Here is a 70,825-nt window from a genome sequence, read left to right on the forward strand (position 1 = left end):
CAAAGTTGTATTCATATGGGTAGTAGTGTATCAGTAGTGTGTGAGAGATGGCTACAAGAAGTATTCATTCTTTATGAAGTCTGGGGAGTCACAAGAGACAAAAGATCAATTCATACGTTCTGTGTACACGTGGGTCCGTGTGTGGATCCTATGTGAGCGTCATGGAGATTTGTTTCAGTTTTGTTCCACATTCCGGTCCAGTTGGTGGAGAATGCATCTGGTTTGCCAAGAAGAGGAAGAAGATAACAAAGTGGTTCACCACATTTATAGAATTTTGTCTTTAAAAGAATACAAAGACAGCCAAAAGGCGTTGAACTCCAAGCAAACAGCGGTACGGTGCATTACAGCTACTCACTGGAATGGAGTGTGGATCGGGACATGGACACGCGTGGAACGTCGGACCGACGCGGACCCTGAGCTCTACTATGAATGGAGTCGCGTGCACGTCCACGCAACTAAGTCGGCAGCTGTCATTGGAATGTAGAAAGTAAGTCAAAACAATAGAGAGACCTGTCTCCAAAAACACAGGTTCTCACATTTCCCATCACGCAACGAGATAGCATCTTTCGATATTATGATGTCATCATCCGGGTTATGTCTTCAACTTTGGAAAGCTCCGTCCAGAGCCGCAAAAAAAACATCCCACAACTGTTTTCCCTGACGTAGTAGTATTCATTGGGGTGATGATGTTGATCATGTGTGAAATGGTTGGAGTGCCCCTTTAATAATATGACATAAATTCAGCTGAGCTTCCATATTGAATACTCTGCTGTTCTTCTACATTCTTTAAGCGCAGTGTTTTTGTTTTTACTCTTCTTTCATTCTCCCTTTCCTCGAAGCTGCACGCCCTCCATGCATTCACGAGATGAACACAAGAAGACAAACCGAGCCCGAGACTCTCATATGTTTGGTCCAAATGCAAAGCCCTGCTTTTCTATCTTCCCCCGGTCTTCCCAATTCCCCACACTTTCCTCCGACATTCTCTGTCTCTCCCACTCAGGACGGATGGAGGAAAGCGAAGGAAAGAGGAGGAGGCAGAAGATGGAAAGGGAGGGGGTGGATGTGTTGTTCAGTTCTGCTGAATGCGCTCACATGTATGAAAGAAGAAGCATTTATTTTAGGACTCTCGCGTGGGTGTACACAGATTTGAAACACACACACACACACACACACATACACACTGGAAGTGAGAGCTCACAAGCCCAGAGATAGGCCTGACCTACCTTTATATCAATCATGTTTTGAGAGCTGCTGGAAGGATGCTTTTCCACAAAGCCGAATCCTCCAAATGCACTCTACACATTACCCGACATAGACACACACACACACACACACACACACACACACACAAACACAGAAGGGAAATCAGGGCAAAACAAGAAAAGAAATAGGTGAAACACGAGAGACGGGAGGAAGAGAGGGAAAACTTAAAAGCGGGTGGTTCACCTCTCAGCGACACATCACACAATGAGCGTCCAGGCTGTTGTGTCATATTGTGTCAGCATTGCCACAACGTTATTATCAGCGTAGAAACTGTTGTCATGGTAATAAGGTCACTGGCACGCTCATATGTCAAAAGGGATTTATACTGGGCTGACACCATTTCCAGTGCTGCATGTGCCAGGCGTGTGTGTGTGTGTGTGTGTGTGTGTGTGTGTGTGTGTGTGTGTGTGTGTGTGTGTGTGTGTGTGTGTGTACAGTACGTTAGACAAAGACAGACTGGAAGGCTGAGTCGAGTCATTTCTTCGTTGGTGAGTAACAGCAAGTCTGAAATTCCACATTTATGACAAAGTATGCTTTATTTCCTGAAAATGTAGCCCTATTTCAAAATCAGGTCTTATGTAACACTCCATAAAAAAAACAGGGACATTTTCACGTTGCTTTACTACATCAGGGGGGGGGAATCAAGACCAATGTCTTCTCTCTACCACAGTATTTACATTGTAAACCTTCAGTCGGGAAATCCCCACAGGGATTCCCCCTCTCTGACCATAACTCACTGACAGAAGCAGTGGGCTGAAAGTGAAAGTAAAATGTTGTGAACCTGCTTTGGCAGGGTGATCCATGGGTCTAAGTGAGTCAACAGTAGTATTTGAGTTGTGAATGGAAAGTCCCAAACACTCTGAATCTGTTTATTGGACTTTTTACTAAAATTTCTCTCTCAGTCCCAGAAACATTAGGACAATAAACCACCGTAGCTGAAACATCAAGCTGCGTCTTTGTCGCTCAAGACAGCATGCTAATGTGACCTACTTAGCTGACATTTAACAAGACTGGTGTACTACAACACTCCACCTCCCCGTTTCCTTGCACCGTCGTTGTTTGGCCCCTAACTCTGACCCCCTTTGACCCCAGGCCATTCGGGCTCAAAAGCTAAAGTCATGATTATATTTGTTGTTGTTATTTAGTTTGTCCAGCGTGGACATCTGTCAGCTCAAACGCTCAGCCATATGCTACCTATTGTTCCTCCACGAGGTCTGGGAATTGGTGCTTATATACGATTGAGCGAGCACTTGAGAGTTATTGACCGCAGCTAGGCCGGCTTTGATTAAAATTGCTGATTATAATCCAGCGCAGGGACTCGAGGCTTTTCCCTAAAAAAGAATTGACTTAATCACCCAAACATAAAATTCCTTGTTTGTTTGACATCGTCCAAAAATAAGCATTCATTAACCTTCGGCACACTCTGTGGTCAGCTCCGTTTCTGCTGATTTAATACCCATAATCCTTTGTCTCTTCTGCCTCTCTATCGCTCTTTCCTTCACTGTCTTTACCCAGCCAGTGCTACCTTGTGATGCTCATCCATAGGGTGATGAAGCGCAGAACAATGGTGCCTTTGGGAGACAGAGCTCACACACAGGCCAACATCCAGGAATGCATGGCTTCATTGAAGGAAAGAGAGCGAGGGGGGGTTTGGGATCATACACAAGTTAAAAGAAGTAGGTGACATGAAAAAGAATTACGACCGCCACGGGATAAACGCCACGGGGCAGGTAACAGTGACCCGGTGGAAGAAGTCGGCGCTCTGTGTGATGAGCCCCGGGCTCCAACCATATACCATCAAAGGGGGGCATAGAAGACCGGGTCAAAGGGCAGCGACAACTCGGACGATTCCTTGAGGCTGAGCGGTTTAACGTGGTGTGACAAGGTCACAGGAAGCAAAAAGAAAAAGTTAAAGGGCATGATTGGCTCAATTAGTGATCTCTATATAATCCTTTTCCTGCCGAGAAATCTGACATCTGCTCTTTCAAGCTTTAATGGAGTTAATGTTGAGGCTTTAGTTTAGCATTAACGATGAACATTCATCTGACCCTTTTTTGCGGAATACCATTAGTCCTTTATTTAAGCCTGGACCCTCAATTATAAATCATTCTTTGTTGTTTCAGAGTCCTGTTATGGAGACTAAATGGTCTGTTTCATGTTGCTGGGTGTTTATGAATATGACACCATGCTTTCAGTTTCCCCACCTTCTCATTTCCCCGTGACACTTCTCTGCCTGATTGGAAAGCACCTTGCTCACACCGGCACACCCCGAGTCAGTAAAACATAGTCATGAGAGAGTTAGGTGACTTCCTCGGAGGAAGGCTAAATGCTTTTGATTGTTTAACTGTTTAACAGCGGGCCACTTAAAAAGGATTCATGCAATGACCTTTATAAAAAAATATCATACTCATCCTTGATTCCTTCTTTCAGTTCTCTTAATGTTCTTTTCTTTTTCATAAAGTGCTGCAGAGATGACGTTTTCTTTGCTTATTTATGATACAAATGTTATGATTTTTTGAAGCGTCAATGCAATCGCAAGAAATAAAAGGCAAACATTAGGCGTCACCACCACCGAGCTTTTTCTACAAAAGCTTTTCCTCCTAATGTGACATAAATCTACAAGTTGGAAAGTTTGGGTTTGAATAGTTTGCAAGAGCACATTTTTAAAAACACATAAAGGCTCCAAAATTTACAAGAAGGGTATTTACTGACATATTTTATGTCGTAGAACAAAGTGTTAAAATCTCTTTAGCTTGTGTTAACCACAGACCTTATTCTTTAGGCATCTAACCAAAAAAACAATTCAACCCTGACTAACCCGAACCTTTTCGATCGCTTAGTCGTTTCATCCAACTCCAATATGATGGATAATTAAGTCAGCGTGTATTTAGGCCAGACTTTATGAAAGTTACAAAGGCGTTTAGACTTTAGACCTTAAGTTTGAATGGTGCAACCCAATTTAGTAAATCACTAAACTAGCTGGTGGTTAGAACTCAAAGAACCATTTGTACATCACTTACTTACCGTGTGTTCCATTTCATTCTTGAAGAAAAGCGTTTCTCTCGCATGCCTCTACGGTGGACGGAGAAACAAAATGGAGAATCAAAAATCTGAGAAAAGTCTTGATGAATTGAAGTAAATGGTGGCCAGTTTTAAAAAACCACAAAACTTTATCAAAACATCTATTAACATACTGTCACACAAATCGTGGGGTATAATCTAAGTCTTCTTTATGCATCTTTGGCAAATTCTTGCTATTTAAAATACATCAAACTCATCAGAAGGTAGTGGCAGAAGTGTTTAAAATAGCAACATTTTTCTAAAAACGACTAAATAAACAACTTGTATCATATACTGCAGGAGTTGTGAGAGTGTGATATAGTTTCGCTGTTGTTAAACACGCCCTCAATTTACTTAAATTCATCAAGATTTACTCCGTTTTGTCCATTTCTGGATTCTCCGTTCATTATGGAGGCATGCGAGAAAAACTAAGTTTCTTTAGGCATCCTCCCTGGTTTGGCAACATTTTTTATCTACATCTTGCCCACCTTCTCCAAATCCCAGAACCTCTTATATCACACCTGATGCTATCACTCAGCCATCAGCACGTCACTTTGTTTCCAGTCACGTCCAAACAATGACTGCGTCCACACCTCTTCTTTCTCCCCCACCGTCCCTTTCTTTACATCTAAGGTCTATCATACAGATTAGAACCCCCCCCCACACACACACACACCCTCTCTGCATTCCAAACCCTTGGCCCATCTATATGAACTCTGTCACAGCTGATGCCCTCCTTGCTTTGTACGCCTGTGTTCGGGTGCATAATGTGTGTCTATGTGTGAAGGATTGCTTCTCTGTGCCTTTCTCCCCCTGACGCTCGCTGGTCCCTCGACAATGCTTCCCTTATATGCACATAGCACACAGACGCACATGTGCAAACGCACACACACACACACACACACACACACACACACACACAGACACGCACACAGACACGCATTACACGGAGCAAAGTGTCAAGTGTGGCGATGAGGAGACGATGAGCCTGAGCCTCGTCACTGCCCTCAGCACAGCCGTCATTACCATCACACAGGAACCGGGTTTTACATGGAAAGAGAAGAAAGGAGCACTTGATGTTGGTTCCATCTGCAAAAGTTAACCATGATGGCGTCGTCGTCTCCCCACCCCCCCTCTCCCAAGGCTGAGTTACCTCAAGCAGGCTGAAGAAGCCCATTCACAGGAGAAGATGGCTTGAGGAGACGGGACCGGCCTGCGTGCCAGGCATTCCACAGCAGCACACAGTGGACACATTATTATGACATTTACAAGGCCAAGCTAGATGGATGCAGCGTGATACATGTGTGTGTGTGTGTGTGTGTGTGTGTGTGTGTGTGTGTGTTTGTGTGTGTGTGTAAGAAAATGTTGTCCACTCAGTGTGATGAAGCGAGCGCCTCTTCGAAGGAAAGTCGAAGAGGCTCGATTGATGTTTTATCGCACTCGGATGCAAACACAAATCCAGTCCTGCAAACAGAGTAATAAAACCACTTACGACTCCCCACAATAATCCTCTTTACATTAGTGATGTGCTGCTACTTATTTAAATTACCAGACTTTTGTGAGTAATACAAGAGTAATCTTACACTCTCCATGTATGCACACCTTTAAGACAATTCAAGATTTGTAACCAAGATACGCAAACTAGCCAAAGGTTTAGGCCTACTTTTTATTCGGGCATGTTTTCTTTTTCTTTTGATTATAGGCTCCTTTGTTTCAAATGAGGGATATAAATAAAATGCTAAAGTATGAAATACAATGTTAGACAATAGTGTGCTTTCAGCTTTGTGGCAACACTTTGTTTCACCCTGACAATGCCTCTGTGCAAAAACTAGCGAGGTCCGTAAAGAAATGATTTTCCGAGTTTAGCGTGGAAAGACCACCATCACCACCACCAACACCAGACGACTGGAGGCTGCTCTAGCAGCATATCATATGAATAGTTAGATATTTTGGGAAAGAAGCATAATCGCTCTCTTGTCGAGAGTTAGATGAGAAGATTGATATGAGAGCAGAATCAGTCTTCCCATTTAACTCTCGGTAAGAAGGGAAATAAGCAAAGAAAATGTATAATTCCTTTAATGTCAAAGGGTTTTGAGATGAGATCTTCAACAACCATGGGTGTAGTGTTGAGATGTTCCTATTCTATGTTCATGTGTCTACATATTTGTGACCATTCAATGTCTATACTGGCCAATACTGGCCTATTGACTTCAACTGATTGCTGTTATAATGTTATATTTACAGTACGGTATTTACCACGTTGATAGAATGTTTGCACAGACTGTAAAACACTCCTATAACTGCATTTTATCTTTATGTAATGTGGCCAAGGTTTTTCATTGACTCACATGTGACACTGAGAGCTGGAGGCTTCAGCGTCAAGACGAGCTGCTGACACGCATTCCAACGTTCCAGATCCTCGCGAAATCAATTAGGCTGATTGGTCGCAGCAACGATCATTTGTGACATTGAACACTGAAGTCTTCTCTCACAACTTGAGATTTGCAGCTTTAACAGCCGTTGTGAAGGAATGCGTGTGGGAGAGAACGATCAGGTGGAATGTGCATGATCATCACATTGACATATTTTGCTGCCGGTATGTTGTTGACAAGCGGAAGTGAACAACAAAATCTAGTCATGGAGCCATGAGGAGACGGCGTGACATGCAGTTGGTCGCGACACTGATCCTGTGCTCCACTCCGATCACCATGTCCCCGTGCCCACAACGAGAGCACAACATTGAACAATAGATTAAACTCTTATTCACCATTGTCTGACAAAAGTAGCTCCATTTTACTCTTCAGCTGCCCGTACTGGCACAGACGGATACACGGAGAGAAGAAGGGGAAAGTTGACGCAATGAACTCTGAAGTAACATTTAAAATCCACATTTCCTATCTCCTCCTGCTGAACATTTCATCTGTATATTTTGTCCGAACTCCTGTCCTGTGTCATGTCATCTGTCACATATTTTGCACTTATTTCTGAGAGACGGTGGCCACGATCTCATGACCATCATAACTCACTCATTCCGAATCATTGGCGTGCTAACTGGCCGGCTACAGCTAATGGGAGTTAGTCACATGTTGAGTTGTACGTCTAGGTGTCCTGTTTCTGGATAATTCTTTATATTGGTAGGGCATATATATAATCAACATTTCAACATTTGATATATAAAACGCATTGTGTTTCACAATAGGACCCTGAATCATAAGTATCTGTCAAAAAATGTGCTTCTGGCAGCACCTGTTGTATTAGATTTTACTGAAACTGTGACTAAATGCTGCATCAGAGCGTAATTTAAGATCTGTGGACATCTTAGTGAAACCAAAAGTGAAGCACTCACAAACTTCCCTGGTTGCTTAAGAAATACTCAAAAGTGAAAGCGCAGTGATTACCTCATTCCATGAACTGAGAGGATTCGGGTAAACTAAAACTGAAACCATCAGATGATTACATCCAAAATTATCATTCATATCTTTTTCTAAGTCAACATTTTTTTTAGAAAAGAATAACAGCTTGCTGTTGCTCATGTTCTTAATCCTTAACTATAGTAAAGTGAATATGTTTCGTGTGTGGGACTGTTAGTTGGACAAAGCAAGCAACTTGGCATTTTTCACTTTCTCTCTGACATTTTCGAGACAACATTAACCAATTAATCGAGACAAAAGTCAATTAGTGGGCTTATAAAAAGAACTGTTAGTTGCAGCCCTAATGGAAGCTTCTGCCATTCATTCACAATGTATCAGTCAACCTGGATGCGGTGTAAGTAAACGGCTACAGCGAATAGATAATAGTTATCAGAGTTTCAAAACTCATTCAGTCATTCCTATTAAACTTCTACGAGTCATTGTTTAGACACTAGCACAAACAACAAGCGCAAATGCTGTAATAAATCCATTAATTACTCCTCATTCTTGCCTTATAATCAGATAGATGTCTGATAGATATTCCTCATATTTGACTGAATACTCAAGCAAGAACAGAAGCAAATGAGCACATCAACAGTAACAGGCACACTGATAAAAGGACAGAAAATTATTTCATTTCATAAAAAAACATGTTTTTTTCACTTGTAACCCTATAAAACACTGAATTGAGCTGAACTAAATTAATTGCATTGCTGGGGGTCCTCCTGAGGGGCGGGGACAATTATGGAGTAAAGGGGCTGATTGGTCAGAGCTGGCGAGACGTGCCATCAGACTGGACGCTGATTGGTCAGACCTCAGCAAGGTCCCGCCCATGGGCGGCGCCTCGAACCTGCTGTATGTTGAAGCCTTGCGTTCAACCAGTGTTGAGTTTAGAGGGTCTCTCTCTACCGGGGTGACAAGTCTGACCACAGGAGCAACCGAGAGGAAGTACCTGCCGTTTGAAGAAGAAAAAAACAACCAAAAAAAAACAAAAACAACCAACTCTTTTCATCGTTCCACCGCTGGATACGTAACTCGCCCTGGGGTTTGGATTAACTTAAAAAGAACACTCTTTTTTTAGTTTTTCTTTTTAATTTGCTTTGGAAGACTCACACAACACAATGGGATCCCAGGCATCCAAGGGAGATGTGGCCGCGGAGGCGAGCGCTGCAGCCGCCGACGGTGCAGCTGTCAAAACCAACGGACAGGTAATTACACTCAGTGCGCTTTTTTATTTTTTATCAATGGAAATACATACGAATTGATACAAGTTTGATTTGCTCACACGGAAACGTTAGTTTAACACATTTAGTCGACGCTGAATTGATCAAACTTGAATGTGAGGACATTTTTTTGGGGGCAAGTCAGGTGGGGCTTTTACGCATCGCTGTCTCCTGCAGAGCAACCCAAAAAAACTCCCCCAAAAAAGAAAAAAAAAGAGCCAACTGTTGGGTTGACACGTTGAGATGAAGCACACGTTGAGTTATGTGTTTTTTTTTGTGGTTGAGCTTTAACCCAAAATCCGCACAACGTGTGTGATAGTGCCAGGCTTTAAAGGGGGATGGGGGGGCAGCTCGCGCGCACGTAGGCACTACTCCTCCCTGTTTAAAAGCACGAGCCTGGCTGTCGTCTGGGCAACAATTTTGCTTTCCAAAATGTCATCAGCGATATCTGTTTTATTTTGGCGTAGCTACATGTGATACTATTGGATCATTATGCATGTTAAATATTAGACATTATTTATACTTATCAAGTGATACAAAAATGACTTTATTATTAATTGTATCAATCGAGCAGAATTCGTTTCAGACTGATTATTTGGGTTAATAAAAAAAAACATCGATTGTCGGTGTTTTTTCATCCGTCTATCGATGAGCTCCGGTCTGGTCTTTTGTTGCGCCGACGTCTGTCTGGTACCCTGAGCGGTCTGCGAGGCGCTACCGCCGCCTATCGCCGGATGAGGGTACTGCAAGGCGTCGCCTCTGAGCCAGGCGACACGGTGGTTAATTGATGAGCACGACGCTGCTCTGAGAATACATGAGAAATGTACCTCTAAAATAGCCTCATGCATGTGCACAGAGGTTTTTTTATTACATGTAAACATGATTCTCTGTCTGAGCTTTAGAAACGGATGACTTATTCTGTCAACCTTTTTTTGTCTTCAGGAGAATGGACATGTGAAAACCAATGGGGATGTCTCCACAAAGGCCGATGGGGATGCTGCGGCCACCAACGGCTCGGCCGATGCAGCCAAGGAGCCCGAAGCCGGCGCCGGAGGAGACGCCATCGAGCCGGCGCCCGCTGCGGATGGAGAGGCGGCCAAACCCGAAGGCGAGGCTGCGGCCAAGGAGACCCCCAAGAAGAAGAAGAAGAAGTTCTCCCTGAAGAAGTCCTTCAACTTCAAACTGAATCTGAAGAAGGGCAAGAAGAGCGAGGCCGTCAAGGAGGAAGCGCCTGCTGCCGCCACCGCCACCGCATCCGCCGCCGCCTCCCCCTCTGAGGAGAAACCCGCCGAGAACGGAGCCGCTGCTCCGGCAGAGGAGAAGAAGGAGGAGAAGAAAGAGGAGGTGAAGGAGGAGGCTGCCGCTGCAGCCGAGGCCCCAAAGGCAGAGGAGGCTCCGGCTAAAGAGGAGGCCCCAAAGGAAGAGGCTAAGGAGGCTAAGGAGGCCAAGGAGGCCGTTGCCCCGGCCCCTGAGGCTACAAAACCAACAGAGGAGAGCAGCTCGACCCCGGCTCCCTCTGAAAAGAAAGAGTGATTGTACCTGAAGCTCACAATGAACTGGGTGAACTGTTTTTCAAGAGAGAGAGAGAGAATTTAAGAGCATATATATATATATATATTTATATATATATGTGTATATGTATACATATGTATATGGATATATGTATATGTAAATATATACACATGTATGTGAGAGACTCCTTCGACGTGCCACTTTTCGTCATGATAACAAGACGACAGACTAGATTCACTAGATCACTTCCCTGGTTACTGCTCGACATCCGGACCTGGACTGAGTTTTTAGGCTGTGGGCTGGTCGCTGTGTGGAAAATTGGATTTTAATGGCTAGAGCGCGAGCTAATGACACCATGAAGTATAGATGGATGAAGGATGGATGGAGTCAAAGCATCTTTTCCCTTAAAAAAAATCTGCAAAATCAAGATGCCTCCTCGCTGAAGGAATGAAACTAGAAACTAGGACACCACCACCACCTGAAATGACTGTTGAATAGAGCAAAAAAAATAAATAATAATAATAATAATGAAATCAGAAAATTAAAGAGACTCGCCAACTTTTTACATTCCTATATTTTAACCCAAATTTGAAGTATTTTGTGGTGTATTATAGAGAAGCATCTTAAAGATTCAGAGAAGCTATTACCTGTTTGTTTAAAGAAAAGAAAAAAAAATAGACAACTTTGATTTTTACCTTACTATGAAAAAAAAAGAACACTTAAGCTTGCTATGTTCACTGTCGCGGTTTGATATGAAGCAGAGTTGTTTATCTGTCGTATGTGAGCCTGAATCTGCTTTGTCTCTGTAAATACATTGGATTGATTTCTGTTCTTTATTTTGCTAATGTTGACAGATGTTTCTGGTTTTATTGTAAAGTTGATAATGGTAAATAAATGTTGGTTACCTGCCCGTCTGTGTGTCTTTATGGTTATTTACATCATGCATTACATGTGTTATAAAGTAGTATGAGAGGCCTGCCGCTCATATTAAACAGTGTTATAGAGCTGGACTGTCAACAAACACCCATTGGCAGTATTAGCCTAGTGAGGAATTAAGAGATTTAACATGTTAATTCATGCTTCATTGATTCTGACATCTCACTTTGCTTTGGTGTCTGCATATAAGACAAATGAAAGAATAAAGAAAAAACTAAAACTTAAATCGCAGCAGCTGCACCGTCTCCTCACATATTTCATCCTAGAACCCAATTTAAAGCAGCGTTTAAAAGATGAAACATCACATTCTCTCTTTTACAAACTAAACAATAAAATACAGAATTTCTCAGGTCACCTGTAGCCACAGTGGCTGCTAGTCAGCACATATAGCTTCGCTTTAATACGTCATTTTCACAAGGAACCGTCATTTACCACAAATATTTTAACCCCCAGGTGGTTACAGCACATTACAGTAGGGATAAAAAGGTTTATTAGAGCTATAAACCTGGTGAGACCAAACGTTGACATCCATTACTCTGCCCTATCATGTAAGTATCACTCACTCTGGCCCAGATTGAAACGAACATGTCAAGTCAAGTCCATTTTATTTATGCAGCCCAATATCACAAATCACCTCGAGGGGCTGTTCTATGCATAAAACACCCTGCTGTCCTCAGCGTAACGCAACATAAATCCTCCAACAAAGACAATAACACCACCACTAAAAAATAAAAGCCCATCAGCATCTTAACTGATGTGAGATTAAGCGTCAAATTATTCCATGTTGCGCCCCATTTGGTCATTTAGTGATCCTCTATAAAACAAGAGAACACCCACATTGGTTCGGAGTTAATTGAACACACCATCACTACCATGTTAGCTGCAGTGACCCCCCCCCCCCCCCCCCCGGCCCTCTATTAGTCGTATGGCCCCCGAGATCAGCACCATTACCTCTGCCTCCACCACTCGCTCCTCCTCCTCCTCCCTCACATCTATAATATCCCCTCCATTTGAGGCAGGCGACTGGCCTTCTGAACATGGCTAACTGAGCACAGCCGCCCTGCTCTGGATGGTCTGACCTAGTTCACATGCTGATATGATGAGTTCAGAGCTGAGATCCACATTTGGAACCCGGTCTTCAAACGATTCTGAATTATTTAAACAACGCTGTTGCCTCCACATGGATACAGCCTTCTGCCTCCTGACGCAGCTCAAACAGTAGATTTATTTTATGATAAGTGTCTTCAAAGACCAGGCAAAAATCTTCAACACTTACACCTTAATATTCTAAATACACTGGCAGCAGGTACAGTGAGCTGAACATTACTCATGGTTTAGTCTTTCCAGTTAGTTGATCCTCTATGTTGTTTGAACTGCTTACTATACATGGTGCTCTGTGACTGATCGGCTCAAGGATGCTGCATTTCTCATTCAGCAATGACGGAGTCTGCAGAGATTTGGACGAGACAGTCAAACACACGTGAGCTTACACCGCCGCCTGCTGGCCATTACGAAGCTGATCGCCTATTGTCTGGTTTCCCAATCTGTTCCAGTATTAAGCCTGCATCAATATGTGCATAATCAGTCTCATTGTGCACTGCTTTAGAAACAAAAGGGCAGTAAATGCTTTTAGAAAAACATGCATTTCACAGATTCTTCAAATGATGTATTCAGCTGTGTTTCAAGATGTACAGATATTGGCAAGAACATGCATGTGTGCATGTCCCCGTCTGACACGATTTGCCAAATCCCATGACCTACATTAGATACATCTGCTTGCAAATGCCATTTTATTCTATTTTCGGGTTGTCAGGCCAGGGACAACTGATGAAAATGAACATTTTACTGTTTTTTTCTTCTTCTTGATCCTCTCCTGTCAAATAAACGAATGAAATACAATAAATACGGAAATACGTTGTCAAGAAACATGTGAAACAAAATGTGATATTTTCAGCTTTTAAAGGTCGAGACCTGAATGGCTTCTTGTTGCCTCCTTGTTGCCACAATGGAGGCAATTGGCATCGGATACATGTATACTTAATTCAAGCTAGATCACTAAACCATCAATGAATGGAGAGGAAACCCATCTATACGTACTATATATGACTATATTAACCTATAAGGCTGACATTAAGGGTTATGAGATACATGCTGGCAAGGCAAGCAGTGTTAGTGAGGCCGGCTACTGATTTTAAGTCGCCCAATCAATAATACATTAACTGCAAAATTGGCAAACCAATAAAGTAATGGTGTTTTTGGTGTGACGTGGTGTGGGATGTCAGGATGGACCTGCATGCAAGTTCCACAGCATGTAGAAGTGGGGTTATTTTTAAGGATTTATGTCCTTGAGCACAATTACATGGTGCATGACACTGAACCCCAGGGACTTACGACTTCCCTGCAGAGAGGAACCACACTGAAGGAGCTGCTCAATGTATGTCATCAACTGATAGTCCTAGTTTACTGACAATCAATTGGTAGATATTACAAATTAGCTTGCCCTCTGTGTCACTGTGTTAGGCTCCAGTCTAGACACTGTCTGGTCGGAGAGAACCTCGGCGGGTCCTTTGGTTTGTATCACCGGCGCCTCCCAGCCGGGCGGGTCGAGCATCTGTGATTGGTTGACGGGAGTCTCGTCGCTGTAGTTCCCCGGTGCACGAGACGAGAGGAGAACCGGTGGGCACTTAACAGTGTGGAGTAATTGGGGGGTGTAAAATGGCGCTGTCTCAAGGAACAAAGAAAAAAGTTTGCTATTACTATGACGGTAAATATACAACGTGTGCATCTCAGTTTCTCCAGATTGAAGCGGTAGATGTTGAGGAAATTCAACGTGTATTTTTTTTTTTTTTTAAAGTGTGCAGTACGACCATGCTAGCTAGCTAGCTAGCCGGTGTAGCAAGCTAACGTTAGCTACACCGGCTAGCTAGCTAGCTAGCCTTAGCTTAGCTCGGTGTTCATCTCAGTTTCAAGTTATCCAATAACCAGAACAATGTATTTAATGTCGTTAAAATGCTGTTATTGGATTGTGGTGTGTGGATGTATGCTGGTGTTATTGTTCATTCTGAGAACAGAGGAGCCACACATCTAACGTCGCAAATCTCATCAGTGTTCTCCCAAATTGCTAAGAACTTCCGGTTATCAGTTTCAGTATTTAGAGGAACGTTATGTGTCGTTAAGTTTGAATGCATTTCCCTTTTTTTGCGATGCATTTGCACTCTTAAAGAAAATGCTAACGTTAGACATCGTGTGCACGTTAAGTGAAGAAAGTACCTTAAACGCTTTGTATTAAATGTAATCGAATTTCTTACGTTACTGACTTCTATCTCCTCTGCTGGCAAACATAGTCAAGTAGCATATGAATAATTCAAGCTACAGTCCAATAAATCTATTTCTATATCTCACATTTTAATATCAGGTCAGTGGAAGATTGTCCAAACATGAGGAGAAACCGTGCAATTAAAAACTGCTTGGTGGTCGAACTTTATGCACTGATAAGCTTCATACAGTCTGCAGATTAACGAGGCATGAATGGAGTTGCCTTCACACAGGAGAGCCTAAATGCATTGTAGCAATAGGTTTTCAAGCGGATTTTGTGATGTAAACCTGTCTGGGTGGTTATTTTCTGTTTCAGGGGATGTGGGGAACTACTACTACGGCCAGGGCCATCCCATGAAACCCCACAGGATCCGCATGACGCACAACCTCCTCCTCAACTATGGACTGTACAGGAAAATGGAGATTTACGTGAGTTACGTCACTCCACACAAGTCCCCGACACTCAGATCCGTACATCGTATATTACGTCATAGTCTTTAAAAAGTAAGAGTCACATGGACAGCAGTAGGGGTGATGGTACACATATTCATCATGAACCATTCACTATGTCGCATTTTTCTGTTTGATATGGTCCAGTGGTCTGTTAAGTACAGCCTTGTTAGTAATGCATGTGCACAACATACATTCAAAAGAGTGAGTTTGATCCAGAAATCTTTGGCAGTTATCTGCCTGCTGACTAAGATGTTTTAATTGTTAGTTTCTCACTGTCGTGCAGGTATTTTAAAATCCGACAAACCCGGTGGCTGCTGTTGAATGAACTTTGTTTCTGCCTCCAGAGACCACACAAAGCCAGCGGTGAGGAGATGACAAAATACCACAGTGATGACTACATTAAGTTCCTGAGGTCCATCCGACCCGACAACATGTCTGAGTACAGCAAACAGATGCAGCGATGTGAGTGTCCGCTTTACTCCCAATGGACGCCGAAGTATTCTTACTGTTCACAAATGTTGAATTTTGTTTTGTTTCTTTTTCTCACAGTCAATGTCGGAGAAGACTGTCCGGTGTTCGATGGTCTGTTTGAGTTCTGCCAGCTCTCAACGGGTGGATCTGTCGGTGAGTTATGCCAACCACACGCCCCCCCCCCCGATGCACCAGCCTCCAACGAGTGGGACATTTATGACATGTGCATGGAATAAATTGGAAGTAAAGGCCTTAGATTAAAGCAAGCTAATCATGTGCATGCAGCGCTGTCCAGGTGTGCTCGGAAAATCTATAAAGCACATTTAAAAATGTGAAGATGATAAAGGACATTTGGATCAACACACTGATGTCCATTTAACCCATATTGTATCTTTCCTCTGTTTAACTTTTTACTCAAGCTGGGGCGTTGAAGTTAAACAAGCAGCAGACGGACATCGCCGTCAACTGGGCCGGCGGACTCCACCACGCCAAGAAGTCTGAGGCCTCGGGTTTCTGCTACGTCAACGACATCGTCCTGGCCATCCTCGAGCTGCTGAAGTAAGCTGCTCTCTTCCTTTTTTTAAATAAAAAAAGCGCTAGTTTGCTGTTTTCGTCAATATCTTAAAGTGTCTTTGCGTTTTTAGAGACTAGTGCAGTGCTCGCTCAGAGCGGGCCGATTGCGTCGCTCGTTGACTTCGAGGAGTGAAGTAGAGTTTGGTTGTAGCGTTAGAAAATGTAGCAGCCAATGAGCCACGGACGACATGCTTTACTCAGTCCGCGGAGCTCTGAAGATGTTGTTAACTGGATGCTCTCTCCTCTCTAGGTACCACCAGAGGGTCCTATACATAGACATTGACATCCATCACGGCGACGGGGTGGAGGAGGCCTTCTACACGACAGACCGGGTCATGACTGTCTCTTTCCACAAGTATGGGGAGTACTTCCCCGGCACCGGAGACCTGCGGGTGGGTTTGTTGATTCTAATCCTCCTCCTAAGATCATCTGCGTAACACGTGTGTGTGTGTGTGTGGGGGCTGTAATTCAGTTCTCTCCACTGTGTGCAGGACATCGGAGCTGGAAAGGGCAAGTACTACGCAGTAAACTACCCGCTGAGAGACGGCATCGACGATGAGTCCTATGAAGCCATCTTCAAACCTGTAAGTCAGCTCTTATTTAGGTACTATCGAACCACCACAATCACTCTTTTCTCCACGGCTGTTAATGTGTGTGTGTGTGTGTGTGTGTGTGTGTGTGTGTGTGTGTGTGTGTGTGTGTGTGTTAGATCATGGCTAAAGTCATGGAGATGTACCAGCCGAGTGCTGTTGTCCTCCAGTGTGGAGCGGATTCTCTTTCTGGAGACAGACTGGGCTGCTTCAACCTCACCATCAAAGGTAGAAACACGATGCACTCGCCCTAAACCAACATGTAGAAGTGCTTTCGTGCTGGAGAATGCTAATATGTTGCGTGTTCCTCCAGGCCATGCCAAATGTGTGGAGTACATCAAAAGTTTCAACCTGCCCCTGCTGATGCTGGGCGGCGGCGGCTACACCATCCGCAACGTGGCCCGCTGCTGGACGTACGAGACGGCCGTCGCCCTGGACTGCTCCATCCCCAACGAGCTGCCCTACAACGACTACTTTGAGTACTTCGGGCCCGACTTCAAGCTGCACATCAGCCCGTCCAACATGACCAACCAGAACACCAACGAGTACCTGGAGAAGATCAAGCAGCGTCTGTTTGAAAACCTCCGCATGCTGCCGCACGCCCCCGGCGTCCAGATGCAGGCGATCCCCGAGGACGCCCCCCACCCGGACAGCGGAGACGACGAGGAGGAGGACGGCGACAAACGCGTGTCTAGTAAGAGGCTTCCACAGGCATAGATTTAGACAGGAAGTGGTCCCGTACACACTATGCGCTACAGTCAAGTTGTACTCTGTGGCTGTAAGTATGCCTTTCTGCGTTTCAGTCCGGGCCCACGACAAAAGGATAGCCTGCGAGGAGGAGTTCTCCGACTCTGAGGACGAGGCGGAGGGGCAGGGAGGAGGCCGCAGGAACGCAGCCAACCACAAGAAGGCCAAACGAGTGAAGAAGGAGGAGGAGAAGGAAGGGGAGGAAAAGAAAGGTAAGACTTGTTCACAGCTGGTGTTTATGAATATATCATCGTTCTGTAATAGCGTTGTGCTAATCGTTTATCTTTCTGCCTCTTAGAAGTGAAAGAGGAGGAGAAAGAGGAAGAGAAGATGGACACATCAGGGTAAATATAAAATCTGATTCGTTAACTATTCTATTACTGTGAAAACATCTCCTTCAAGCCAAAAAAATTTACTTTTGCCCAATACTCATTTCTACTGTTTGGCCCTTTAACACATCGTACTGTAGCTCAGTGTAACCTCCGTTATGAGCAGAACTGTGCTACGGACTGAAGAGCCGTCACTGTGATCACTGAGCAGCAGAATGAATGCATCAGCGCTGCGATGTTCACAGTGTGTCTGGTGGTTTGTTGCATAAACTCCTTCATTGTCTCTTTCAGACCAAAAGAAGAGGTGAAGACCACTTGAAGTGTGACACCAGGAGGAAGGGATGGTTGTCCTCAGTCCCCACTGATTCCTGTATTCTCCTGCTGTGACAATAGGAGCCTTTTTGTATCCCTGTTTTATTATGTGTTCTTATGGCCAAGCCTGGATTACACTGTAGTATTTACGTTTGTTACCAACCTCAGTGAAACACCGGTCCACGGCTGCTTATCTGAGCAACAGTTTTGCATCTGGAGCCTCTTGAAGTATAAAACAAATGACACACAGATCCTCTTTTCAAGTCTTTGTGTGAACCCGGTCTGCTGTGAAGAGACGCACTCAGATTATTCCTATCATGGTGTTGCAGATTTAAACAGGTTCGTGGGGCTCACAGTCGAAATACCTGCAGAGATGAAGATGATTTATAAGTATAGCGCTCGCGTGCAAAAAAAAAGGCTTTTCTGTTAGTTTTTAAACATCTATTTATGATACTGTAGGATAACCAGCATCTGGCTTGCTGTGTTGATTGATCAGTGAATGCATGTTTAGAATAATCTCGCCTTCAGCATGTATATATTGCTCCCTTTGTGCGGACAGGCCCTGATCTCTGCTCAGTAACTTATTTTAATGCAGCCCACCTTCCTGTGAACATGGTCAGTGTTTTCTTTCTTGTGGAAGCGTGAATGGTCGTGAACCTCTGCAGAGGTTTGGAGATGTTTGGAAGTGAGTGACTTGTTTTCGATATTTTATACCATGATACATAAAGGTGGAGTGAGCTGGTTAAATGGACCCTCTACATGTGGTTGTTTGGAGTTTTATCCTTGTGAAATGTGCATTATCATAACTTTTTAATAAAAAACTAAGTGATCCACGGTTTCTGTCAGTTTTGTTTACACACCCTCAACAGAAAAAAACAACTAATTATATATATTTATATATATATATATAATTATATTGTGCTTTTGGTTTAGATTCCATTCCAATTGAGATCTATCACAGAACTTATATTCAGTCATTTTATGGTGACTTGTGGAATCGCAGAAAAGAAATGAAATGAACTAAAATGTAACGTGTGTAGAACCAGATGTCGGTTGGAACGTCAGTTCATCTCCTTCCTGTCTGAAGCTGTGTGGTCAAAGTAATGAAGCTGAAACTGAACATGTTAGTGCTGCACAGAGAATTCTGAAGAAGCTTCTTAACATTTGTGGTCAGTGTGTGTTTAGTCTCTTACATCAGGCTGGAACGCCACACTGAGGCCGATATAACCAGTGAACCTTTTTGCTTTTTTTACAATATACTTTGACATTTTAATAGTTTACTAAATTGTCTTTGACTTATTCACTTTCATCAGACAATATACTTGGCTTTTTATGGGGGTTTTGGGACATACTATATTCTGGCTTTTTAGACATTATGGCTTTTTTTACATACTTTAACCTATTTTACAAAATTCTATACAATGACATCTTTATGGTACGTCATACGACTACTTTTATGAGATAAACTATAACTCTTTCAAGACATGCTATACCATCAGTTTTTTTCTGATATACATTACTATGACTAAACTGAATTTTTGAATATAATTTATTTAATAACAGAACTGTAACTTAATTGGTTGGCAGTGGCACAGAACCTTTTAGAATGCTTCTCCTTTATATTGCATCACATTGTCGACTGATTGAGAGTTCCATAAATCACGCATCCACGACTTGAATTCAGTAATTTTATGGTGAATTGGTGCGGAATGGCAGAACAGAAGATACATCAACTCAAATTCCACTTTGTTAGTAGAATCAGATTAATTAAAGAAAGTTGGGTTTGAAGTCCAGTCGCGATCGCTCCGAGGATCCAGGGTACGAAAGCGGCTTCTGATCCCACAAAGACTGTTTCCCGAGTGATGTTAGAAAAATGACATTAAAAAAACCACCAGAAACCCTCTTGTTGTCTCCGAGATGCAGTCCCGACCTCTTTACCTTTATTTGAAACAACGGGTGAAAAGAACACTGATTACAGATCAGTTCAGATGAAGGGAATGAGGCGAGGTGGTTAGTAGACTGTGGTTGCTTCTTCCTGACTGGACTGAAGCGGTGTGGGGGAAGGAGCCCGACTGTTTATGCCTCCAGCTCAAAGTCAAAGTACTGTGGGTCAAAGTAGTGAATCCTCGTGTATCCGTCTTCTCCTCCGCTGCTGTAGCTGGAAACAAAAAAACATTGTACAAAAGGAAATGTTAGCAGTGATACACACGGGGACCTTTGACCACTTTACATCACGGGGCAGCGTAGCGTCTTACCTCTTGCCATCGGGGTGGAACGCCACACAGTTGATGGGGCCGAAGTGACCCTTGACTCTGCCAAACTCTTCTTCATAGGCAGCATGGAAGAACCTGAGGGGGGGGGGAGAAGAAAAGCCAGGGTCAGCGCCTCGGTCTGGACCGTCCCTAGCAGAGTGGATACGGGACCAGATACTGTGCAACAGGCTCGTACTATCGGGCACGTTCATGTGGAACGGTGGTTCTTTCCTGACCCGTGGAGTGAACCTCGGGCACATTTTAACTCACCTGGCCTCAAACTTGCCGATCCTGGTGGAGGTAGTGGTGACCTCCATGGCCTCCTGTCCACCTCCCATCACCACCTGAGAGGTAGGGACCAGATCACGTTTATCATTTGACAAAGCAGGTCGTGAAACAAACGTGTACACGGTGACAGCAGCATGCACAGCCTTTTCCTCGTTTTACTAAGTCGGCACTTACGTGATCCATATCGGGGGAGATGGCAGCGGAGTTGACGGGTCTCTCCGTCTTGAAAGTCTTGATGTGATCCAGAGAGGCGGAGTCAAACAGCTGAGAGGAAACACAGGAGACACCCGACGTATGATGTCAGACAACAGGCAAGTTCAGATAAAAATCAGGTTACCAATACACGGATTATACACAGTATGTACACACCAAATCATTTCTGGTGTTATATAAAAACGTGACCCATACATTCACAACTCAACGAGCCGGGGATCTCACCTTGGCCGTGTTGTCCTTGGAGGCGCTGATGAACATGGTCAGATCCACGGACGTCTGGATGTCATTGATCTGCTTGGTGTGGTCCTTGGCCTTCTTGATGATCTCTCCATCCTGCCAATAAATAAACAGTCACTTTGAAGATTATGAGTTTAAAACAAATGTTTTTTGAAGCCACGCCTCGTCTGAAATCACACTTGCATTCTTCATCTTCTTAATCACTGCAATATATATATATATATATATATATATATATATATATATATATATATCTCTATCACTGGGACTTTAAGCCCTGCAGCCGGTGCCACATGAACACAGTTCAAAGACGGTGTCTGACCCACCTTGGCGCTGAACTGGTTGAACTCTCCGTTCTCGTGGCCAGCGATGACGAACTCTCCCAGCGGTCCCCACACAGCGCTGGTTATCTTGTGGTCATTGCACGGTAGCGACAGGTAGGGCTGGTTGTCCTCTGCAGGGACGGAAGCGAGAAACTCACTCGTTACACCACCGAGAGGAGCTGCATTTATCCTACCACACTAACAACAATCTCCTTTAAATATTATGTTCTGATTGTAAATGACTTCATACAGTGATGTGTGACACCATGACTTTGTTAAATACTGAGAGAGAGCTACATCCTGTTTCCTGCAGAGGAATATTGCAGTTTATAATTAAAGACAAAAAGGGAAAATGTGCCATAATGTCTTTACAGCGTGTGATGTGACAAGTTTAACAAGGACAACAAATTGTGCAGTGTGTGGTGCGTACCGATCTGCTGCGGATCCCTCAGGTCGAAGAAGTTCAGGAAGCACTGGTAACCCATCTGCTTGTCTGTGGAGAACATGATGATGTTGCCGCTGAAGTCGAAGCCGCACGTTCTGACGGCGGAGTTGGTGTTGAGCATGGCCAGCTGTTTACCTGTGAGGCACAGAGACACGGGGAGTTAGTGGTTGTAGGACACACGCTTTGTTCTTGGAGTGCAGCTCGTCTTTGTCTTTACACACCAGTCTGACAGTCCCACAGTCGACAGCTGTTGTCTGCGGATCCCGTCAACACGTTTTTGCTGTCCCCTGAGAGAGTGCACGTTAAGGAGCCCAACATGTATGAGAACGGCGACATCACATGAACGCACGATCGTGTGAACGTTTGAAATAAAACAACACAAACAAGTGTGTTTCTTGAAGAAGGATACAGTCACAGTCCACACACCACACGGCTCCTGTGTGTCCATTGTAGGTGCCGAGCCTCTCTCCGTTGACAGAGTACCACACGTTGGTTACCTACAGAAGGAGACATTATAATACAAGTTAATACCAAACACAACTGCAGGTGGAATAACAAGATAACGGCGGGGCATGTGTTCGTTATCTCACCGTGTCTTTAGCTACAGAAAAGAGCAGGTCTCCTTCTCGGTTGTACTTGATTTGAGTGATGGACCTCTCGTGGCCCTGAAGCAGGATGGGTCTCTGTGGAGGGAGGGAGGGAAACCTGTTAACTTGATATAACAGTACATCCATCTGCTTCAAATGAGGAGCAGATGACTCCATGAAGTGCTATGGCGTTTATTATTGGGGACAATAGGCGGTCGGTGATGACGAACCAGCTATAAATGTTATGTGTACTTAATTAATCTTAGCGTATTGTACACCAGTGCAGTTCAAACAGCCGGTGAATCATCTTACATCTCTCACAACATGCAGCTAACAGTCGTGCTAGCATTGGCTAATTCTTAAGCTAACGTTAGCCAAGCTAGATATGCTAGCTTAGCTAAACCGGAGCTAACAGTGTCAGCACGATGAATGTGTATTTATTCTGAGATATATAGATATATATATATAGCTCAGCTCGCGATAGACGGTCACTAATAAATATTCACAAACCATTTTCGTCAGCTGGGTGTAACCAGTCGACCCAGTATATTCACAGCGACTCCCGTTAAAAAAGAGAAAAGATCAGCACTCGTGTTTCAGGGCGCCGGAGCAGCGGCGGAAGAGGAAGATGACGCGTTTCCGGCGCACAAAGGCAACATCAAGTTAGCGCGCCCTCTGACGGTGATAATGTAGTTCTGCACCCAAATCACCTTAAAGCCCAATCCCTTCAGTTTAAAGGTGTTTAAATGGGATTTAAAGGAAATATAAATTGATTTATTAAAGGTAAAGCACACAATGTGCTATTAGAAAAAACCTGTACACCGATAGTAATATCTATAAACATTGATTCAATTCTGTGATGTGCATTTTTTTAACAATGAAAAAGACAAAAACTGCATTTCTGAAGACACATCAAATTCAAATGTAGTTTTGTGGTCTAAAAGTGCAAAAACTGCACACACCTTTCTCGTATTAAAACATGCGTTTAAATCGTAAATCCTTTCTAAATCAGCCAACAAACAACTGAAATACACACCATTACATCTTTTATTTAACAAGAAACAAAATATACAGGGCCAGATAAAAGTACTGCAAAAGACAAAAGAAAGGAAACATCTTTGGTTCCTTCTCATGGTCAATGAAGCTCCACGTCTACCACGGACGATTCTGTCCTGTGGGTCAATGGAAGAAACTACGTCTGCCATTTCTATTTCAATTGAAAATGAGTCTATACGTTGACGCCTTGTTACCAATGCTACATATGAAGTAGTACATAAGAATGACTGAAGAGAAACGCACGCGTGGGAGTCAAACCACGATTCAGAAGTCCACCAACGCTCCGTTTGTTCCCACTCGGCTCAGTCACTGCACCGCGTGAAAGCACCAGGAAGATGCACAACATTACGTTCAACGTCTTGACATCTATCGAGATTAATTAAGCTTCAAACCTAAGCAAAAAATAAAGATCTGCCGTGAGATATGTTGTCTGTTTATACAATACATCCATGCGAGACAGTGGAGTTAATGAATATACATTCTCAGCTAAGTGCTCGTCAGTTGAGACAGCCACAGGAAGAAAAAAAACAGACACGAGGCAAGCGTTGCATAGAGGTCCTCCAACGTTCTCTAGTAGAAACCTGATCACAAGCTTTACCAGGGATGAGAGGAGACAATCATAGCCATGTGAACCCCCCCCACACACACACACACACACACGCCATACATACCAATGCACAAAAACAAGCTCTAAGTCGTCATTATAAGGTTATAAGCAGACATGTAAAAAAATAAGGAAGGTTAGGAATGAAAAGTCATAAAGTGAACACATTATTACATTTTCTAAATGTGTAAAATAAACAGATCTATGTTATAGTGGTGCTCTGTAAGATACATACATTTAAACATCAGATTATGCTTCAAACAATAAATACACACGAGAAAAAAACTGCACAAAAGAAGCAGTGTGACGAAAACAAAGAAAATAAAGAAAACATTTCCCTAAAACGGTCCACAAGAAGTGGAAACTCTGAAACTAAAGAAAAGGGAAATGAGAGAAATCCAGAGTGACAAACGTCCTTCAATACATTTGTAGAATTCTAGATTATTTCTATGATATTAAGAATCGGACTGGCCACAGAAATGATCATCTTCACATCCCCGTTAAGACTTCATCTGAAAGAAAAACATTCAATTACTAGGAATGGATTTTAAAACATCAAACACACACATACATACACACACACACACACACACACACAACCTCTTGTCATTTACCTGCCTGCCTTGTGTCATCCCGAGCAGCACCGTTACTTTTTCTCGCCGAGCAGTTGTGTTTGATACAAGTCAAAAAAAGGGAATGTGCAGTGAAACACAGAGGCAGCCGGTGCATTTACATGCACATCATCAAGTAGTACTAATAATTAGATTATTACAGATTGATGCTGCCGTCATATAAACAGGGTCAAGTTAAGGTGTAAGTTGGAGCGAGTCTGATTTCTCTCAAAGCTTTTGGTCGACTGAGAGCCACAAACAGCAGCGTGTGTAACGTCACCTTTAATCATCACCTTAACGAGGTCATTCACAGTAACAGTTATGGTGTGCATGTAAATGTACTGACAGACCGTTATAAAGCCTGCAGGGCATGCTGGGAGGACACAAGTTAACCTTGCTATCTGATCTCATCACTTTCCTCCAGCTGAGGGGGGAGTGGCTTGCAGGCTGGTGGCTTCTTATTAGGTGGCTTGATGCTGGAGGGGGGGGGCGTGAGCAGCGTTTGCTTCATTCGGCGACGGGCAGAGCCCTCGCCTCTCCTAGCGGGACGTCTGTGTCACAGTGGCAGGACTGGGAGCAGGGGGCGGAGTCCGGGACGGGGAGGCTGACGGGCTGCAGCAGAGAGTCTGTGGGCGGCGGAGAGGGGGAGTCGGTCTGCGGGTCGGAGGCAGGGGGTCCCGCCTCCGCGACGGCTTCCTGACCGCTGAGGTTCTGAACCTTCTTGTTGAGCTCGTTGCGTTCCACCTTCAGGGCCCGTCGGAGCTTCTCCAGCCGCTGCACTTTACCCTGGAGAGCTTCAAACTCAACGTCCCGCACTGACTTCTGGAGACGACACACACACACACACGTTAGCCTTTATGTTGTATATGATATGACGGGTTATAAACATGTCGAATTACATATAAATAATTGGCTATATCACTTTATTACACACCACACACATCCATAATGTAAAGATAAATGTGAACAAAAGTATTGTTCAAATGCTGTTCTGTCAAAATCACAACTTAACTAAGTATTATTTATTTATAAGTATTGAAATAACAAAAGGAGAAGCTTACAGACTGTTACTTGGAGGAGACAAACATCTGACTGGAGATTTGCATGATCTGACTTGTATTTTTAAAAAGGCTGCCTACAGCTTTCATCCACTCATGCCGGTTAAACGAGCATAGTGACACATAATCACTACAGACTGTCATTTGAACTGTTCTTGATCGAATAAATCGCCTCATCTGAACTGAATATCTATCTGTATTCTAGCGATCTAAAACCCCAAAAAGCTGCTTTACCTCTTCTGACATCTCCAGGAGAGCCTTGTTGCTGCTCTCCCACCTGGACCGATACATGGCCGTCTCCTTCTCCAGCTTCTTGATCTTTTTAGTCATCTGAGACACAAAAGGAAACACGACCGTCACGTCCTGCAAAAAAGCGAATACGATTCGTCTTTCTCTGAATCTCACGCCCTCAGACGCTCACCTTCTCCATCTCCTGTTTGAACGTGGTGAAGACTTCATTGCTCTTGGACAAAGTGGTCTGAAACTCTTCGAACTTCTCCGTGTACAGTGAGAGCTGAAGAACAACAACAACACAACAGGTTTGATCACATTAGGATGCAAACATGATCACAGTCCGGACTGTAAAAAGGTGAAGAATAAAGGCTGATAGGAAACCTGCTGCTTGAGGTGAACTTCCTGCTGCTTCATCAGCTCACACATCCTTTGAGACTCCACGGCTTCTTTCAGCAGCTGAGGAGACGAATCGCGGTAAACAGGAGGACACACACTGCTTGTTTCTGTAAATGTGAGTCAGGAGGATAATTACAAAGTGTTTCTCTCTGTCGTGGCGTTCCTCCGACTCCCTCAGCAGCTCCTGAGCCTGCTGCAGCTTGGCGTCCACCAGCTGCTGCTGCAGGTCTTTGTGCTTCACCACTTTGTCTATGTGCTGGTCAGAGAAACACAAAAAGCCTGTCACACATCCAGTAAAAGGTATTCCACTTGCAGTTTGAAATCAAAGAGAACTACAGCACCTCAAAAGATGCCGTTGTGGAGGAACAGGGCGCACAAACCTCTTCTCGTAGTTTGTACTGTTCGTACAGCTTCTTCAGTTTCTCGGCCAGCTCCGTGTTCTCTTGTCGGAGGCTGGCGTTCCTCTCGTTGTGCTGCTCCATCTGAGCCTGGATGTCGTTCAGCGTCACCTGGAAGTGGGAGGTCACCTCCTTCCTTTTCTCCTCCTCCAGGCGCGTTCTTTGCATTCCCTCCTCCTGCAGACGGACGGAAGTTGAAGACGGAAGTGGAAAAGGATGTGCTGCTTGTTCCCACTTTGAAAAGCTGTCTAACCTCAGAGTCATCTTAAAAGTGACCAATTCTGGTAATTCAGTAATGCACATCTCATGAAGGCAGCTAATCTAAGGAGTCAGAGACCCAAAACTGTGTTTAAATAAACGGATAAATACACAGAGACTGGACCTTAGACAGGCCACAGCTGCAGGAAGTCATTTATGGGATGGATGCAGCAGTTAGGAGTCTACATGCAGGACGCCGGTGCTGTTCCGTTACCTTCAGAGTGCGGTTGTGTCTCTGTAGCTCCCTGCAGAGACTCTCCAGCTTGCTGCGAGCCAGCAGGGCTTTGCTGTGCTCGTTCCTCAGGTTGTCTTTCTCCTGGACCACCTGGTTCTGCTTCTTCTGCAGCACTCGCATCTGCTTCTGGGTGTTGCGGTGCTCCTCCAGCTGTCACAGACACACAGATGCATGTTGATGTTGTTCCACACGATTGGACGGATGATATTAAGACATGTTTTACCAAACAGCACGCCTCGAAAAACAAAAGGGTGCCGTGTGTTGATTACATGTTACGGCTCATCCGTTTGAGGTCATAGACACTCGTCACTTAGTAATATTAAAACAATACTATTATTACCGTACATTGCATCCTTTGGAAGGGGACGAAAGCACATGATGCTAAAACCACACGGCGGCTTTGCTTCTGCCTTCAGCCAATAACAGCGGACCCCTCTTCATCCATCAGCTCCGACACACAAACATCAGCTTCATCGAGCTCTCGTACATCCAAACACACACACGGTCTACCTCTCAAACGTTCATGCACACACACACACGGCCGAAGTGAAAACTCACTACAGCACACACACACAGCACCCAGTGGATCATGCGAGGTCATCATTAGTGCCGCAAAGTGCTACACGACACCCGAGCACGGGCTGAGTTCATTGGACAGAGATCTGCATTGCACCACTCTGTGTCTGACGACAGCAACTTCCAAGTACACTCCCGATTTACTAAGAGGTCCCGTCGACAGGCCGTGTCCTCACTCAGAACGCAGGTGACAAGTCGAGAAAAGCTTTTCCTCATTCTAACTGTATTCTCCTTTCACAAACACCTGACGACGTGTCCCCCTTACGACACCTTTATCAGACAGACTGTAACTGATCCCTTCAGTCACTGTCTGCAGTTCATCCTCTGAACGCCAGATTTATTTTGCAACGCCCGAGGTTATAAAACCGATATTACATGCAGAGCAGAGGGGAAAGAAAGTCCTGATAATTCACATCGACACTGGAAATGTTTTAAAGATTAACAGCGGTGCGTCGGGCTGGACTTTGCGTGAAACACTCACCAGCTCAGCGTACTTCTTACAGAGGCCTCCGAGCTTTTCCTCCGGGGTGCTCAGTGTGTTCAGAGTCTGCATGAGAAGAGTGATCTCTTTGCCTGCGTCAACAAGTTAAACAGAGACAGGACACAACCAGAGAGCCGGTTAGAAAACACTTTATAACTAGTCTCCAAACTGTTAACAGTTACTTCTGTATCTGTAATAAGCAAATATTAGAGATGCTCCTTACCCAGACCCTTCACTTTCTTCTTCTCCTCCTGAGTCTTCTTCGGCTGTTTCTGCCCTCCGTTGCCAGCTCCGTTGGCTTTGCCCTCCGGCTTGCCGCCCCCCCGCTCGTTGCTCAGGCCGTTGAGCTCGGGGCTGTGCGACTGGCCGTTGGGCACGGAGCCGGCGTCGTCTGAAATGGTTCCCCGACAGTATGTGCTGAGGATGTCCTCCAGCTGCCGGCTCAGCTCCTCGGCCATGTCGCATTGAGAAAGGGCCGCCGCTGCAACTAGACGCAGTGAAGGGAGGAAAAAAGGACATTTTTTTTTGTAATTCTTGGAAAAGTTGAGGCACTTGCAGTGAAGCTTCAAAGACATTTAGTCTTTAAAATAACTCCAAAAATAGCATTTTGGCTGATAAAACACAATGTGATCAAAACAAACGTAATCTACCAGTGTCTTAGCTGATGACTAGTGAGAAAGATGAACCAATTATTAAGGATTAAATATATCAATCATTGTAGTTATTGATGGTGATCTATTACAAATCAATGTACTCTAGCCGTCCACAGTGACAGGTAGACAACAACGTCCTCTCCCAACAGTGACCATCACTGGTTATCATGTCAACAACGTACAATGTACCTGGTAAATAGTTCAAACTTTACCTTCACTTCCTGCCTCGTCGCCTTGTGAAGGTGTGACTGTCTGTGTAGGTGTGTCTGTCTGTGGAGACGTGGCCGTCTGTGTCGGCGTGTCTGTCTGTGGAGACGTGTCTATCTGTGGAGACGTGTCCGTCTGTGGCGTCTGTGGTTCAGACTCTTTGGGGCTGTTGCTGTCCAAGCTGTCTTTTGCAGGTGACTCCGTCCCTCCTGGTGTCGGCGGAGTGTCCTCGCCGCCCTGGGTGGCAGACTCTTCTGTGTCTTGTTTTTTCATCTCTGGTATCTGTTGCAAGTAGAAAAAGACACGTACAGTTAAACTACTTCAGTACAATGACTTAAAACAGATACTGGACCGACTTTAAGGACACAGCCTCCTCACGTTAAACAGCAACTCACTCACCAAACTGACCTAAAGATCAGCAATTCACGTTGCCAACTGTCGTTCTCCGCGGTAGAGAAACGTTTAATATTGATATTAGCAACGGGTCATTTTCAACATACTAAAATATAATAGATATGTATATTCTTTATGAAGTTAATTTGTTCGTTACAGCAGATAAGCATTACATATTGAGTATAAAAATGCTCAATATCTACAATAAGAATAAGAGCAAAAAATATGAAATATAAAAAATGTACAATATATACAATGAAATAGAATATTATTAAATATCTAACTAAACAGTAGTGCAAAGATTGAACCAAACAAGCAATAATAGCTAAGTAGTAAGTGTTGATCAAAGTTAATAAGTCACAAAATATCCTCTTTCTGGTGATAACTGACGTTATATTTACTAGATTATTTGCATAAACACGTTCAACCACCACTCATTTGTGTGGGATTTCCTGTAAATTGGGTAAAACCTTCTCGTTACATAAAACTCTACCTTATGTGTTAACGTTACATATGTTTATAACACTAGCTTTAGCTTGTGTACTAACATATGCCATGACAAAGCTAAGCTATATGTCCTATTAAAGAGAGCCAGGTCCTCGCTAGCTTTCGCTTTACCATCACGTTAGCTAGCACCTGCTAACGCTCGTTAGCCTCCAGATGCGGCGAAATTAGCTTGTAAATTAATTTGTTTTTACCTCTAAAAATAAAGACAGACTACAAACGTACTCGTCTGTGAATGATATCCAGTGTTCTCTGATATGAGGGAGTTTGTTCACCTTCAGACTCAAAGGAGGAAACGTAGTGTGTGTCTGCGAACTGCGGGTTTCCACAACAGCGTGAGCCAGAAAAAAAAGAAAATGACTTCCGGTGCCAACTTTGGATTCTTCTTCTTCTTCTTATTTGTAGTTCATAAACGGCGGTTTACATCCCGACCTGAGGCTTTGTCGCCACCTACAGTAATATAATGCCAATTGCTATTAATGATAGATAGATACTTTATTAATCCCGCAAGCGGACATTTTTTTCGCTACAGCAGCAATATGTGTACAGGTAAATAAAAATAAAAATAACAAATATAAAAAATCAAATGCACAATATATACAACAAGAAAAACAGTGTACAATATTAGATATCAAATGCACAATATATACAATGAAATACACTAATATCAAATTAACTAACTAAAAGAACAATTACTAATGTCAACATTAACCTCAGTGCATACATTTTATAAATAATATGGATAGAATCCAGTAGTACAATATTTATTTTAAAAAGAGAAGCAGGACATTCTGATGTAGCATTTCAAAATTAAAGCCCTTCAAAATCTCATTCATGAGACAATTTGTCTAATTTCAGATTAGATATGAGAGGAAATGGTGCAGAATTCATGGTTCCATCAATTATGGCAAGTCGTCCGGATCCTGAAGCTGCAAAGCAGCCCCAGACCATCACACTACCACCACCACGTTTGACTGTTGGTATGATGCTGTTTTTATGAAACGCTGCGTTAGTTTTACACCAGATGAAACGGGACGCACACCTTCCAAAAAGTTCAACTTTTGTCTTGTCAGTCCACAGAATAAGTCTTGGGGACCTTCAAGATGTTTTTTTGACAAATGTGAGACGAGCCTTTGTGTTCTCTTTGCTCAGCAGTGGAACTCTGCCATGGATGCTGTCTCTTTCTTATTGTTGGATCATGAACACTGACCTTGATGGAGGCAGGTGAGGCCTGCGGTTCTTTAGATGCTGTTCTGGGGTCTTTTATGACCTCCTGGATGAGTCGTTGATGCGCTCTTTGGGAGTAATTTCGGTAGGGCCGGCCCCTCCTGGGAAGGTTCACCACTGTTGCACAAGTCCTTCTCCATTTGTTGATGATGGCTCTCACCGTGGTTCACTGGAGTCCCAAAGCCGTAGAAATGGCTTTGCAACCCTTTCCAGACCGACGCATGTCAATTACTTTGTTTCTCATCTGTTCTTGAATTGCTTTTTGAGATCTTTTATCCTACTTCACTTCGTCAGACAGGTTCTATTGAAGTGATTTCTTGATTCAACAGGTCTGGCAGTAATCAGGCCTGGGTGTAGCTAGTGAAATTTAACTCAACTTTCCAAAACATGTGGTTGATCACAGTTCATTCATGAATTATCAACGGGGGGAAATTACTTTTTCACATCGGGCCAGGTAGGTTAGGATGGCTTTTTTCCCTTAATACATGAAATCAGGTTATCTTTGTCTAATATTACAATTCGTATGCTTTTTCCACAGGTACTGTATCAGTAACATTCCTTCACACTGTGATCAAAGACGAAACATTTGCATTAAAGGGTTGCAACGTAACTTTATTTGTTTTGTACAGTATTTCCACTGAACTTTAAATTCAATATATTTTTCCTTTACACGTTTTTTTTTTGTAATATTGTTGCCGTTTTCCTGTATGCATTTGTTTTGTTTTCCATGTTCATGTTTGTGTGTCATGTATAAGTTTTCTCGTCACTCATTCATACCGTCGGTAAAGTCAAGTCAAGTCACAGTTTTAAAGATGAGCAATTTAGAGCAAAATGAAAAAAAAAAAAAAATCATAAACAAGAATAGAGAAAAATAAATACATGTAAAAAGAAATGAGAGGACCAGAGCAGAGAATACACATCAGGACTGGTCAGTGGTGGCGTATGAAAAGTATTTTTTACAAACATGTAGCATTGTAAACATTTGTAGCATAGACAACATGACCAAGCCGAGCATGGCTTCAGAGTTTTGATATTAGACATGAACAGCTTCTAGGACGGAAGACAAGTCAGATTTGAGATATTTCGTGATGTCTGTTCATTCCCCCTTTTGGATAACAAGGTTCCTGATCATGCAGCCCGACTAGGACTAAACACAATTATCCAAAAATATAGCCCAGAATATCCTGATCAGGAAAAAAAGATCAAGAAAAAGCAGAAAAGGCTTGTATCCTCAACTCCTATTTATGTTCCTCTCTTTTTTATATTTTCTCCATGTGACATGTTCCAATGAGGCTTTTTCTCCACTTCTCAGAAGTGATTAGAATTGCATCTGAATCCCTGTCGATGTATCAGAACATACATATTAGTTTAACTTATAATACTTTTTAATGTAAATCACTGAATCCAGATTTTTAATCTTAGAAAAATGTCCAGTAGTTGCCTCGGTTAGCTTCACCTTTAGAGAGACGTTAGTTAGTCGGTGGATCTTTGCCTCTGGGGTGCCTGATTTTGGACAATATATTTATTGCAGTCTTCAGGATTATTGTTTTTTTTTAACTCCCTAAAACAGTACTTGAACTTGAGAAAAAAATAAAACTGAGAAGAGAGGGACTGAGCTATTGCAGCTTCTAATGAAAAGAAGCAAGTTTTTAAATGGCCTGAAGCAAAAACTCTCAGTCATGCCGACTGGGTCAAACCAAGTCTTGTGGACTGGGTCAAACCAAGTCTTGTGGACTGGGTCAAACCAAGTTAATTACAAGAAGTTGAGTATTGAAAACAAAGACATCAAGTAAATCCTTTCAACCAGCCTTCAGGATGACAAAACTTTGGTAAAACTATGACAACAACGGTTAGTACCTGCAATTGTCTGCTATGATAGTCGCTTAAATTTCCACAATTTTGCATCATCTGCCACATGTGAGTACTAGAATGTTTCTATCAGCGCTGAGTTTGAGGGGCCGGCTGTGGGACCCCAAGAAAATGCTAAATATTACACTCTACTGTTTCCACCGCATGAAAAAAACAGCTGCAGCTTAGCTACGCACAGTGAAAACCATCAGAAGACTGTAATAATGGAAAATAAGTAGCTAGAAAAGACCAGTTTTATGTAATTACTCAAGTCATTTTCCCCACAGACAGAGAATTAAACTGCCTTAATTCAATTCCTTATTGAGGCGCCCACAGTAATGCATGCCACTCTTCCCATAGAATCAATGGCAAATAATGTAACTTTAAAGATAAGGAAAATAGAGCAGCAATGTTCTGCACAAAACGTGTGCACATTCAAGTAAATAAGAAGATATAAAGAAAATAATCTATAAGTCAAAGACAGATACATAAGAACCTCCAGTCTTTGTTGGTCGGATTGGCACTTTTGTGAATAGGAGTGCATTTTTCATTTTTCAGAAATATAAATATTTTTCTTCCTGGTTGATGCACTTTTCTTTTTTTTCCTTTGCAATTCCGGCGTTATTTGTAGGCCAAGCTCAGAATTAGCGCTGAAATCGAAGACTTCAGGTATAAATGCTGCTCTACACTACGTCTGTCGTGTGTAGAGGCAAGTTCTTGATGCTCAATTATTCATGATTTGAACTCTCACGTCTTACTGGGAGCACGCGTGTTCTGTGGATAACGTAACTCACTCGCTAACATATCAATGAACGGTTTAACCCTTCGCATGTAATAGCAGCCCGTTGCACTAGGATATTATGTCAATGGAAGTTTATGGCTTATGTAAAAATGTAATACTGAAAGAAACCAAATGTCTGTCCAAAAAGAAACCTCTTTGATGACAGTGTATTCCCAAGTACACGCACTATTCAACAGACTAATCCGGAGTATTTTCGTTGAGATTAACATAATTCTGTTCACAGCTTCATGATTTAATGTTCAGGCTGGTTCAGTGATCCACACAACAGGCGCTCCCAGACTCGGATCGGGAAAGAAGTCATACAGAGTCAATCGAACCTCTTCCTCACACAGTGCCCGTCAGTCAAAACATCACACAATCCACAGTTCTGCTCAATCCACAAAGCCTGAAAGCCTGATCCCGGATCAGCTTCTGTCACAGGCAAAAAAAAAGGCTGATCCGGGGTCAGGGTTCACGGGGCTAATTTATACCATCGTAAGTCATGTGGCTAGAAACAAGAAAGAAAAGAAAGTTTCCATGAGGCCTCTTTGTGCACCGAATCACATCTCAATACGCCAAAACAAAACAAATGTCTTTTCTTTGTCTCAAATAAAACAGAAAATTTAACCAAAGGCAACATTTTCATCCAAAAAAAAAAAAAAACTATACTAAGTGACCAGAAATCAAAAAACAGCCAAAAACGGCAATTTTCACTCTCAAAGAACTACGTTTTTTTTTTCTACTCCAAAGATGATGGAAACTTTATTTTTCTTGCCACTAGCCACTCATCTGTGAGAGGTGTGTGTACAGTGTCTGCTGGTGTTGTATGCAAGTGTGCATGAAGTGTGCGCAAATACACATTATATATACACAATATATATATATATATATACACACACATATGTATATATATATATATATATATATATATATAATGCAAATACAACGAAATTCAAATATGTATGTATACTTGAACTTTTGGTTGAAGTTGGGCTCGTCACGTGTCGGAGATGTATCCCTGGCCAAACCCGGCTCCTTATTAGACCCACGAGGAAGAGGATAGGCTATTTACATCAACATGCAAAGATCATGAACAGTTCCCATTCCTCAAAAGATATATAGTGATACAGAATGCCAGTAGGCTTTATATATATATATATATATATATATATATATATCTCGACTCTACCGCTATACTAAACACCACCACTGTCACCACACGGCCACTGTTAACACCACCAAGCTTAATTTCGTTGTGGCCCCACTTCCTGCTTTTTTTTTTGTGCAGCACAGTCTCCAGATATTACTTCACGCTGTTCTCTACCTCTCCGTGTTTGGCCGGGGATACTCGGTGACTGAAGGCAGGGTAATATAACGCCATGCACAAACCCCAACCCACACACAGCTGGGGAGATGAGGGAGAACGAGGGCCTCGCGGAGCAGCAGCAGCAGCCCGTTTACACTGAAGTCAGACATTCAAAACTATAAATGTTGTGTCTGCACCACGAGTGGCATTTCGCCCTATTTTAAACATCTTGAATTCATTTAAATATAAAAATAAGTTGGGTTTGCTGCTGCTGGTACCTGTCCCCCCCTTAAATCCCCAGCTATGCCTTGTTTAATAGTTAGATCACTTCATAATTCAAATGTATTGTTATTAATAACACAGCACACGACGAACATTGGATCTCTAACTATACCACCCTCGAAAATCTAGATCTTTAAACATATCCGCTATTAAAAGCCAATCTCTTTTTCCACAATCCCATCCAGAGCCCGTCCTACGATCAGATCCCCTCAACCCTCCCCATGAAATTTGTCCCACAAAAGATGTTAATAGAAGGGGAATAAAAAGACACTTCTTAGGTCGGGGCATCAGATTAGCTGAACCCTAAGCCTAATGATCAGGGAGCCTATTGGTAGCAAACCAAAGAAAAAGAGAAAACCACAAGCACTAAAAAAAAAGTGCATATAAATAAGTGTTAAGGAGAAAATAACTAAATCATAAAACAACAACAAAAGGGATCGTGTTACTCTGTGTTTTTCTTTGAATTGCACCAAGTCAGACTGACATCAAGAGCGAGGCATCTTTCTCCTCATGCACCCCCCAGTCTGTGGACTTTGCGTGGGGAAGCGTGGGTAATCCTGGAAATACGAAATGTCCCACTGGAAAAGAAAAGTGTGTATAAAGATATTAAACAACCAAACCATCGCCGGCGCCAATGAGAGCGACCGAACGGCAGGAAGATATCCGCGCGTGTGCGTTTGAAGCCAGGGCAGACTTTTTGGGGCTGTGTGGTGATCACTTCCTCTTCTAGGGAAGTGTGACGGTCTCCCCCCTTTGACCAGGTAACGCATGGGTCTGCCCTGCCAGAAGTCAGTCCACTGGTTCAGGAGAGTGGGACACTTTTACCAAAGGGTGGGTGTGTCTGTGTGTGATGGTAGATGTGGGGGGTTGGGGGGGGGGGGGGGGGGGGGGGGGGTCTGGGGCATGGAGGTCTGACACTGGCTTCTATGGGTCGTCCATGAGACGAGGAGGTATGGATGGGGGGCGGTGGGGTACGTGGTGTATTTTAGAGCGGAGGGCTGCGGACTTAAAGCTGGAAGCCCTCCATGGGAGCCTCCTGCTGGGGGAAAAGGAACTGCTGGTTGGCCTGGTCCACCTGAGGGGCGAGACTGTTGTCCTCGTCCTCCACCCCGAAATAGTGCTCGATCAGATCAAAGGCCTTCTGGTAGATCTCCTGGTTGTCGTGGCTCTGGAGGAACTCGATCTTGTCCAGACCTGGAAAATAAAAAGTAATGTTAGAACAATGTATAAACGCGTGTATAGTTTCCTCCCCGCCGTGCGTCATTGTGGAGATGGTGTACAGTACCGTAGGCTTCTTCGATGAGGCTGCAGTACGGGTTGACTCCGGTGCCGCTGTTCTCCTGCTTGGCCTCCTGCTCGCCCAGCCTCAGGATGTTCTCCAGCCCGTTCAGAGCGACCTGCACGATCTTAGAGTCCATCACCGTCAGCAGATCACACAGCGGCTTAATGCAGCCCAGGTTCACCAGATATCTGGATTCAAACACACACACACACACACACACACACACACACACACACACACACACACACACACACACACACACACACACACACACACACACACACACACACACACACACACACACACACACACACACATTTAATATGAATAATTCTTCCTGGTTCATTCTGATTACCGGCTGCGTTTTTAGCACCATGTAACATCCCTGTTCACAATGTTAATACATTTCTATCACCTGATTTCCCTATAAAAGGCTACATTTAATTTCTTCACAATTAAAGCGTCACTTCAGATTACTTCTCATTATTCACAACAGGCTGGAATGTTATTTTTCAGTCTGTTGCTGTCGGGGAAAGTTTGGTGCTAATTTATGAACTCATTTTTTAGAAACTCTTCCAACCTCTAAACAATCTGCTATTCATGCTTCCAGTCATCACTGCTCGACCATCAAACCCTTTCAGCTGACTTTCCTCTCTAGTTGACCGCAATGATTCAGTGCCGACATGTTTAACTTTATTTGAGTCTCACCTGATCTGTTCCGGCGTTCCCCCGGAGGTGGCGTTCGTGATGGCCCAGGCCGCCTCTTTCCTGGTCCTGAACTCTGCCTTCTGTAGAATGTCGATCAGAACCGGGAAGATGTTGGCATCAATCACCGTCTGTGGGGCAGAATACGATATGAAATCAAGAGCACGTCTCCAAAAGTAGCCTCAACATAGTTATGACATCTTCACCTTTGAAACTTCCACAAAAACCTACCCCCTCACCCCTTACTAAAACATCATTACAAAGCATTTTGTATTAACCAAAGTAAAGGAAAGGTATGATTGAAATCATGAGTATTATCAAAAGTGATGCCAGTGGCAATAAATGGCGAATTACATTGTTTAATAGAATCTAAAAGTCACATACATTATTAAACACTTTGACTTTTGGATAATTAAAACATAACTCATGTAAACGGTGCCATTAAAAAAGAAAAATAGCTGTTGTTAGTGCTCGCGCTTGTATTGAAAGGTCTGTCAATCACCCTGAAGTTCTAGCAGGTTGTGCTTGTGTTAAATTAAATAATTAAAGATCAGATGAAACCACTGCTTTCACAGGCAAAAGTTGTACGATTCAGAGTTATGGAGAAAGGGCACAGAATATCATAAACGCGACTAGAACATAAACCTTAAGGTCACAGACTAAATAACTCTAGCTGTGATTATATAAAGGTCAGGAGTACTGTACAGAGCTGACATCCAAGTTCAACAGACACGATTACCAATATGTGTGTTCTTCTCAAAAGAGCAAATTATTACAATGTCATTCCTCTTGACATTTATGTCATGATTACAAACAATGTACCACCTGAATGAGCATTTCTGCTGCCATGGTTGGAGAGCATTACTGGAGGAAAATGTCAGATAGTGAGGTTTAGTTCTGAGCTTTGTTTACATGCATCACCTGTATTTGTGCTCGGTTTAGTTATGAGCTTGGTTTACATGCATCACCTGTATTTGTGCTCGGTTTAGTTATGAGCTTGGTTTACATGCATCACCTGTATTTGTGCTCGGTTTCCTGCTGTGATGTTGGAGATGGTCCAGCACGCCTCTTTGCGAATGGACTCTTTAGCGCTGCTGAGAAGGTGCAGCAGACAGGGCAGAGCTGAGCAGTTCAACACCACCTATACACAGCAACAGAGTGGGTAAAGGTCATGTAGTCATTATAAAGAAAAGTGTTTCTGGTATTTAGGCTCATTTTAAATGGGGTGGACAAAATAATAGAAACACCTGTGACGATAAAACAATCCAATCCAAGAGTAGAGAAGAAAAAATGAATCCAAATTCTCTGATTCCAGCTTCTTAAATGTTATTACAAGGATCTATTGCTGTTATATTCGACTGCAAAACTTGTACCAAACAGGAATCTGAGGGTGTTTTTGCTAAATTGTGGGCTTCTTCTCTGCGACAGAAACTAACTTCAGTTGAATTAACTCTCACCTGTGTTTGGATGTCATCTCCGGTTACGATGTTTCCTACAGCTCTCAAGGCCGGGGAGGCCACCTTATAGTCCGTGTGCCTGCAGGACAGGAGGTTCAATAGAGAGAAATTTAAAGTATTTACAGGTCATATCTACTGCGACAAAGACAACAGAGAGTACGACTTGACTCACATGAGTAGCTCTACCAGGCGCCTGCAGACGCCAGAGTCGATGACAGCCTGGATCTTGTCATTGGGGCCGTCTGAGAGGTACGACAGGGCCCAGCAGGCGTCTGCCAGCAAGTCTGGGTCACTGCTAAATAGAAGCCTGGACAGCACCGGCAGACAGGGTGACACCTAGACAGCACAGACACGATGCATATTTATGCTCAGAAACGACCACATGCATACATCAAGTGAAACTTTTGAAGGGAAAGCAGCTTGCCTCGGCAATATTGGATTTTTTCCCCCAAGGTCACCGAAATACAAACAGGGAGCAAGAGTTTGTAAACAATATGTGCGATACCCTTCAAAAGAACTTTAGTTCAGTCTCGTGTCGGTTTTCACAAGAGCCGATACTTTGGTACCAAGTCAGCATCAAAAATCTGAGAACATGACGGTACTCCTTTCTCTACAGTGCCACAGGTACCGGGGATCAGGGCTTGTAACTAACGGCGTCCCGTCATCAACAGAAAATGTCCCTGATAACGCTACATTGTCAACAACAAATCTGAGTTGAAATTAGCAGAAGGAGAGCTAGTTAACGTTAGCTGTTAGCAGACGGTTAGCAGGACAGTCAAAATGTATTTCAAACACTTGCTGGCAGCCGTACTTGTCCTTAGCAAAACATTGAAAATGTAAAAAGTAGTCGGCCTGATCTCAGTGTTGTTGGTGTTGACTTCATAGTCGTACCTTTTCAAAAGCAGGCGGAGGGTTTTTTCCTCTACAGAGATTAGACAGAGCCCACACTGCGTTCCTAGTCATGGTCAATCTAGTGGATTTGGTCAGAAGCCTGAAATAACAAAGTACATGAGATAGCATCAGAAACATGTTATTATGGGAAGGAAAGCTCGTGGCCGTAATCAGTATGAAGATGGGCTTACATTAATAATGGTGGAAGGATGTCGCAGTTCAGCACATAGTCCCTGCACACGGCACTATCTCCTGCAATATTACCCAAGGCCCACACCGCCTGCAGAAAGAAATAACACAACAAACCGTTAGACAATAGTATGGAACAAAGCAAATATAAACAGAAGCACACACTAGTCAAGATGGATAAATCATGTCAGTCACGCTGCGTTACCTGTTCTTGGACGTCTTCAAAGTCTGAGTTAAGTAGTTCAATGAAGATCGGCACCGCTCCGGCCACAATCACTGTCTTTGTCTGCATGGATGTGCCTGATGCTATGTTGGTCAGTGCCCAAGCTGCTTCAAACTGCGGGGACACAAAGTGTAAAATTAGCATTTTAAACTACAGATGTACATGGTCAATTTTCAGGTGGCCATCGCTATCATGATGTGTTGAAATGTAAGGTTGTAAAAGTAGTTTTGGGCGAGACATTGATTGATTACAGTTGTTAGAGGGATATGTTTTCACGGCAATATAAAATTGGTATTAGAAAGAGAATTGTGACACTAAACACATTAAATGTACACGTTATGTACACATCCCATGCACAGAGGGTGTTCTGAACTGTGTACAAACTGACCTGTAGTGTGCAGTTGACGCTCTTCTTCAAGAACTCCACAAACCTCTCGACTACTCCAGAGGTGTTTATGACTTCATCAATTGGGGGGTTGGGCTCTGAAATGAGGTCAAACTGGATGTGAATACTTTTTGTTTTGGTCCACGGTGACTTCCTGATTGTTATCACATTAGTGCAGAATCACTTATGAGTACACAATTCATACCTTTAGAGAGTAGTTTTCTGAACTTTTGTGTTGTGGTGAGCTGAAGCTCTGGGTCCTCCGAGAACAGCATCTCAACCATGTCTCTGGTAATGACTCCTTCCTGCAACAGCAACAACATGCACAAGCACTCACAACACTTGGTCCACTCGGCACAGACTCCACTATTCTCAGTCCACTGGCTGGAAAAGTGGCTCGGCAACATTAATAATGACATTTGTCCTGTGTGGCCCTCTCTTTGTCTGCGTTGTTAAGAGTGGAATTAGAAAAACAGACACTCACTGTTGCTGGAGAGCTGAGGTAGGGGTCCACCAGCGGACTCTCAAACATGGCCTCCTCTTCATTGAGAACATCCACATTCCTCCTCTTGAAAAGCTGAGATTAAAAAGAGTGTCAGAGGCCATAGAGACGATCCAGCCTCACTATGTTCGATATACACACACACAAACACACACTACACGCTGGCCTAATCTCACACAGAGATAAAGGATCTGAGGATACCTGTTGTTCTCGTTTCTGTTTCCTGAGCTGGATGCCCTCCTCCTCTCTCCTGCGCCTCATCTCCTCAGGGTTCAGTGCTTTGTTCTTGTAGCGGTTCATCCTGTAGTTGTCTTTGGCCGGACTGGCTGACGGCTCTAATGGGCCACAGACACAGGTAGACATCACGATGAAAACACAACAAAGAACAAGGAGGAAACAGAGCTGTTGAACTTAAAGGGTACACCATATTTAGGGAAGAGTCAGTGAACATGTGACAGTTTGCGTTCGTTTCCCCTCGACATTGCTAATTATAAGTCGTGATGATGACACAGCATGTACACCAGTCTAAATATAAAAAGGCCTTGAATAAACAAGCTCATAGAAACTGGATAACACAGCCTAAAAATACACACACACACACACACACATGAACATGCGCACACACAGACACGCACAGCTAAGCTATTCAACAACCGGTCAGCTGGCAGGCAGAACAAATGTATTTATTCAGTAGAGTTAAATCGCGGAGTTAGCATAAATTGGTGCCCACACAGGACAAACTGCCCATTCTCAGTGTTTGTGCAGTCATGCCACCAGAACAGGGCAGATCCCTGAGTCACCCGGGGCTACAGGGGAGAGAGAGAGAGGGAGCGAGGGAGGTAGGGACTACAAGTCTGCATTGGCAGTTCAGAGGAGACCCTAACCCGACGGAAACGAGTCTCTAGAGCGAAGAAACCAGAATGGTGAAGGTGCTTAGGCCTACGTTTTCTGTTGACTCACATCAGTAAGAAAATCATGTTGCTAATGAGAAACAACAACAGTGGAATTGAAACAGCAGTGGCAGAAATCTCAACAGCAGATATATCTAAATCCCAAACTATCTGTATGGCTATAAATCTTCATTTCTGCTGTGTGTGTGCACAAAATCAAGCCAAGGACACTTTTCCAATATTAAAATCTAATAGAGCCTTAGGAAGGGAGAACAACAATAGCATAATGACCAGATGTTTGCGGTCCAGCTTGATATTTCCTTGTGTATATATATATTATTTGCATTTGACATCATTAATGAAGCAGGATGGTTTTTGGACAGTTTGTATTATAAAAGACTGCCCCTGCCTCTCTCTTTCAGTCGTATTTATAAATATATAAGTTAACAGTTATGTCACTGTAAATGACAAATGACAACAACACACAAAACTAAGCATAATCCTGTTCGGGAATGGTCTGGAAAACATGGCGACCCCTGGTGTCACGTGTAGCGTAACACGCATGCGTACAAGTGTGCTGACGGATATGTCAAAACTATCGCTCACCGTTGTTAGCAAAGCTGTCATAAATGCTATTAAATGTTTTCACTTTACTAGCTCTAACTATTCAATAGAAACACAAAACATAATTAACAATACAGTGTAGCGTTAACTCTGTGGCTGGATTGACAGAGCTAACACAGCTAAGCTAACGCTAGCCGCTAAGCTACCGTTAGCCGCTACGCACACACAACTGCGCCCTAATAAAAACGTGACTATTATACTGTGTCATCTTATAAGTGATGACTTATAAACCATTTATGAGTTGTTGTGGAAGTCTGATTATCAAGTAACAATCGACCATGCCACCGAAATAGCACGGAGCACACAGCTAACGCTAGCATTCATAACATTGAACTATCTACTACTAGCGGTGCCTACGTAGTTAGCTAGCTAGCTAGCTATTAGCCGAGTTTCCTTAAGTTGGCTAACGACTTAGGTTACGTTAGAAGTGTTACACCTTGTATAAAAGATTAAACATCGTCCTAAGACTATATATCGTTAGGTTACAGGTTAATATAAGAGAACTAGTATACATTAATAACTTAGCATCTTTAACTGTAAGTTAGCTGCATAGCTAAAGAAGTTAGCTAAGTAGTTAGCTAAACAACAGTGACAGGATGAGGGTTTTATAATCATTACTCTCGATGACACAGCCCAATCTTTTACCACCTAAACGCATATCTGTACTCTAGATTTGCCGATAAAGCTTACCCATTACGTCCAATGTCGTTTGAGTGTATCAAGTTGTGAAGATATAAATCAATTTTGAATCCTCTCTCTCTCTCTCGCTCTCTCGCTCTCTCTTTCTCTCTCTCTCTCTCTTCTAGCTTTCCAGAATTTGCTCCTGTAAGCAATATGTCTACCGGACACGGAAACGTCAAAAATATAACACCGACTTCCTGCCACCAGAGGGCGCACCAGCCTCACATAACACTCCCTCGTTACATTTAAGCAACCTTCAGTAAAGGACACACCAAATATAATCAATTTAAGACTAGATTTATTTAATTCTCAAACGGATACATTGGTTGAAATTGCTAAGATGAACAATTCATTCATGCATTCATCATTAAAATACCATATAAGTTAGAGGAGGGGACAAATGACTTCCATTGCATTCTTCTCCCAAAGTCACTGCTTCTCACTAATCTCTCCACTTTGCATACCTTCTGGCATGGTTCAGATACCTCACAGTCTGAGTTCTGCTTAACTCCATCTGGTTTTGAAATAGTGTGTGCATTTGTGTGCGTGCAGGTGTGTGTGTGTGTGTGTGTGTGTGTGTGTGTGTGAACAGCCGCGGTTCCCCAGTGTTTTTCTCAAAGTGAATGTGACAGAGTAATACAGGTGAGGTACATCCGTGGTCAATTTGCTGGGAGCAGGTAGTGGTAAATTACTGCACTATATTGTGATACGGCATTGTCCTCTGACATGGGCCCTCGAGGGGGCCCGGGGAGATACACCACAAAGAACTTTAGGGGGCAATGTTGTACAAATAAAATGTAAGTAACGGCATTCACTGCCGTCAGGCTGGCTCTCTCCCGTATTAGAAAGGGTGTGGGAGGTCAAGTCAACTGTAGCACAACCGAGATACTTTCCCATAATTACAATTTCTTAACAGACAAGAAACAATAATGTTCATATGCTCATGCTCTCACAGAGTACCCACGGGCTCGGGCTCGACCTTCACTCAGCCGAGCCACGAGGTCTGAGGATTCAACAGCCTTCAGCAGGTGTGCTGGTGCAGAGATGACTCAAAAGACACTACTTGCTGGATAGCAGCTCTCCGCTGGTATCAAACAACACAAACACACAGGACCAGATCCAGTCTGCAGGGCTGTAGCTGGGGCTCATCACATCTGATTTCACAGGTCCTCCTTTCTGAGTTTCTTTACCTTTTTTCATTTCTATGCCTGCTGAAGCACGTCATACAGCAGCCTCCACTCTGCAGGGAAGCAAAGGCTATCCATTAGTCAATGCCACAGAGTAAAGACTGCCTCTGTAATGGAATCATAAGAGCCGAGCAAGGCATATAACCGAGGGCTTTTTAAACTAGAGTAAAGTAGACAGGGCATGGTCAATTCTGCTGAAGTCTCCCACTCACCATCAGCCCCTAATGTAGATATAATACACACGACAATCAATACCCTCTTTTTCATCCAAATTCAAAAGGCTGTAAATTAAAAAGAGAAAAAGGACTAAATTAACAAACAGGAGGACCTCTCTTGCCGACCTCATTAGTGGCCGTGGCCCGTCGAAGGCTGAGTCAGCAATATTGAAAAAAAAAAACACACAGCATTTTCAACAAGCAAATTAGCAATGCTGCTGCAGCACGATGAGAGCAACAACCAGAGGTTTATCAAGTGCAATTTTGATCAAAATTAGTTTTTAGTTGTTTCTAAGAAGACAATACAGCGTTTGTTAAGGAACTTCTTCGTCATACGCTTTATTTTGGCCGCCTTTTGTCAAAACGTTGCAGTGTTTAAAAGAACTTTATAATAATAACAATATAAATAATACATCATATGTATACAGCACTTTTCAAAGACACTTTAATATCCACAGATCTACACATCTCTGTAGGCTGAAAGCTTTTACTAAATCCCTTTCATTTTGAGGGTGATACTTAATCCAGCGGAGAGGTTTCATAGGCAAATGTCTGCCCTGTTTTGCATCATGCTCCTGGCAGTATATCCATGATAAAACATCAAGCAGGACCAAAATCTCTGCAGGTGGATACCGCAACAAGAAAAAAAAAAACGACCCTTAAAGAGGTTAACATCATCAAGGAGCATGTTTTGTGAAGGAAAAACTCAATTATGAAGCGTCGAAGGCAGTTCAGTTTAATTGTGCTTATTTGAGTGCACAAATCTACCCAGTTTTAAACTGCTCCTTAATTCAATTACACCCAATATAATAATAATAATAATAGAGCTAGTTTGCGGAAATGTGAGAATGTGTGTTGAGCTGCCTCCGGGAGAGAGAACATCTGCAAGGCTCCGTGCTGAACGCTTTGTGCGAGGGTAATAAAGGGTGAGGGAGATAACGCCGTGGGGGAGGATAGTGTGCGGAGAGAGCCTGTGTGTCAGTGCACGTGGGGCGTGAATGGAAAAGAGGAGATATGTCTTCATAACATAGTGTTGAAAATGTATTCAGTTCTGTCCATTCCTTACTTTTTTAAAAACCTGATGACTGGGGGCACCCCCTCCCTCTCTCCGTCTCCCTCTCGCTTTCTGACACCAACCAGGTGGCGGGGGCCGATAAGTGAGATGCTGAGTAGGTGTTTTTTTGAATATTCTTGTGGATCATTCGATCATTCAGTGTGTGTGTGTGAGAGGGAGATTTGTGGGAACCATTTGAATAGTAATTTTTCACCTCACGGGATAAAAGACTCGGAGAGACAAATCTGGAGCGGATTGGATTGATCGCAATGAAAGCACAGGCAAATATGGAAACCACTTTTTATTTGAGAAGAGGAGAGCTGCGTGGGATCTCACTTTTCATCTTACCCTTTAAACCACAATCCAATCAGACCAGGAGCGATTAACCAGGTATGTGGTGCAGACAAAAAACAAAGGCAGTTGTGCTTCAGGGAAGGTACCTCCAGTCCATGACCTCTCAATTACCCCTGAAGACCTTTATCCATGATGCAGCTGCCTGGCTGGTCTTCAACCAAGTTCTCCCACACTACCCTGCTCCTCCACACCTGGCACTGGCTGCTCGAATCTGATTCAAGACACTGGTATTTGCCGATCGGGCTGAGATTGGCTCAGGCCCGTCATCCAGGACATGGTCAAACTCAACACCTCAGCCCGTCCACTATGCTCTGCAACTGTCTATCGGCTTGCTACTCCCTCACTACAAGGGAGGCACAGCTCCAAGCTCCACAGTTGTGACATCAGGGCAGCAGAAACACATCTGTTCAGAATGCACCGAGGCCCATAAAATAAAATACGAATCTATCTCTTATCGTCTCTTAACGTAGCACTTGAAGCAGTTCAGCATTTGTGCTGAAGACGATGTAGTTTTTTTGCAATTTTTCGGGTTATATCCACCTGATTGAATGCACGTTTTGGAAACAGCTTTGGGTGAAAGTGTCAGCCAAATGAATGTAATATAATGTAACAAGGTTCGTACTTCTCTACACAACTGCCTCAATCACTTTTCCTGCTGAGTGCAACACCATATAGATCTTTAAAGAGAGACTGTCCAAAAAGTGTGCACCCCTATCCCCATTTTTATGATTCATCATGTGGCGATGTGCATATTTTCTGCCCTGCCATTGAGTGTGGCCCGTTGTAAAAGGGTATAAACCTTTGCTCTGTCCTTTGATCGGACGACACATCACAAACTAGTTAGTTTCAAGCACACTGAACCCTTTACTGCTCCTGAGATTTTACATATTTTGGTCACCATCATCAACAAGTCACTACACGAAAGCATCTGCAAAAATGATGCCATAATGCATAATGCCATATACTATAGTTTATGTAGATTTTTCTGCTAATATTTCTATATATGTAGGACTTTTACTCTGAGTATTTTTACAGTGTGCTGTTGCTACTTTTGCTTAAGTGAAGAACCAAAAAACTTTCCAACCACTATCATTATGTAAATATCTCCAGTGCAGCGCCGTCCCAGTGAAAATTTGTGATGAATCTAGAGACTCAAAGCAGGTATACACAGTGGGAATGTCTACCTTCATAATTTTTTTCTTTCAATACAATTTCCAGTCCCTCAACTCAGGGTTGAGGGTATCTCTGAATACCAAGTATAAATCCAATACCAGTGCCCTCTTTTCCCTGAATACGTCATAGGACTCATTGGAATTATTTGTACGTCTGGAAGCATGAGGGCAGGGTTTGCCGTTAGCATCTGAACATAAATGAAGTGATAACAAAAACACATAATTGTATAATGACATTGACAAAGAAACTGCCTTCAAAGGTGGTTAATTCCAAATATCAGAGCATATTTTGAGGGGTTGCCTCGGCTCTTAACAGGGCGACGACTGAGCGGCCAGCAGCTAACATTGCTAACAGCACAAACAGTGCAAACCAATGGCAAGAGTGCTGACAGTATTTGGGGGGGGAATGCGACGACGCCGTTGGTCGGGGACGCCGCACACCCGGACTCACATGCACTGACATGATTGAAGCTCAGATTACAACACACACAGAGGTGTGACTTCATTCTCCGCTCAGGTAGCCATCACTGTGCTCTATCTTTAAATAGCCACTATTTCTCTGCTGCTAAATGATTTAGCACCTTTCATGTCGATTGCTGATAGCTAGTCCAAGTCAGCATCGGTGCCCAAATTCACTCTGAATATCACATTGGTGCATCCCAATTGCAGAGCCCAAGTAATATTCTTTGGGGTCCTGATACTCTTAATGTCATCCGATCCTCCCGTGTATCCCGGTCTTTATGCAGTGATGGAGGGCTGGATGGCTCATCAACTGAAACAAATCATCCTGTGAAACGGCACAGCGATGTCACAGCGTGGGCCGAGGTGGAAGCAGTAATGCACCAGTCTGATGCCAAAGAGTGAGAGAGAGCTGTCTTGCATCAGAAAACTCTTGAAAAAACGCCTGAAACAAAGAGATCAATAAGGCACAGTCATTGTACACACTGTAATTGATGAACACTGGACTTGCGAGGGCTTCCTCTCGACCCTCTAAACCTTACAGGCTAATTTCAGCCCAATCGAACTGGCTCAATAAGGCCTATTAACTCAAAGTGCTTTTATTTAACTGCGATAGGCCTCGTCGTTCGTATCGGAGGACGTTTGTATCTTTATTTTTAGACTTTCTATTTGTAACACACAGCAGCAAAGGGCTTTAAAGTCTCTGACTGTCAAGGGAGATTCCACCGCGTCTATTCCTTTTTTTATAGTATTTACAATACAGAACATTCAGCTCTGCTGCCATATAATAATCCCTGAAATACCAGCTCTCTCAACTCAACTTCTTGTCGTGCTTCCTCTGCAGAAAATGCAACACAGAAATCAGAAAAAGTCTTCAAATGATTCAGCTCTGACTGCAGCCAGGGCTACTTTAATTAAAGCCGTTTGATGTTTGCTCTTGAGCATTTTGAGACCCACTATGCCCGGCTCTGATGTAAGAATAGGACAGGAGTGGCCATAAAGGTGATGTGTATGGCTGTGGATGTGTTGGAACACCTAACTACCTCACTACAGGGCTTTCACAGCCTCCCTGCGGCGGCCATAAATCCACCCTGTGATTGCAGAGAGGAGGTAATGAGGGGCCCGGCGCACTATGCGGCCACACACACACCCACAGACAGCCGAAAAGCACGCGGCTTCCTCCGTAAATAACACCACCACTGACCCTGACAGCGGTCTGATCCTCTTGGTCCGCCACAATCACCTCCTCCAGTAAATCTATCTAATTAACTCCGCAGCTGAAACCGAAGAGTCTCTCCTCCAGTCAATCCGGTTTCTGCGGTGTAATAGTTTCTGACAGGACACAAAATTAACTGAACAAAATTAAGTCGTTTCGCTCGCCGTTCTTGCTTTTTCTCCACAGCATTAATTGTTGTTTGCAAACAAGCGTTTGGACGTGTAGAATTGATGGCCACAGAAAAAAACAATTTAGTTCCAGACGGACAAATGGTTTTTAAGTTAACTTAAAAAAAACAAGGTCTGAATTTTCCCTGACAGCGTGCCACTTAACAGGATGTATTTCTGTACTGTGCATAACGCCGCGCTGCCTTTACTTGTTTTTCATTCACTCTATAATTCATGTAACAGGCAGATTGAGTAGGAAAATGGGCAAAACAGCCCGGCATGATGATAAATGGATTAGTAAATTGCCTCCGTGCCCTTTCAGAGGCCTGAAACATGCCTTTCTAGTTCTTTACTTTTGCCTCCCACCAAACCAAAGCCAACCTCTGCTGACCTTTCGCATGTAGCATCTGAGAAACTGAACGAGAACCTGGATAAAGTTAATTGGCTGTTTCCTTACACTCCTGAAAGCTCATGATAATTAATCAGAGAGAACAAAAAGCCACTACATCACCACCTAATTATGTGCGAGCACTTGGCAGGCTCGACACACAGGATCCTCGCCGTTTGTGTTTAGTCTTTTATCTGCAGCGTGTTTGTGTGTGCGTCTGTGTGCATCATGCCAGCGTTTGTTGCCGTTCTGCCTCATTACATACTCGATCATGTGTTGTGATTGCAGCAAGCAAAACATTGTTGTAGCATATCTTAAATATTTGGAATCATTTCTCAAAATCTAATTACCTAATAATTATGCAAAGCCAAGCAAGAATGTGGGCGGGCTCTTCACGGATTTATCTCAATGTTTTTACACACTGTAAATGTAGAAAGTATTCGATCATTATTAAAATGTATTGAAATGGCACAATTCATGCAAATGCATTCAAAATAAATAAAATACTCTTTAAAAAAAGTGAATCTAAAAGCATATATATAGAGGAGTGTTAGCAGGCTGTGCTAATTTATACAAAACTCAAAGTTTGGAATGATATTAGTCTTGTTTTTGTGTTGCGAAGATAATTATAACCACATGCCAAAGTTAGATGATCAAACATGAACATTTCCTTCTCGCTGTTTGAGGAAAATACAAGCTCCCTAAGAGTCATGCTTAAAATACATCTTTCCTGTAATTTTCCAGCTAAACTGTCGCTCTACCAAAAATACCTGCAACACTTTTTCTTTTTTTGAGAAACGCAGATGCAAGCCATTTGATTTGAAAACCTAATCAAACTCCTACCGCTCGCCGAAGTGGTTTCGTGTTCCTCTAAAATCAAATGACTCTTCATGTGTTCATCTTCCCCAGATGAAAACATTTAGCCTCAGATGTTCCTGCGCCCGGGTTTGGAATAATGGTTCTGTCAGTGCAGAAGAAAAAAACCATCACCAATTTGTCCAAAGTTTGCAAGTAGGGGCCAACACTATTTCATTTGCAAGATTATTTCATTAATTATCTCAACTTGTCAGTCGCTGTTATGATTGAGAATCATCTTTTAGATGCTCCTTGGTGGGATAAATAACAGCAATCCTTTTCATTAGAAACTCTCCGTCTTATCTACGGACCGGTTTGTTCCACAATCAATTAATTAATCATTTTGCCATCAGAGGCTTCAGTTGGACGTCTGATGTTGTCGTCAGTTTTTATTTCATTAAGCATTTCTGTTCTATCTGCCCGATGATAGCAGACAAAGTCATCTTAAAAGGAAAGAATATTTTTCTTCACCCTTTTATTACAGGATGTAATATCCACCATACCATAGGGCCAACCCCCCCCCCCCCCCCTTTGTTTTGCATACACCACACACACACACACACACACCTACAAACAGCATGGCAGGAGCTCCATCTTCAAGAAATGAGGGAGGGCCAGGGAGCAATTAGATTCAACTGGAGACTTTTTAATGTGAATTCCTCTCCAATGCAGCGGCGCTTTCCTCTGGAGAAATCTCAAAGTCAAATACAGGATCTTTGATCATTTACAGCCATATGGCAGCACGAGGCATGGACCAACATGGCGCGTGTATAAGGCGTGAGCTCCGGCAATGTCTGCAAGGTCAAATAATGCAAAGCTCATTCAAATGGCAAACCTTCCCCAGGTAGAGATTCAACCCCCCTAAAAAATAAAGTCAGTAATGAGGTTGGTTAATAGAATATTAGAAAAATGCACTTAGAAATGATTGGCGCCATTACGTTGAGAAAGTCAATGATGATGTGACCTTTGAGATGAAGAAGTCAGTGAGTACTAAAGTTGGTCTGGACCATAGAGAAGCTATCATCCTGTTAAAGTTCGGGTTTGTAATAGAGGCTAGAAGGAGTTGTAGTTTGGGCTGGTAAGTCTGCAGAGGTTGAGAAATGTATCTGCTTTATTACAAAGTAGATTGTTTGAGTGGGCTTTTTTCAGAGATCCCGCACCAGAAAATGAGGTAATCACAGTGGTCGCTTCGTCTTGCACTCTGAATTTTTGTAACTTGGTGCGCGCGGGATCACGTGGCCAATTCGCTTTTAAATGCTTTAGAAACAAGAGGTTATTTACAGGATATTCAACCTTTGCTTCCTTCTAATTCATGTAATACTTGACTTGTTTCTTTACTGTCGTGTTACAAAGGTAATAATATGAGATATGAGTTTACAGATAATTACAATCCCTCCTTGGCATTTTGGAGGTTGATTTATTGCTTTTTGCTGGAAAATGTGGTGGAAAATAATCTTTTTAACCTCCATGTGAGAAATAATCGAGATGAGAAACCTCTTAAAATATAAAAACATATTTATTTAACAGACACTAAATATTAATTCAGCTGAATGGATAGAGCTCTTTCCCCACAGATGGTTCGGAGGTCTAACAACAAGGAATAGACAAACACAGAGTATATGCACATTATCTCGTCTCCTCCCTTCACCCCCCCCCCCCCCCCCTCGCAGATGTCGTCCTCCGCTATCTGCCGCTGCACCCAAGGCCAGGTTCCCAGCCTTTTCGTGGGAAGAGGGTTAGGTGGTGAAATGACACTACAGCAAGTCAGAAATGCTAAAATACCTATGAAATCATTTATCGTTAGGTTTTAAATGACTCTGTTTGGCCTCATCTACATATATGCAGGTTTAAGCGATACAAGTTATATCTAAAAGAACGATATGATAAATTTCCACAACAGAAAACATCTACAGTCTGTGGGCATATGTCTGGGTCTCGTTACCTTTTTGAGTCCTCACAGTTTATTTTGTTTTGTCTGCCCTCTGGCGTTTTGGAGAATAATGCAGCACATAGAATACAGTAGAAATGCCTCCGTTCATGCTCGGAGCTTGCGTGCCTAAGAGAGTGTAAACAAAGCTTCCAGAACCGCGTTCACCACAAAGGATGAGATGGGCGGACATAACATAATGCCATTGCATTTACGTTGCAGTGCGGTGGATCAAAAACCTAAATGAATCCAGTCATGAGTCAACAGCAAACCAGTCAGATCATAAAGAGCTGATTTTGCTGATGAACTCCAACAGTCATGTGTTGGATTGATCACTGAAGGTACACTGACAACTGTTCCAAAAATAAAAGTAGTAGATTATTGTATGCTTATGCTGTGCAGCGAATCGGTGGTACTTCTAATCATACTTCATTGTTTTATATTGCTTCAGCAGACACAGTATGTACTCTCTGCTGAAGCATGTTCTCAGGGAAAAGCAAAGAAACAGCAAGATCAATTGTCCTCCTCCTCCTGGGCCAGAAGGAAATTTAAAAAAAGCTTTGTATCCGTCTCAAAAAAGCAGATCAGTTCTGTGTTAACATGATCAATAAAACCAACTTTGCCTTCTTTACTACTAGAAGTTACAAGTGTCAAAAGGTAAAGAGAATGTGAGATGATTTCACAGAAAAGTTCTTATACATTGTGAATGAGTGGGATTACTTCTGTCATGCTTCATATGCCCGACTTGTCCCGGTGTAAAAAGACTCAACACAAAAATAAATTGGTTGTCAAGATATATTAGCAGTGTAAATAGCAAATAAATTAAAGCAGTTCTTGACGGTGGAATTAAAGACACAACGTTTAGAACCGAAATACAAAGATCTATTTAAAATATGCATCCTTTAGAAATCACTTTCAAACAGTTCTTTGAAAAGGACTCCCCCGTCTTTACCTGTCACTGTGAAAACAACTCCTTCAACAGACGTCGACTTCATGTTGTGCCTTTTCCATGAAGTGGTATAAAGTTCTCTCTGGGAAACCACAAGACATGTTTACTGTGTTTCTCTACCAGCAAAGATGGAAGTCTCAAAGAGCAACTGCTGTTCTCATCGCTCATTGTTCTGTATTTCTAAACTACTTTACTTTTGCTTAAAGGCACATTTATAGTGATTTAGTATTGTACTTCTATATGGTTGAGGATTTTACAATAGACACCTTTTAAAAAGAATTTCAAAATTGAAGCAACAGCGGGCGAGGTATCGTAACTTGTTCTCCATCGTACGGGTTGAGCTCCAATAACGGTAGATCCTACATTTCCCATAATGCAACAATAGCTTCTTTTCTTTAGACCATCCCAGTCTGATAAATTCCCACATCTTTCAAAAATACAAGCCCCTAGTTACAGGCTTGTGTTGTAAATTGTAGTATCCCTCAGAACTGATATAACCACAGAAGACATTATTCACCAGTTCAACAGAAGAACAAACTTCACAGGTTTGAGTAGTCCCACCTTTGTGCTAAGCTAAGCTAACCATCCCCTGCTCGGCTTCATATTCAACCCATAGTTATGTGGAGAGTGGTATCAATCTTCTCATCTAACCATCGGCAAGAAAGCAAATAAGTGTATTTCCCGAAATTTTAAACTGTACTTTGCTACATTTTGAAACGACCATTCCAGGTTAGAGTTTAAGAAGGCTACATAAATAGGCTACTTGTACTTGAGCAGGATGTTGCAATAATCATCCTTCCGGGGAAACCTGTTATTTTATTTCTGTACGGATGCTGCCTTTAAATACTCAAGGTCTGTGTGTTTCCCTCAACACTGAAGCGCTCTCATTCCAAGAAAGTGTCGCGAAGGCCTGCCTAGCACGTTTGTAAAAACGCTGACTTCATATGTTCTCGAGCACAGAGAGAGAGGTAGTTGCGAGGTATTAGAAAAATACTCTGTCTCTTCTCTCCGCAGAGACTTAAACTAAATTTACTATCTGCCGTGCCTGCCTCAGAGCTACTGCTCCACTCCTCTGAGACCGGAGAAGGGAAGGAAAGAGAAAAAAGGGACGAGAGACAGAACCATCGTAATCCTTAACAAGGGAAGTTGAGATAAACTTTATACCGTGATGCTTTTGTTTATGTGTGTGTGTGTGTGTGTGTGTGAAGGTCTGTTCCTCTGCTGGCTCCCCTGCAGTGCTGTAGCAGTATTAGTGTGACTGTCAGACCCAGACTGCATAGCTGTGACCTGGATAAACCAGCGCAGGAAGAGGACTCACCTCTAGTTAGTCTCTGCAGGACAGAGTCTAGCAGTTAGGTGACAGAGAACAACTGCTGCTGCTGCTGCCGCCGCTTCCCAGTCAGTGCGAGGATGCAATCGCTCAGCGTGTCAAGAGTTTTCTGGCGCGCTCACAGACCAAGTGAGATGCTGAGCGATGGGCACTCACTCACACACACACACACACACACGTACATTCCGAGACAAAGAACTCAAACAGATATGAACATATGCATATCCACATACGAGTTACAGTAACGATTAATGTTAAAAATTACAATTTGAAATTTAGTAATTACATTAGTCGCTCTCCATTGCTCGTAGTCGTACTGACAGTTTAATGGATGGCTGATAACAGTTTGATGCGGCGACCTCGGAAGTGTCGTCTTAGCTGTTTAGCCAATGCAAAGCTTCGCTCAGGAGTCTGGATTAGTTCATTGTCGATTTGGTGTGTTAGCTGTCTGTATACGCTAGGACTAACTTTAAGCTCGCCCTAGTTTCTCGTGTAATACTTTTGCATCTCTGCATTCCATTGTACTCTAACTCTTAAAAGAATAAACAACCTCCAACACTGAAAAGTGCAATGGAAGACTCGGGCAAGATTATGTGCCGACATAAACACACCTGACGTCACAGCAACATGGCGGCGCTCGCAATGAATTTCCTTTTTATCATTTTTACTTCACGCAGTGTTTGTGTTGTGAAACGCGTTGTAAAACATTTGTGCAGTACAAGCTTCTTGTCTCTTTAAACAGGGTTCCCGTGGATCCTTGAAATGTCTTAAATTAGATTTTCGGAAATATTTCCCGACAGGATTCTCTAGTTGTTAATTTAATGATGGTTATTTTATACACTGTTTCTCATTGCTAATGGCGCTGTGATGGATGTAGGTCCTCTGTCGATGCTTGTGAAGCTCAGAGACTTGTCCTACAAACATTAGGCTGCTGCGGGCGTCCATGTTTTCCCGAGTAGATGCACGTTTAGATTGAAAGTCGGGAATGTCGACTCGCAATTATCGACATCAGACTTGCAATGGATTTTTTTCTGAAAAGAATATACCCGACCTACTTTGAAAACCAAGAAACACTTCCCACTGTTCTGAAGGTATCTCCACAGTCCTCAGAGTGTTTTGGCCGTGTGGATGAGAAGGTAGACACATTGTCTACTGCACACAAAAAAAAAGATTTGGAACTTGTTTCTCAAATTGCAACTGTATTTCCTAATCCAGATAGTATATGAACATATTGGATATGAAACAATATAACAGCCCACATTAATATACACTTAAACAACTAATAATCATAAAAAGGGATCTGTGCAGCTCTGCGACTTGAATGTAATGATAACACAAGAAACTGATGCTAACGTTAAGCTACTTGTTGATGGTTAATACATACTAACTGTAGAATGTTTGTCAAAATATGTCTAGTTTTCCATTTTACACAGCATGAAAGAATGTGTGTGCAGGATTTTGAGTTGTTTGAAGGCAGCTTTGACGGAGTAGTGTAACAAGGAAGCGAGTAGGTAATGATTTGAGTAATTATTTTTCCAATTTGAAATATTCAACATAATAAAACATAAAAAGAAAATAATTTATTACATTTTTCAAGTAATTACCTGCCTGCAGATACTCATATACCCCCCCCCCACACACACACAGTAGCTCATATACCCCCCCCCCCCCCCCCCCCCCCCCCCCCCACACACACACACACACACACACACACACACACACACAGTAGCACAGTGTCTCTGAACAGCAGGGAAAACCAGACCACTTGGAGAATCACAATGAAGTCAGAACACGGGGCTTCTAGCCTCCAGAAACCCTGCCTGCTGGAGAGCAGTGAGGCAAAAGTGAAAAGAAGAAAAAAGAGAAATATAACCCAGAGCCATTTCCCCGGAACCGCCACTGTTATTATCTCAGCGTCTTCACACAGATAGGCGTCCATTTCTGCAGGGGAGGACCAAGCAGGAGGGATGGAGGAGCCCCCCCCTAAAAAAAGAAAAAGCCTAAAAGGCCTGCTACGGTAAATCAGACGACTGCAGAGGCCACACACTTGCTTCCTGTGTCACGCATACACACACCAACTTGCACAAAAATAGACTGCCGGGCAAACGCTTTCATGAACACACACACAGTTCTTTACTCACCTCTTACAGTAAATGAGTGCGGGCTATCTCCCAGAGGGAAATAATCAGCTTCCCGGCTTTTATCACCCCAACGGCAGCTCATCCTTTTTACGGATCGACTAGATGGCTTAGATACACCCGACGTTTCTCACACTAAGATAAAGGCACGTGCTTAGTTTAGTCCGTGGCATGATATGAATTTATTGACTTCCTTAGCCAATTATTGTGCATATGGATTAGAGAGCAATACCTTTACCTCCTGGCTTTCCGCCCTTTGCCATTTCTCCATCCTTTCCCCGTGCTATTTTACCAACCCCTCTCACCTACCGGCCCTGACCCGCCCCATCAGTCTTCTGTGCCTGGAAACCGCCTCACCCCTTCGTGTCTCCATCACTCACTTTGTAATCCCGCTGTCTGACCCTACACCTCTGCCGTCTTTCCCTTCCATTCCACGCGACCCCCCTTTTTTTCCTTCCCCGCCTCAATCCTCATCTCATTTCCCTAAATCTCTTCCCATCCCTCCGTGTCAGCGTGCGTCCCCGCTGTGATCCGGGTGACATTTCAACAGTCACGCCTGTCACGTTGCACAGAGGGGGGCATTGCCCTCCATGCACAACCCAGAGAATAGAGGTGCCATTAATATGTGAGTGTAATGCTCATACAAAGGGTGGGGGGGGGGGGTGGGGGTGGGGGTGGGGGGGGGGCGGGGGGGGGGGGGGTGGAGGTGTCTTCGCCTTACATTTGAAAATTGAGTTTTGTACGGCGAGCGTCGGTTTCATTGCGTATGCACGGGGCAGAAAAAGAAGAAGAGACACATGGAATGAAAGAGCATCTAATTACATGACAGACTTAGCCTCTGGATCTCAGTGATTGAATAGGGCACCCTTTCATGATATTACTCCACAAAGCTTTCATAATATCCTCCCTCTATCTCTCATGCCCGTCATATTCTCCTCCACAGCTTATGAATCCTTCACAGCAATGTGTGTGTGTATGTGTTCACTCCACTTTGGACCCACTAGGACTGCCAATTCTGGGACATGCGTCTCGCTTTGGTCCCCAGCCTTTTCCTGGGCTGTCTGCCTGGGTTATATTAGCCCCCGATATATATTGACCCGGGGAATGAGATGAGGCTGGGGTTGTGGTTTTTTGTGCGAGTCCTCGGGGGGGGGGGGGGGGGGATAGCTAGACGTTACTCGCCTGCTGCAGTTGCTGTGCAGTTCTTACTTTTGTCGGCCACTGGATAACAAGGTTGACTCTCTGCTGTAGGAACTCTGGGCTTTCTGCTCCGTCTGGCTAAACAGACAGCGCCTCGGCGATAGCAGACTCTGTGGGCGTTCAGCTGCACTCTGCTGCCTCTCTCCAGAGAGAGTCTTCAGCGTGTCGGTGGATGGTCTGGTGGGTGTGCGTACCGAAAAGGCCTCCGCATACATATGCATGTGGCCCCTGAGGAGGTCTGGATCGCTGAAATATTACAGAATTATTGCCTGAGGGAAACAGGTACTTTGAAATGTTAAGTATGTTCTTACATAAGTACATTATATATTCCAAAAGCAAACTTTTATTCCTTGACAGATGGATTATTTCCTCAGAAAAACGGACAAATAATTGACAACTTCCCAGTTTGATCTCGTTCCTATACCTGTCCCCTGGTACGACGCATCCCAACATCTGGTGCATTTGGAAATTGGGACGCCAAGTGTTGAATCTATACCGGGTTAATTCAGAGACACTTGCAAGAATTCACTCGTGGAAGTCGGTGTTAGCAGGCAATCTTGGCCGTACAGCGACGAGCCAGCTGCCGCTACAAATAGTACCAGTGAATCCAAAGCCTTTGCACACACAGACATTTGACAGACGAGATTTTAACATCGTTTCATCTTCCATTCCCCATATCCGCTACCAGATCACATTCCTTTCTGACATCTTTTGCTGTTTTTCTCACGGAACTGGGGCACATTCTTCTATAAACAGACTGGCAGATTGGATCTAAACCCAACAGGACCTCGCTGGAAAATGCAGCACGGTGCATTCATTGTGAAAGATATCAAGGTGACTGATCTGTCTCATGAACGCTGGTCATTTCTGCGGAGAACCTGTTGTTTAGAATTAATCTCAGCGCTGGAACTTCTCGTCACTTACGGCTTGTCAGCCTCTGGTGTTATTTTTCATCCATCTTCAGTTCCTCTTTTTTTTTGCGGGGCGAGACATGACATTTTCCAAACAGGTTTTACTAAAACATTTTGTATCTGCCACAGAATGAGGCCCACTAAGCCTGGAAAAACAGCTAACCTTGTTTTTGTGACAGGCGAGCAAAGCATTGCAGAATATGACAAGGGTGATTGGATGAAGAGCCTTGGAGGAAAACTGTTTATATTTACTTATATTTTTTTGCTATTCACAAATGTTCTTGTCTGCATTTCCTGGCCTCTGCCACCCCTTGAGGCTTTTCTCTCTTTTCCCTCCATCGCGTTTTCTTATTTCTTCTCTCCGTCTTCTGAGAGCCCTCTGGTGTGCTGTCAAAGTCGCCCTCGCTGGTCTGAGATGAGAACGCCGTATCCCTGATGTCTATGCAACAACAACCTAAACAAACAAACTGCATTTGCCCTGCACAGGGACATCAATTTACCCTCATCTTGATTTGGCAGTAATCGTCCAGACTGATGGCCAATCAAAAGCACATCACACACTCGGAGCGAAAAAATAAATTAAAGTCTGCTCGTCCTTTTTTAAAACCGCTACCTTTCCGGTGAATGTTTCATGCTTCTAAAATAAACCCAGCAACGTGGTGTCACAATAGATTTTCCTCTAAAAGAGAGAAAATATACAGATATTCAAAAATAGATTTTTCATCACTGAAAGGACAAAACACAATGTAATGGCTTTCTGGGACTTTCTCCCCCCTCTCCCCAGATCACTAAAGGAAACCTAGAGACTCCAGGTATGTATGTTGTGCTTGGGTTGGTGTATTAGTGGCATTGGGGGCGTTCTTTTATGAGCTTTGGCATCTGCAGCAGCAGCAGCATGGAATAAATCGCTGCCAGTGATATCACATCAATGAATATGAACACAAGTAAAGGGTCTATTCTTGGTCCTCTTCTGTACATACACTGTACATATGAAAATCTAATTTTAGCCATTCCACATTGCAAAGTTCCCTTTTAATGCAGATGATACCATTTTATATCAACCCATTCTCATTCCCATGGCGTCTAAATATCCACGCCCCCTCTGTGTCTGATACCAACACACAAGGCACCCTTGAGTGTCTTTATGAGACACTCCGGGCTTTCAAGTATCTACAATGTAAACACATCCGCGTCCTTATTAGAGTAAAATGCTCCGGGAGTGTGACGGCGTCGAATCAAGACCCAAACAGAAAGTAGCACATGGTGAGCGGTAGAGGAGGTTGATGGGTCAAACAAACACAGGACATTCATCCAGGAAACCGGTGTTTGTGTCCGTTATTTTGAAGTCAGTTTATGTACTTTATTCAAACCTCACCATAATTGTGTTGCCTAAACCTATAAGCAAGTGTTTTTATCCATCCCTGAGGCCGCAGTGCGTTAGAAAGTTTAGCCAAGGGTTCCTGACCAAGCGTCGGTATGTGACGAGTTGGATTGAGAACGTGTTTGTGTCCCACCAGCTCTTATCTCAATCCGGTCATTGAAAACGTACAATCTGCTTTAAGCATTTCACATATCTAATCCAATAAACACTGATAAAACAATATACATGGCATTCTCTAGAACACAGAAGATAATCTATAATCTAAATTCTTCAGGGTTCTCAAATTGAAATGGTTCATTGTTAAACATGCTGTATTTATGGATCTGGCTGGGTATCAGACTCAAAAATGGATTTCTGTTGAAACAAATCATGATTATCTTCTTGTATTCAGAAGAGCATTTTTTCAATCTACCATTATGTCAGAGCTTAATTATCGTGATATTCATAGGCATGCCTCTCCCTCTGCTGGTCTTTAACCATGAAGCTGCCATGTACATTATCTAGAAGGCTCGGCTGGAAAGAAATTGCCAAACTATCTCGTATCCTCTGAGTATTTCCATCTAAATACAGTGATTATAATGACAGGTAACAGGACATTTTGACAGCTTGACACATTGTGAAACTGAGCTTGGGAAAACTGGCCTTAAATACAAATGTAAGATTTAGTATGTTTTTGAAGGTTTTAAAAGTATTTTGCACTTGGAAATTGTTTGTTGTGGTGTGTGTTGATGTGGATTTCTGTTTGTCTTGTGCACAGATTTGATAAAGTGTTGAAATAAAGGATTAAATGAATATCGGATATCTTGTATAATCCTGGTTAAAAATAAGTATGAAAGGGTTAAGAGAAAATGGAAGAACGTGGATCATTTGTCAGCTTGACGTACACGTCTGGTCTTTGACATGTTTTTTTGATGATTTAAATGCCAACGGATGTGCAACAATCTGGACGATCTCGTGTCAGTTGTCATTTCAACGAGACGGAAAGGTTACGATGCAAACGCGGATCAGGCTTCCTCTGATCCAAACGGCTGATCAGAGAAGAGGCAACTTGCACTTTAATAACACCGATGCTCAAACTTCTTTCTACATTTCTGTGCTCACTGATTTGGACAGGGGTGGTAGAACGGTCAAATGTAAGAGTGAAGGTTATCACGTGATTCATAATGTCATTGTACATAAAGAAACATGCATTTGCGCAAAGAGAGATTTTACTTCAGCGACTGGCCAACTTGACTTGGACATTACAGCCGTGGCTCTGACAGAGCGGCTGGATCAGATACGCTCACATTTGGAATGAATGAGAGAAATGTCAGGTCTGGATCCAGAATAGCAATGAGACTCTGAGCGTAGGCTAACTTATCCCTGATGAACCCAAAGGGACACAGGCAAAGACCATGTAGGATAACTTAGTGTGTCGGCAAACCGTCTTCAAACTTAACCCCTCGGCTACTTTACATCCCTTCGGCTTGTCGGATAACACACAATTCAAGTTCAAGGGCTTGATTTTCCCAAGAGTGTTCACTTACTGGCTGAATGATACAGCCGAGTGTTTCCTCCACCCACATGCACTTTCATCAACATTTTATAAAAAATGACATGTTGGCATATCACTTAAATTTAAAGCAAATTTAGGGAAACAGCACAGTGTGCATTAGTTGGCTGAGCTGCTCATTCTTGTACTTGAGTGGTTTGAGTAATGCGGTCCTTAAGCCCTTGAGTGATGAAGAGGTAAAGGAGGAAAGGTGAGACTCTTCAGCTCACAGGAAGGTTTGAAGTGTGCGGTGAGCGATCACCGATGAAATGCATCACTCCTGCAGACGGCCCGCCGCGCATCAAAGCGGGAGTGCTGCTGTGAGGTTTCAAAGAGCCGCCGTCGTCTCATTACATCGACAGCTTTCATGTGAAGTGTTGATGAAACGGGCCATCTTACCCCCATCTCTCCATCATTCACTGGAAACGCGACAATAACATTAATTTAGCCTGTGAACTACATTTTAGGGAAGTAAAAAAAATGCTTTCCATCACAGGTGGCAACACCACAGCTTAGACTAATATGACAACCTATAAAAATCCTGTTTTTGAGAGTAAAATATTCTTTGAAATTACCTTGAGAGAGAAAGTCATATGCAATTATTGAAGGTATTTGGCGTTCAGGGGTCACGACACACTCTTTCCTCAGATCATGTCTGTAATGACGGGAATATCAGAAGAAGCATAAACAAATCAAAACACATGAAACTGCAGATTCTAATGTATTCAGCTATTTCACAATCACGTCCGTAAAGTCAAATAGCAAAACATCAATGACAGAGTTTCTATCAAATAAACATTCGCATCGCTTCTCTGCATGATTCCACTTTTAAACACCAGCACTGAATCATTAAACAATTATAAATTAGTAATCTTCTATATACACATGGATATATCTGTAGAAACTCATAAATTTAGATTATTTTCTGGGTCATTTTTATATACATTTTTTTGTTTTGCAGGTATTTGAGTTAGATACAATGCATTTTCACGACAATGGTCTTTTCTTTCAAACTGATTTACCTAATATATCTATTTATGTCCACTCTCTGGCTCTCATATAGTAATATCACAGCTGCATTGACATTGCAAACCTATCCAAAGACAGCATGACAGTATACGTCTTGCAACTTGTATCACAGGAACATGGAGATGTCTTGACTTGCTAATTTGAAGATGACACTTGCCTTCAAACGTCGCTGCAAACACAAGGAAATGGAAACAAGCACCAATTAGTGCTGTAAGAAACGTCACCAAGATGTAGGTGATAGGTGTTTCAACTACATAATTGCATTTTCGATACGCATATGGATACAGAAAGCCTGTCTTTATATGATAATTAGAAGGAAAAAAGTTGACAAAAGCATGTTGACATTCAAAGCAAAGGACCTTTTGTTGTAAATGTTCTTCACTCTCAAAACAGGTGTTTTGTTATTTTCACTGACTAACAGAACAGCTGCAAGGCCAAAAAGAAACGGAAGAAGAATAACAGGGGAATATTGGAGGTGTACAATTCATTCTTGCATAGCTAGCTGGAAAGACGAGAGGCAGCCTTTGCAGGCCAGTGTTAAAGACAAAGCCAGAAATAAACTATTCAGCTAAAGGCCCCGACATGTAGACTATTTATCTCAATACGGCATTCTCAGAGGATTTTTTCAAGCTCAGTTTGGCTGCAGAGAAATGAAACCATTTCCAACAAGTGTGCTGTGCTGGCTTGCAGCATAAAGATTAAGTTATAACAAAAACAGGTTCAGGGTTCACTTCTAAATGTCTTTGTCTTTCTCAGCCAGACACGAATACACTTAAAGCAGCGTTAGTATTGAAACAATCAGATAATTATCAAGTTCAGATCCAGTCTAAATTAATACTAATATATAATAATAATACAAATAATATAGATGTGTATCATATTTGCCTGTTTGCCAAAATGTTCATCAAAAAATAGCCAGTCATTGAGTGTCATGAATTTAGCTTCTTGTAGTTGTGACTTCGGGACGACAAGATTCCAGGAAGTCACTATGCCCGACCAAGAAATAGTCCCGCCCGAAACCTCCCATAAATAAAACAAATAGTCTTTTTTTACACTTTGGTTTTTGTACGGATGAAACAAATATGATATAACATGTTACTTAGTGAGATTTAGAGATGCTGGTAAGCAGATATCGCTGCCTTTGGACAGAGCCAGGTGGGCTAAGCTAAGCTAACAGCTAACTCTCTGTTAGAAAACTAACACGCTTAATTCACAACATGTTTAACTATTAGTTTGATATAAGAAAACTTGTTTTAGCTTTAAAACCATGGTATGAGAACATTCTATTAATTAAATAGAGAAATAAAGTTGTGCTGCATGTATCACAGTGTCCCATATATTTCCATGGTATGTCACACTTGGATTAACTGGTTTTAAGAATAATTCTACGCAGTGTTTTAAATAAAAAAGATAACAAGAAGTACACTTTCCATCTTTCTTTCATGTGCTCTGTGAACATTGATCCACTTGCTTGTGTCTCTGTTCCACGCTGTGTTCTTGCTGTCTTCCCACCTGGGAAGCCGTTAACGACCAACTCTTTCCCCGGCGGTTGAATTGCTAACACGGGCAATTTCTGGCAATGTGTCGGCCCAAGAGGGGGTGGGATCAATTGGGGCCAGACAACCCAGGCCGGCTCCGCGGGGCTTCCGGCTAATTTGGCCCCAACCACTAAAGACACCCAACAGCCCCGGCCCCTCACCCTTGACCTCTCCCTGACCTTGTTACTGTGGTGACAGTTAGCAGCAATTTCTTTCCCCTCTCCTACCTGGACTGCCTTTTCTTCCCTTCTATTTTTTTTCTTGGGTTCAGTCTGTTGCCTGTTGAATTGTGACCTCAGGACGCCATTCTGAATATAAAGAAGAAAACTGGGATGGCAGAAACTATCAGGGGGTTTGGTTGCAGAAGGGGCAGCAATTTAAATGAAACACAAGGATGTTTCAGGGACATAGGAGTCAAGTGCACACATATTTAATGTGGAGTTATTTTATATATATATATATATATATATATATATATATATATATATATATATAAAGATTGTTTTTCTGCTGGTGTCTGACATCAAGGTTCGCATTGTGGCCCAGATTATGTACAATTTTTAGTATTGTCTTCTCCATGACCTCCCACAACATGAAATAAAAATGCGACGATTCTTTCAAGGTTTGTACTGTCTGGTTAACAATACATTGGTGAATGTATTTCCTGACCTTTTCAGAAATATCAGACCTCACCTAGAAAACATGTTCATACCATCAAATATCAGTAACAACAACAACTTCCACATGCCCACTTTCTGTATTTTGTAACGTCTAAGGTGCGTTAAGATTGAATGCAAATTTGTACCTATTTCGTACAAATGTGAATGTTGGACCTCTTGTTTTTTGCAGTTCGCGTTCATTCGCCACAAATTGCTTGTTGTACCAGAGACAAGTTGTAGCAACAAACACATCGTATCCATTGAGAGTCTATAGCAACACATTAGATGTACTCGGTAGGCAATTTGAGGAGGAATGAGGGAATGCCATCCCAGCTTTTACCAAAATGACTAAAATACATGCCCTTCCAGCAGAGAGAGTGCAGGTCCCGAGGGTTTGTTTAGTTGAATATGTTGCCTGACTCCTTGATCCTTTATCTGACTGAATGTTTGTGCTAATTGGAATCTATGGCCCCGTCCACGGCTACGAAATTTCAGCAGCCTTAAGCCTCGCACGGACACGAGCCGACGCCAAATCGTGACGAGGAAAACGTTTAAATATTTATATTGTGTTTCTCCTCACGGCAAACAAACACTCTCAAAGCTCCTTATTAAAGTGTCTGATGTTGTGATGTTGTCACATGATCGTGGCGGCATCTGCGAAGCGTCAAATATATATATATATCTTTGTATAGGGTACAGGGTTTGTATAGGGCAAGCTTGGTGCGTTTAAAAATGTTGAATTTATTATAATTATGAATTCCTTCTCGTTTTCATTTATTTTGCCGGCTATGGAGTCAAAGCTTCAGGATGAGCACACTCCCATGAACATATTAAAATACCTACAGTAAGTCTGTTTGTTTGGTTTATGAATCCAAGGCCATTTTACATCAGCCAGCCATCTTTCCTCCTTCTTTCTCAGATGCAGTCATCTATCTGCATGACCTCCAGACAGGCCTGCCCTTGTGAGATAAACAGTAAGAAAAAGCACCGTTGAGTGTTGATGAAAAGAGAGCATATATTTGAAGACAGGGTATTAATGATGTGACAGGCACTAATTCTAACTGAAATTCTCACAAATATGCGCACACACAGACACACACACACACAGCGAGACTCCTGGGAACGATGGATCTTGATTAAGTGTGGGGAACGAGGGAGCAGGGGGGGGGATGGAAGACGACACGTCAGAGTCGTTTAACGTAAAGTTATGGCACTTTTATGAAGCCTGCTTTGAAAATGGGCAAATACAGTACACAAACACAAACACACACATATATATATACACACAAACAGCGGTATGTCTGGCTCAACAACAAACTCCTTTACACAGCACATAACAGGCTACAAATCAAGCATCCTGATCGGCACTAAGCCTTCTCTTCCCGTACAGTCGTGTCAGATGGAAAAGGATCTCTCGCCTGTCTCGCAGTCAATTTCAGAGCCTCTCTTGATGGAATGACCTTGGACCGAGGATTCTTATTTCTTAAGCTTCATTTTGGTTGTCAGCAAGTGTGTGTACTTGTCCGTGTGAGCGTAGAAACGCCAACGTGTGCTAGGAGCCTGACGTGATTCCAAGGGGGAAAAAAAAGAAGCAAAAAAGCAAGAAAAGAAATCCTTTGTGATTTGCTTTTTGTGCACATAGTTGGAAGCTCCCACAATTTTGTCCTGCGACGCATTCAGAGTCTGTCAATCAATAGCCTCCAATTACGAATATAATACACTCAATTGACTCGACGGGCGGGCGGCTAGATTGCAGCGTGGAAAGCTATTAAAGGGGAGCGCCGCGGCGTGCAGAGAGGCGAGCCCCGAGAGTTGTGTGTGCGTGCGGGGAGAGGGCGAGGGGGGGGGCAGACGAGGCTGAATGGAGGACGCTGTCAGCAACTAATAGCTTTGGGATGTAGTGCTGGTGCTGTGTGTGTACAGCAATCTCGCTCTGTCTTATGGAGGATGCGAGGTGGGGAGTGGGGTGATGTTACTGATGAGACAGAGAGGTTTTCGGGAAGGACGAGGATTGTAAGGCGCCATCTGCAAGTGTTTTGTGGTTGAGAGCAATGGCGTCTTAATGTATGGGCTTTCTGGGATTGATGTCCCGGGACCCGAGTAACCTCGGGCCAAACAAGACAAAAGCCTTCGAAAATGTAATTTCAATATACAGCTGCCAATTTACAGTTGGACGAGCGGACGAGGGTGCTGGAAGCGAATCATCCACCACTTACTAACGAGCGATTATAAGCACCGATAGAACGATGTTTATCGCACTAACTGAGTGCATTACAGCAAATAAGTACAAGACAATTGTTGCTGCTTGCAGCGTTTGTAGCTATATCGACGGAAATGAATGTAATTAGTAGATATCCAATTAATTCAAATTTGTATGTAATCCACGTAATCCTGAACCAGAAAGTATAAAGACCGCAAGAGACCCACACGGGGAGGCCGGGAGGGGAGTTAGATGGGTCAAACAAAAGCCGGTCTTGCACCCCGGGTGTTTGTGCAGCGTCTGAACCGAGAAGGAAACGTTGATTTATTTGTCATGTGACTGCCGTACCTAAGCAACGCCACGGCCGTAGTTATATTTAACACAAACAACAACCTAAACCTAACTAAGTTAATTCCTGTGAAGACGGAAGTTTAGTTTAAAAACACTGTATGCATGTTACCTAAGGAAATTGGCACATGCTGCTGGACATTCGTAGGAAAACACACGGAAAATGAGGAGTAACTTTTAGTAATTTTGTAAGATACGCTGCCTGTGTTATAAATATCTATTTCATAATGTTGCTGCTGTGAAGACAGGTTTACTTGGCTCAATAACCTAGCTTTGTTTTGACTGATTGTTGACGCATTGTCTCATAATGATGACTTTCATATCCTGTTCCCTGATTTAGCGTTCGTCGTTGTCCATTGATTTAAAGTTTCTGTGGCATATTGTGAACGTCCGTAGCCTCGGGGCCTCCAGCGTTATTAAGGCGCCTCTGGTTGAGGGTGTACGCGCTTGACAATGTAACAACAATCCTGCAACAATCCTGGTGCCACGCCAGCCAGCCAGCCAAAGCAGCTCCGCCACCCGCCAGCTGACTGCTACATGATAAAGTGACTTCTCCGAGATTGAGAGCCACCTCTGCTGTGATACACCTCTGTCAGGAGAAGACAAGCATAAAAAAAGAGGCACTGAGGGAAGATAGCGATAGACAGAGAACGGCGACGGGCTGCGGGGGTGTGGGTGGAGGATAAAGAGGACTCCGGAGATAACTAAAGCATTTGAGAGACAGGTGCAATATAGAAGAAGAAGAAAAGACCACTGGGAGGGAGGAAGCAACGTAGAGGGGAAGATCTGAGGAAATGACAGAGAACGAAAGGCAGAGATAGGGTATTGGACAGCTATTTATTCTCATAAATATGACTGCAATCTCCTGGCAAGGCCTCGGATTTCTCTAAAAAAGGAGAATCAGGGAGACAAGCAGCAATAAAGCAGTGAAATCGCTGCATTCTGCATCATGCTTATTTTCTGTTGATGTCACAGATATACGTTGAGATGGAACCCCGTGTTTAGAGTCCGAGAAGTTGTTGTTGTCAAAGCATGCTGAGCCAAATACAAGTCAAGTTCAAGCCAAGCTATCGAGGTCATTTTACACCTACTGTAGTAAAGATGTAGTTCAAATTTATTTCAGTAAAAGAATGTGTTGAAAATATACAATGAACGGTGGTTAATACTTAACACAAATGCATTTGAGAGAAATGTTAATGCCAACTGGATCGTGTCCTCTGTCTCAGTAACCTGGGGAGAGTTAACGGCTACAAAAAGTATTGTACCTGAATCTGAGCTCTCTGGTTTTTAAATCCCCGTCTGAATTATGCACCTCACGTTTCGGCCACATTTCAGGGCTCTCCCCCCGAGGACCTAATTCTCCAAGAACTTGTGTCGACTTTAGCTACACCACAGGATGTGACAATGTAGGAAAGAGAGCGAGGGGAAAAAAACAGTTACAGTTTCCAGGTCAGCGACATTAACCTTAAGCACATCCTCCATCTCTGAGTTGTCTCTTCTTCCTCCTCTGCAAGAATAAGATGAGCTTTCTAACTTTTCTTCCTCCCATTTTTTTCCAGTAATATAATCAGCAAGCTAACATGAAATAGATGGTAACGGAGAGAACGAGACTTCCAGAAGAGACGATCGGCAGAGTCTGCAGGGGTGTGTGTGTGTGTGGATGTCTGAGGTCAATTACATTTTGTAGAGCTGAGAACAGGGTGGAGAGCAGACTGGAAGCTACTGGTTGCATTCAAGTACATCCACGTGTATTACCAGCCTGCTCTCACAGAAATACATGAAATGGTCAGAGCAGAGCCGGTTGACAGTGCATTACGTGGTGCGCGAACGTAAGATATTAAACTACGTGCCGGCACCACGAAAAACAATGCCGTTGGAAAGTCCTTCAGGATGCTTCTTCATGGTGGACATTATATTGGAATGGAAATTGAAAGCATCCACATTAATATACAATGGACTGAGTGACGTAGTGTTAGACGTCGAGAAAGACTATTTATGGTGGAAGAAGGATGGGTCCAACATGCACAGGACTTTCGACCTCGAGGCCGGTGTTGTTGTGTCAAGCGTCAGTATGTGACAAGTTGGGAAGAAAACATTGTGCGTCCGCATACTTTACTCCTTGGCCTCGTCTTTTATCACGGTCTGCTGCTTCGTCATCAGCAACAGGTTTAATAAAAACAGCCCTTCCCGCCAGACAAAGCTTACTTGTTTGCTGCTTAAAGGCAAGAACCAACCCAAAGCACAAATCATACATGTGTAATTCGCCGCTGATCTCTAGACAGCTCAGTCAATGTTTGCGAAGAACTCTCTCAAATAGCTGGAAACCAGCAACACGAGGCTGTCAAATGAGTAGAAATTACCCAGAGTGAAGCCTGATTTCAGAGAATACAATATTTATCCAAGCTGTTACATGTAATTCAGCTTTATATGTAATACTGTTAGGAGAAAATGTACTTGTATCTTTAATCAGCCTAGATGCTATCACTGTGTGCCACTTTTAAAGAGTGTGTTGGAGCTCTTAGATTTGTTTCTCAAAGACAAGCCTTTCAGAGTTTCGCCTTTCTTGTTCCTGCCTTTGATGGCTTGTTTTCGCCCATGAACCGTAGACCAAGCTATCCAAAATCATAAGAGTACCGTGTAGGACTTGTGCTTCGGGGTAAATTTTCCTTTTAATGTGTCACATTAGGAGCATCGCCTCCTCTGTCAGACCCACTGCTACCGAGTGCAAAAACATCCCAAACTCCAGCAGAAATAAATAATGTTTGCTGCTAAAATTCACCCCTCAAATATACTTAACATGGTTTATGATCAATAAAACATCAAGCAGCCATCAGAGCGTCTTTGATCTGAGGCATTTCATCTGTGTTCTGAATATGCAGCATGCTTCAATATTCACAGAAGAGGAGAATTGTGCATTTGTGTGAGTGAGTAGTCTGTATTTGCGCTCTCATGGATTTATGGGGTCATGCTAGGTTGTGTGTGTATTTGCACCAATGTGTATGGGAAGAATGAACCCGCCGTGTCCAGTGGTATTGAGTATTGAAAGGAGGCTGTGTGCAGCCCATGTAAAATTCATGTACAGTGCTGCTTTAACAAAAGAGCCCTGGAAAGGTTTCTGGGGAGAGATTATACCGGAGC

At 43.0% G+C, this 70,825-nt stretch overlaps 5 protein-coding genes across 6 annotated transcripts; 2 read left to right on the top strand and 3 right to left on the bottom strand.

Annotated features, from left to right (window-relative positions):
- Window positions 1-8,647: 8,647 nt before the first annotated feature.
- marcksl1b (MARCKS-like 1b) lies at window positions 8,648-11,378 on the top strand. The gene is made up of 2 exons (XM_079175747.1): window positions 8,648-8,941; window positions 9,899-11,378. The coding sequence occupies exons 1-2, from the start codon at window positions 8,855-8,857 to the stop codon at window positions 10,487-10,489; spliced, it is 678 nt and encodes a 225-aa protein (XP_079031873.1). The 5' UTR covers window positions 8,648-8,854; the 3' UTR covers window positions 10,490-11,378.
- A 2,677-nt stretch (window positions 11,379-14,055) lies between these two features.
- On the top strand, window positions 14,056-19,018 carry LOC306708775 (putative histone deacetylase 1-B). The gene is made up of 12 exons (XM_079176707.1): window positions 14,056-14,168; window positions 15,036-15,148; window positions 15,517-15,634; window positions 15,722-15,796; window positions 16,063-16,201; window positions 16,467-16,608; window positions 16,708-16,800; window positions 16,926-17,034; window positions 17,120-17,500; window positions 17,610-17,765; window positions 17,852-17,897; window positions 18,174-19,018. The coding sequence occupies exons 1-12, from the start codon at window positions 14,120-14,122 to the stop codon at window positions 18,199-18,201; spliced, it is 1,449 nt and encodes a 482-aa protein (XP_079032833.1). The 5' UTR covers window positions 14,056-14,119; the 3' UTR covers window positions 18,202-19,018.
- Window positions 19,019-20,097: 1,079 nt separating this feature from the next.
- Window positions 20,098-23,184, bottom strand: eif3i (eukaryotic translation initiation factor 3, subunit I). The gene is made up of 11 exons (XM_079176485.1): window positions 23,053-23,184; window positions 22,546-22,638; window positions 22,365-22,452; window positions 22,177-22,242; window positions 21,941-22,090; window positions 21,514-21,641; window positions 21,173-21,283; window positions 20,909-20,998; window positions 20,717-20,790; window positions 20,450-20,542; window positions 20,098-20,352 (listed from the first exon to the last, which is right to left on the bottom strand). The coding sequence occupies exons 1-11, from the start codon at window positions 23,053-23,055 to the stop codon at window positions 20,271-20,273; spliced, it is 978 nt and encodes a 325-aa protein (XP_079032611.1). The 5' UTR covers window positions 23,056-23,184; the 3' UTR covers window positions 20,098-20,270.
- Window positions 23,185-23,566: 382 nt separating this feature from the next.
- On the bottom strand, window positions 23,567-30,541 carry txlna (taxilin alpha). 2 transcript variants are annotated; one of them, XM_079176450.1, is made up of 11 exons: window positions 30,482-30,541; window positions 29,315-29,591; window positions 28,673-28,936; window positions 28,450-28,541; window positions 27,372-27,542; window positions 26,882-27,076; window positions 26,638-26,757; window positions 26,487-26,561; window positions 26,293-26,385; window positions 26,106-26,201; window positions 23,567-25,635 (listed from the first exon to the last, which is right to left on the bottom strand). In XM_079176450.1, exons 2-11 carry the CDS (start codon window positions 29,580-29,582, stop codon window positions 25,321-25,323), a joined length of 1,689 nt encoding a protein of 562 aa, XP_079032576.1. In that variant the 5' UTR covers window positions 29,583-29,591; window positions 30,482-30,541; the 3' UTR covers window positions 23,567-25,320. The 2 variants fall into 2 exon arrangements, with proteins under 2 accessions (XP_079032576.1, XP_079032575.1); XM_079176449.1 differs by having other exon boundaries at window positions 30,432-30,527.
- Window positions 30,542-32,091: 1,550 nt separating this feature from the next.
- kpna6 (karyopherin alpha 6 (importin alpha 7)) lies at window positions 32,092-43,597 on the bottom strand. Its single transcript, XM_079175899.1, has 14 exons — window positions 43,489-43,597; window positions 41,486-41,619; window positions 41,267-41,359; window positions 40,988-41,087; window positions 40,786-40,880; window positions 40,380-40,511; window positions 40,177-40,265; window positions 39,986-40,085; window positions 39,267-39,430; window positions 39,095-39,173; window positions 38,653-38,778; window positions 37,641-37,768; window positions 36,936-37,120; window positions 32,092-36,844 (listed from the first exon to the last, which is right to left on the bottom strand). The coding sequence occupies exons 1-14, from the start codon at window positions 43,490-43,492 to the stop codon at window positions 36,657-36,659; spliced, it is 1,617 nt and encodes a 538-aa protein (XP_079032025.1). The 5' UTR covers window positions 43,493-43,597; the 3' UTR covers window positions 32,092-36,656.
- Window positions 43,598-70,825: the final 27,228 nt, after the last annotated feature.

Source organism: Pholis gunnellus (assembly GCF_910591455.1).
Source record: "Pholis gunnellus genome assembly, chromosome: 16".
NCBI classification, from domain to species: Eukaryota; Metazoa; Chordata; class Actinopteri; order Perciformes; family Pholidae; genus Pholis; species Pholis gunnellus.

Excerpts from the sequence above, each read along its gene's own strand:
- txlna (XM_079176450.1), bottom strand. The coding sequence starts at position 29,582 with ATGAAAAAACAAGACACAGAAGAGTCTGCCACCCAGGGCGGCGAGGAC. Across the intron at positions 27,077-27,371 it reads GACACAACCGCACTCTGAAG|GAGGAGGGAATGCAAAGAAC; the intron begins GTAACGGAACAG and ends GTCCGTCTGCAG. Across the intron at positions 26,562-26,637 it reads ACGACAGAGAGAAACACTTT|CTGCTGAAAGAAGCCGTGGA; the intron begins GTAATTATCCTC and ends TCGTCTCCTCAG.
- kpna6 (XM_079175899.1), bottom strand. Across the intron at positions 40,881-40,987 it reads CAGAAAACTACTCTCTAAAG|AGCCCAACCCCCCAATTGAT; the intron begins GTATGAATTGTG and ends ACCTCATTTCAG. Across the intron at positions 40,086-40,176 it reads ATCCTTCCACCATTATTAAT|GCTTCTGACCAAATCCACTA; the intron begins GTAAGCCCATCT and ends TTGTTATTTCAG.
- LOC306708775 (XM_079176707.1), top strand. The coding sequence starts at position 14,120 with ATGGCGCTGTCTCAAGGAACAAAGAAAAAAGTTTGCTATTACTATGAC. Across the intron at positions 14,169-15,035 it reads AGTTTGCTATTACTATGACG|GGGATGTGGGGAACTACTAC; the intron begins GTAAATATACAA and ends TTTCTGTTTCAG. Across the intron at positions 16,801-16,925 it reads ATGAAGCCATCTTCAAACCT|ATCATGGCTAAAGTCATGGA; the intron begins GTAAGTCAGCTC and ends TGTGTGTGTTAG.
- eif3i (XM_079176485.1), bottom strand. Across the intron at positions 21,642-21,940 it reads GAGGGATCCGCAGCAGATCG|AGGACAACCAGCCCTACCTG; the intron begins GTACGCACCACA and ends CCGTCCCTGCAG. Across the intron at positions 21,284-21,513 it reads TCAACCAGTTCAGCGCCAAG|GATGGAGAGATCATCAAGAA; the intron begins GTGGGTCAGACA and ends ATTTATTGGCAG.
- marcksl1b (XM_079175747.1), top strand. The coding sequence starts at position 8,855 with ATGGGATCCCAGGCATCCAAGGGAGATGTGGCCGCGGAGGCGAGCGCT. Across the intron at positions 8,942-9,898 it reads CTGTCAAAACCAACGGACAG|GAGAATGGACATGTGAAAAC; the intron begins GTAATTACACTC and ends TTTTGTCTTCAG.